Source organism: Humulus lupulus, chromosome 7 (genome assembly GCF_963169125.1).
Source record: "Humulus lupulus chromosome 7, drHumLupu1.1, whole genome shotgun sequence".
In the NCBI taxonomy this organism is placed as follows: domain Eukaryota; kingdom Viridiplantae; phylum Streptophyta; class Magnoliopsida; order Rosales; family Cannabaceae; genus Humulus; species Humulus lupulus.
The window spans coordinates 11,143,944-11,216,032 of NC_084799.1; the positions used below are offsets into that span (position 1 = coordinate 11,143,944).

The 72,089-nt window shown below is 40.1% G+C and overlaps 3 protein-coding genes across 3 annotated transcripts; 2 read left to right on the plus strand and 1 right to left on the minus strand.

The window, feature by feature from the left end:
• The first annotated feature begins 24,699 nt into the window (after nt 1-24,699).
• Nucleotides 24,700-26,124, plus strand: LOC133791365 (uncharacterized). Its single transcript, XM_062229294.1, has 3 exons — nt 24,700-24,978; nt 25,253-25,525; nt 25,597-26,124. The coding sequence occupies exons 1-3, from the start codon at nt 24,700-24,702 to the stop codon at nt 26,122-26,124; spliced, it is 1,080 nt and encodes a 359-aa protein (XP_062085278.1).
• A 24,982-nt stretch (nt 26,125-51,106) lies between these two features.
• LOC133790657 (leucine-rich repeat receptor-like protein kinase PXL1) lies at nt 51,107-54,895 on the plus strand. Its single transcript, XM_062228362.1, has 2 exons — nt 51,107-53,756; nt 54,214-54,895. Exons 1-2 carry the CDS (start codon nt 51,107-51,109, stop codon nt 54,678-54,680), a joined length of 3,117 nt encoding a protein of 1,038 aa, XP_062084346.1. The 3' UTR covers nt 54,681-54,895.
• On the minus strand, nt 54,896-64,061 carry LOC133790656 (probable inactive ATP-dependent zinc metalloprotease FTSHI 5, chloroplastic). Its single transcript, XM_062228360.1, has 19 exons — nt 62,930-64,061; nt 61,691-62,159; nt 61,394-61,594; nt 61,017-61,310; nt 60,654-60,923; nt 60,178-60,267; nt 59,955-60,086; nt 59,559-59,732; nt 58,584-58,705; nt 58,184-58,385; nt 57,825-57,953; nt 57,430-57,612; nt 57,214-57,333; nt 56,501-56,686; nt 56,313-56,387; nt 55,802-55,861; nt 55,518-55,625; nt 55,266-55,346; nt 54,896-55,183 (listed from the first exon to the last, which is right to left on the minus strand). The coding sequence occupies exons 1-19, from the start codon at nt 63,907-63,909 to the stop codon at nt 55,115-55,117; spliced, it is 3,945 nt and encodes a 1,314-aa protein (XP_062084344.1). The 5' UTR covers nt 63,910-64,061; the 3' UTR covers nt 54,896-55,114.
• Nucleotides 64,062-72,089: the final 8,028 nt, after the last annotated feature.

The window sequence follows — 72,089 nt, forward strand, 5'->3', positions numbered from 1 at the left end:
TAACCTTGATCACAAATTTGACTTATGCTTAGAAGATTAGCTTTAAGGCCTTCCACAAGTAACACTCTTTTGATTCTAGGCAACCCTTCAAAGTTAAGAGTACCCATACCAAGAACATTACCTTCAATTCCATTGCCAAAAGTAACAGACCCACAATGCATAGGTTTTATGTCTGTAAGAATAGACTTGTCACCTGTCATATGTCTTGAACAACCACTGTCAAAATACCAAAAATATGAAGAAGCAGATCTATTATATTCACTAGTAAAACCAGCAAAACAGTTATTCTTTTTGATCCATATTTTCTTTGATTGGACATTTTCCTTTTTTACTCTTTTGAAATCATCAAAATAATTGAATTTTTCAAAATATTCATTTTTAGCAAAATTCATAAGAGTAAAACATTTAGGACGAATATGACCCTTCCTACCACAAAAATGGCAGATTGGAATGAATTTTTCGAATTTACCATTGGATTTACCTGCTGACTGTGTCCTTTCTGTTGGAACAAACCGAGTACCGGATACAACAGATTTCACTGAGGATGCAACAGGAACATCAGACGATAACATCCCAGCCGAGATAAAGACAGTTTTCTTTGATTTTTGAGAACTTGAAGCACCCAGTCCCACATGACTTCTTTGACCTGAATTCTGTATATTCTCAAAAATAGTAGAACCGGGGTTAAGCATTCTAACATTTTTCTCAAGAGTATCCAAATCTTTAGACAACTTATTAATTTCAACATTTTTTGAAATTATTTCTTTTTCCAAATTTTCATTCAAATCAGTAAGTTGTTTAATTTCAAGGGATAAATCTTTATTTTTTCTTACCAATGACCGATTTTCAGAACACACTTTCACCCATGAACCATACATTTTTTTGTAAGATTCACTCAAAGACTCATCATTCAATTCAGATTCATCACTATCAGAATTTTCTTCATCTTTTGAAACATTATTCAAGCAAACAATTTTTTCATTTACAGATTTAGAACCAGGTAGAATAGAAGTGAGAGCGACATTACCTTCCTCATCTTCACTACTTTCAGAGTCATTATCACTCCAAGTAGCAATCATACCTTTTTTGTTCTTTTTCAAAGTATTTGCACATTCAGACTGGATGTGACCAAATCCCTCACATTCCCTGCACTGAGTACCCTTTTTATTAGTTTGAAAAGGTTTAAGAGAAGAAGGGTTACCTTTTGACATCTTGCCATTGAATTTTTTGTTTCCTATTTTATTCATATATTTTCGAAAATTCTTTGCAAGCATTGCCATTTCATTATCACCATCTTCATCATCTGAGACTTCATTTTCAGTGCTCTTGAAAGCTATGGTTTTCTCCTTTTCTTTGGAAGAGCTTGGCTTGTCTTTTTGACGAATCTTTTGATTTAACTCAAAGGTACGAAGTGACCCCATCAGTTCTTCTACCTTCATAGTACTGAAATTTTTTGCCTCTTCCATAGCAGTGAGCTTAACATTGAACCTGTCAGGAAGAACTCGAACGATTTTTCTAACAAGAACAGAATCATCAAGTTTTTCACCAAGTGCAAAATACTCATTAGAAATATCAGATAATCTCTCATAAAATTCAGATAGTGTTTCAGAATCAGACATTCTAAGGTCATCAAACCTGGTTTGTAACATGATAAATCTAGACCTTTTAACATCTACAGTTCCTTCAAACTGAGTTTGAAGAATTGTCCAAGCATCTTTAGCCGAGACACATGTGGAAACAAGTTTTATAAAACTTTCTCCAACACCATTAAATATGGCGTGAAGAGCTTTATTATTATAGCTGGATAATTTTTCTTCTTCTGTGTCCCAAACAAGTTCAGATTTTACAATTGTGCTTCCATCTTCACCTTTTTCAGTAGGAGGTGACCATCCAGACAAAATTGCTCTCCATGCTTTCTCATCTTGAGCTTTTATGAAAGCTCTCATCCTAACTTTCCAGTATGGATAGTTTGAGTCATTTAGCAATGGAGGTCGAGACACCGAACTACCTTCTGCAAAGAAAGACATTTCACACAAAACAAATCAAACGGAAAATAACCACAAGATCTCACTAAGAGTTTAGTGAACTGCTCTGATACCAATTGAAATTCCGTATTTTAAGATTACCAACTTAATTATTTAAATTAAATAATTAATTGTTAAACTGTTACAGAAATGTTTGAACAGACACCAGATATGTTTAAACAGTTTGTGACCAGAAGATAAAAACGAACATAAAGTAAAGAACACACGAATTTTTACGTTGTATCAGCAATCTTTGCAGATTGCTACTAGTCCACGAGGCCACGCCCAGAGAATGAAATTTATTAGAAGAATATCTAAATGATTACAAAACCAAATTGACTTATACAAATAAAGACTCCCTCTTGAATTTGTCGCAACTGTTGTAATCTAAACTTCTAATCAAATTTCTGAAGTGCTAAGATCTTGAACTCCCTTCAAATCATAACACTTGCACTTTTCCTCCCGAAAAGTGACTCACGAACAAGACTTCTCCCGAAGCTTGATGACCAATGTCCAAGTGTGTTCAACCTGCACAATTAACACAAAGAAAACAATACAGAAGTACACTGTAATAAACCACTAAGAACTTGCTGGACTCAAGTTCTTCACATAATAAAAAGTCTCTCTAAAACTTGAAAAATATTTGGAAAATAATACACCAAGAGAGATAATCAAAAACCAACGACTTAAGGATGATTATATACTGTTTAGAATCCCTTTAGGTCATGGAAAACAAATCAGAAATCAAACAGCCCATAAAAGGAAAATCTTCCAAAACAGGAAAGTCAGAATCTGTTCAAACAGACTGGCAATCCGTTCAAACAGATTCATTGAACCTGGACAGTTTTTCAACCCAGTTTCCTTAAATAAATAAGGAAACAATATATCCTTTATAATTGCAAGATGTACACGATTTCTGGGCAACCAAAACAGATAACAAAATAAATACTAATAATTTCCATTTCAAAAAAGATATTCTTTTATAGGAAAATATATATTTATTTTATTAACACATAAATAAAAATCTGAATATAGAAAGACATATTTCACCAAAACAAGAAACTACCCATTTTCGAAATTCACCACAGAATATTACAAAAAAGGAAACTATTAACTTCGAAAATTCCTTTTTAATTAATTTTGTCTTTATTATCAAAAATGCCAATAAAGGATTTTACAATTTGTATTTTCAATTATAGAGTTGTAACCATATTTAATCAATCTATATTTACTTGTAATATTATTGCATAGAGTTGTAATATTATAATCATTTCCATTGAGGCAAAACAATATTTTCCTAACAGGCACCAATCAAAATTCAGATCATTATCTAGGGATATCAAAGAGACTCATTCTCAAATTATGTGTCTGCAAAACTCGCAAGAGCAACTTAACGACCCACTGAAACTACGACATTTAGAATGAAAACTAGATGATTTTTTGCACAAAGAGGAAGTTTTCTGGCAACAACACTCCAGAGTTAAATGGCTACAAACGCGAGACCAAAATGCAAAATTCTTTCATCGAAAGGATAAAGAGCTAGAGACATGAATAATTATATCAAATGTGTTGTATTCTGTCTCTTCTAAATATATTGATATATATACATATTTTTAATGTATTTATTTATATATATTTTATATAGAGAATTATGTTGATAAAAAAGTAGACAAGTAAGGGTATAGTAAAATTTAAGGAATAGGAAGTGCTTACTGTATAATTAGAGAGGAATTAAAATGGTGTTGGAAGGGTAGCAAACATTAAGATATTTTACAAATAGTAGTAATGAAGATTAATTTCATCAATTTCGCTGTTATATGTATTACAGACTCTAATACAAAAAGCCTTTGATATCAAGTAATCATTTTACGTCATATATACAAGAGTCAGGTTATGAAGAATTGATACTCAAGTTTTAATAATTATAGGCCATTCAAATTGGGTTATGTGATGGTTTTTTTGTAAAATTATGGATTGGGTGTGGCATGAATCAGGAGAGAAATTTGTGACAAATACAATTTATTAAAATAGTAAACGGTAGATCTTTCTATGGTATGATTTATAAGATTATTGAAAGGAGAAGAGGGTAGTAGTTAGGATTTGAAAGAGGTAATTCTAGTGCTGATGTTTTTTGTTCAGTAGCTCCAAAATCATATACTTAGTGACAGCTTAATTAAACATTTGGTATGTATTTCTTTGATATGGTATGTCTTAATTAAGTAAGGAATTTTTTGATCTTCTTATTACTTAGTTTAAACAACCTTTCATATTGTTACATATCACGTTGATTCAAAGGGAATTTTTTGTGGGGATTCTTATATTATAATCTTTAACACCATTATTGCTAATATCTAGGAGCGTTTGTCTTTCAGTAATGTAAAACAATAATAGAAATAAAAGCATTTTGACTTTAAACTTTTTAACATTAGACTAATTAATTTAAATCTTATGGCTAATCTTTATCATGTGGGGACATTTTCAAATTTAACTTATTGCTTAGATGTAGAAATCCAATTACATTATTTATACTCTAAATTAGTGGTTATAAGATGTAGTGGCTGAGTAATGTTCTTAGCAACCATTTGTTCATTCACAAATTACTATGTGTCTCAATTTTTTAATAATTCAAGGTTCCCTACATGTTAATATATAAATAATTCCCATATTTTGTTATAATATAGGTTTTTTCAATAATGATACAAATGGTGCACTAGCAACAACGATATTAGTGAGATTACAAAAAAGTTTTACAGTTCTCTTTTTATATCCTTTGCTCCTCGACAAGAGCAAATGGAGGAATTACTATAGGAGATTGAAATGTTGGTAAGTGAAGATATGAACAAGGCTTTAGATTCCCCTTTTTCTTTAGAGGAAATTAAGGATGGAGCTTTATCTATGCCTATAGATAATAGTCCAGGTCCTGATGGTATGAGTGCCCGGTTTTATCAGAAATACTGGAATATTGTAGGACCATTAGTATCAAAAACTATTTTGGACTGTTTGAATGAATTAGTGGACTTTTCTACCATTAACTCCACTATAGTCACCCTGATTCCAAAAGTGAAAAACCTTGTTGCTATCAGTGAATTTCGACCAATCAGCCTTTGTAATGTTCCATAAATTTATCTCTAAGATTTTAATCAACAAATCAAAACTCTTTCTTTCATCTATCATCAATATTTCTCAAAGTGCTTTTGTTCCAGGAAGACTCATTACAGACAATGCATTAAAAGCATATGAATGTCTACATAGTTTAAAATTAAACTTAAAAAGACAGGGAGTAACTGATTTGCAACAATGAAGTTAGATATGAGTAAGGCATATGTAACGTCCTAAAATCCTAACTCTGATACCTCATTAGGGTACTAGTCATTTCAAATCATTTTAAAGCTTGAAAACCAAATGATAGACTAAATAGTGCATAAAAATTCGTTAAAAATAGTCTTATTAAAAACATGCAGCATTCGGATATATGTAATTTAAAATAAAACATTTATTTTAAATGCAAGTAATCAAACAAAACTATTTTCGGTGTCCATTCATTATAAAACACCTTTAAAACCACATTAATAAAAATGTTAAATAAAATTTTGGCATTTACACCCATTTGATCGTAACAAGGTTGAGCGACTCCCATGATATACATTTCCTTTCTGGATTAGACTTCACCCGTCGTCATGAAACAAAACTAACTTGTGGCACCTACAACATAGAGTATCTGTGAGCTAACGCCTAGCAAAAAAAGCTATGTAGGTCACAACCCCAAAGCTTAATCATAAATATACACTAGCTCAACTATCACATCTTAAGTCACAACATATCATAACAGAGTCATAGAATAGTATAGCATATCATAGCGTAACATAATAAAATCATAGTGCGTGTTACCAGCGTCATTCTGACAATTTATCAATATCATTATGGTCATTATATCCACAAACATACCGCCCTTGTAACGGCCCATTGCCCTTGTGACAACCCACTACCCTTGCAACAATCACTTGGTTCTTACCACATACCAAGCTAAAAGAATATGTATTCCCTTTCTATTTCCACATGTGTTATATTATTCATCATAACATACTCAAAGCATGATATAACCAAATCTTTTAAAGCCAACGTTACACAAAAGCATGCAATAATCGCAACTCTCATAACATATATGACAAAGCATAGTTGTAACGCTCTACTTCCTTAGAGTCATTATTAAGTGAGTTTAAAACATGCCATTAGCTCGCTAATCGAGGTTTTAGGTCAAAAGTGTGACTAAACTGAGATAAAATCCGTTTAAAGACGCTGAGTATAAAATATTTGGTTATTTATTAAAAAAATAAAGAGTTATACATTTGGGGTCTCAAAATACTGTTTAGAAAATGCTTTACATCTCTAAATACATTTAAGGTCGACTTAGGCGAAAAAACAACTATTACAATACATTTTCCCAAGCTAACCCTGGCTGTGGCACCCAGGTAGGCCGAACATGTACCCATCACTCCACGCTCTCCATACTCATGGTTGGTCGACCTTTCCTTTGTCCTTACCTGCACCATAGAACACCTGTGAGCCAAAGCCCAGCAAGAAATCTCAACACAAAACAATTAACATATGCATATCTATCAGCAGCATATAACAAAGCAGCCAACAGGCTAAACACATAGCGGCCATGCCGTCCCAATCGCTTTACTAGGCCCTAGGTTTGTGGTCTTCACCGAGAGGATGACTCTAGCATCCTAGGAGGGTCTTTCCCTAACGACTTGCACTCTGCTTGCTCAACGTTGTTCCCGGCCCCCTGTCGTACTCGACTTTGCACTCCGCATGCTCAACTTTGTTCCCAGCCCCTTGCCGCACTCAGCTTCCTGTTGTTCTCGGCCTTCGCCATTCACTCACAAATATGCATCACATAGTATAATATCAATAGATATCTAAACATAAACTAAACTTAAACATTAGGGCTACACCCTGCAATTCAATCAATAGGGCCACGCCACGCAATACAAATAATAGGGCCACGCCCTCCTCTACGGGTACAACAGTTTTCTAACCTGTGTCCCAAGCTATCTGAGCACCGCAATCCCGAGCACAGTCCTTTAACGCGAGCCTCGTTGAAAACCTAGTCACAACATATCTATAATCCATTCATCAAATTCTAATCCAATAAATAGCCCCAAGACATAAATCTAGCCTCCGGGACCTTGGATTCTACCAAACAGGGTAGTGAAAACCTTCCCGAGCTTTAACATTTGAGTTCCCGAGCTAAAAACCTTCAAACAGCCAAAATTCTGCATTTGGGCCGCGGCCCAGCCCCCCTTAAGGGTTGCTGCACGCCCCAAGTCAGAGGCAAAATGCCTCTCTGCTGAGAGACACGGGCCGTGACACCCAAACCTTGCGCTGCGGCGCCTGGGAAACTTTCCGAAGTCCCCTGGCCTATAAACTCAAGCAGGCCACAGCACCTGATGAACAGGGTCGCGACTCGAGCCCGAAACCCATAAATTCCCCTGCGTTTTCTCAAGCCAATTCCTCTAAAATCAACCCAACCCAGAATTAGCCCTAGATTTCTTATCCTTATAGCTCAAGTAGTCTAACCATCCTATAAACAATCTCATGATTTCTCCAAATAACCAAAACCAAATCACAACTCAGCTCATATACCACTTCCAATTTCCAGCGAAATTCATAGAGAATTCAATATGAAATCTTACCTCTGTTACAGATTCGGCCTAAGCAATTCCTATACACTTCAAGCCCTCAATCCTTCAATCCCTTAGCCTAAAATCCACAAGACTTCCTCCAAAATCCTCAAACACCATGAGAGACAAAGAAAGAATCAGTGGAGAGAGAGAAAACCAAAACTGAGTATTCTTTCTGTTTGCTTTTCCCTTCTAACCCCTTCTAGTGCCTTAGCAGTCAAAGAAATCTAAGCATATCCCTTGCCAAAAGTCTAAAATACCCCTTAAGCTTATCCTAAATCCTTAAGTGACCCAAAGGCAATTTCGCCATTTGCCTTATCCCGCTAATTCCTCGAGTATTCCCATAAATCCTTATTTAATCCCGACATGTCCAAATCATTAGCAAACTAATACCGTTACTCAATAATTCCCGAACACATATAACATACCCAAAATACCCCTAGGCTCCTCCCGAGTCGGGTATTTGACCCTGTTGTGACTTTCTAGCTAAACTGCTCCCTAGGACCGTCTCGGATCGTACATCACAAATATATTACCACTCACACATGGTATCAATCACAATATACACAAATACTGCATTTATGCCCTCAACGGGCTAAAATTACAAATATGCCCCTAATAACCAAATGGGGCCACATGCATATTTAATTCACCTAAACATGCATTTCTAATCACATAGCCATCAAATTCACATATTAACATATTTAATTCAATTAATGCCCTCCTGGCACGCTAATCAAGGCCCTAAGCCTTATTAGCAAATTTGGGACACTACAATAGTCATAAACATAACATGAACACTCATAACCATTAGATCACACATACATAATATTTGTGCACTCAAATGCACACAATGTGTTACAATAACCACTCTTCTTACCTCAGGTCCAGCAGTGACGCATTCACCTCCCTTCAAGTGCCTTGCCGAATCCTAAATCCAAAACATACAACATATATCATTTAGAGACTCATAACTTAACCAAAGGTCATGAACCAATTCTTACACTTTCTAAGACTCAATCAACCTTAAATTTTCTTTAGGAAAGTCCTAAAAGTCCTAAAAATGTCCCTAAGAAGTTAGGGGGAAGTCTAAAACGAACCCCACTTGAAACAGCCTTAAAAACCCAAAAAAATATGTCCTTGACGTTGTCAAGTGATGCAGCGCTAATATTCTGGCATTGGGGTGCTAATTAAACCTAGAATTCTGCAGCATCGAGTGCAGCAATGCTCCTAAATGGCGTTGGGGCGCTAATTCAAAACCTGCTCGCTGACTCAACTTCAAACAATCATAACTATCTTAATTTAAATTTGTTTTGGACGATTCTTTTTGGATTTTTCTCTTCTTGAATCCCTCTATACCATCATACAATTCTTAGAGAACAATAAAATATAAAAAATACATGAGAAGCCTCTAATTCCAATCCCTAACAAATCTCATGCAGTAAAACTTCTTCTTCCCCAAGCTATATTTCCAATCTTCAAAACCAGCAATCATAACTTAATAAATTCAACCCTAGCATGTTTCTAATTGTTTACCCAAAAATGGCTTCTGATGACGTGGCAAGAATTTCTCACACATGGTTGGCACGTGGCAGCGTCAAAGTGAAGAGGTGTTGTTTGACTATCGACCAGCTCCTTGTTGCTTCATCAGATCTCGTGATTAGATGCGACCAGCCTGGTCGCATGTTTCGGTTTACTTCCTTTAAAGATATGTAATCTTGTGATAACTACATTTATTGTTTCCTCTTTATTGCCTTGATACGCTGATATTAAGAATAATTAAGGCTCATTGGCCCATGTAACCCCCCTTGAGTCTATAAATATGCATGAGAAGGCTCAAGGAGGGGACTTTTGAACCTTTTTCCTGAATACTCATAGAAAGAGCATATAGTGTGATTATCCATCAAAACGTTGCAATTCTCCTAAGGCTTGTGAAACTCAAGAACTCTAGTTCTTTGATCACGACATTGGAATTCAACACCAATGATGAACCCAAAACGGGTATGTTTTAAATATTTATACTCGCAAGCGCACGAATCGTATTTATAGAATAGTGTTCGTGTAAGCACGAGATCGAACCCGAAGGAGTTGTCTAAAATCGAAAAGAGAAACTATTTTAAACTAAAATTAATAAATTCTAACCTAGTTCCAAAGATTGATGAGAATTTGTAACAATAAAAATAAAATAAAATATAATAATAAAGAAATTAAAGACAATATATATAACATAAATTAATAATAGAAATGAAGATGGTAAAAGAAAGATTATTAAGATAATAGAATCCACAAAATATAAGTTCAATAATATTTATAAGTACATTGATTCCCAAGTTTTAGTGATAGTTAAAATAAATTAAACTATCATTTTCCAAATAGATTTATAATTTTAAGCACAAATTACTTCTAAAAAGATAAGATTTTTCTTCACTTTTCAAAATTATAATTTCAAAGCATTTAGTGTAAATCAATCTAATGAAATAACAAATAAATCAATGAACATTATTTATAAGGCAAAACATAATATTTTTGTTCTAAGCATGGATGTGTACAATTTAATGACACATCTTACACAAAGAATATTATGTATTTGCACTAATGAAGAACAAAGTTTAAATATGTGCTAACAATCCAAAATACATGATATTTAAGATGAAAGAAAATATTTAAAGAAGAAAATTCCATAAACTTTGTTGCACAAAATGGGAAATCAACATACAAAATAAATACTATCTAGTTACATATTATTTCATCATCACCTTAATAATCTTAAAAAGATTAGAAACACATAACTAGAATAACAAATACAAACTAAGAATTACAAACATAAATAAGAAAATTTGGAGGAGAAACCCCCAAATTTTTCCTCTAAAAATACATAGAAAAAAATAAAAAGAAGAAGAAGATGAAGAGAATAGAGAGGTTTTGAAATGTGTAGAGTTTTTGGTATAGTAACCTCCTCCCAAATATAACACCAAACTCCCTTATTTATAGCCAAAATGAGGTATTAAAATAATCAATTTAAATTAATTTAATTAATTATAATATGGTAAATAGGGGTAAATTATAGGGTGTAATAATTATGTTTTGGGGTAAAAAGTGTAGAAAGTGAGGTAAAAATATGGTATTTTTGTCATAGGAGACAAATGGTACAAAAGCATTTTTGTGGGCTCAAAATGTTGGTGGCATGCATGGTTGACTTCGGCTGGCAGATGATGCTGGGCGTGTAGGGTGAAGGCAGCCCATGGTTTGGGCTGGGAAATGGGCAAGTTGATAAAGGATGGTGATGCTGAAGTGCTTGGACAGGTGGCGCGACCCCAGGTGGTTGGAGGAGATTGATGCTTCGGCTGGTGTGGGCAGGCAAGGCTGAAGGAAATGCTTCAGGAGGCATCATGAACGTGAGGTTACTTGCTGGGAAGGAGAATTGGGCTTGGGCCCATGGCTTGATCATGGCATTTTTTAAAAATGCCATTTTCCTTCTTTCTTTTCCTTAAAAATGTCAATCTTCCTTTATTTTTCTTGCTTTTCAAGAGCATAAATTCCCTACAAAATAAATATAAAATAAATCATAATACAATATTTTCAATTATAAAATAAATCAATTTAATTCTTTGAAAATATTAATTATAACTTAATTATATTTTACATTTAAGTTCAATAATACAACATTTTTTTACCACTAACTTAACAATAACAATTCAAATAATTAACTACAATATTTTACAACAAAATACTATAAAAACACACAAAAGTATATAAAATCATGATAAGACTAATAAATTCAAAATTACTTAAAAACTTAATAAATTACTTAAAAACTCAAGAATTAAGCAACAATTAGCAGATAAAAAGTGGTAAAATAACTCTATTTTGTAGAGTTATCAACCAACTGGTTGCACTCATTGGTGTCGTGTCCGTAGTCGTTGTGAAAATGACCTGCACCTATAAGGAAGGATATCTCCAAAAGAGACACAACAAAATTCTGTCGTTTTCACAACGACTACGGACACGACACCAATGAGTGCAACCAGTTGAAGGATGAAATTGAGTTCTTGATCAGCCAGGGACATCTAATGAGATATGTGTGAGCCACAAGAGGGTCTCAGCGAAAGGCTCAAGGTGGCAACAAGCAGGCGCCTGCACGCCAACGCTCGCCACCTTTACGGCCAGCTATTCGTGGCAAGCACATTACTCGCCATCTGTGGTGGCCTACACCTTGCAGAGGACAGTGGAAAGGCAAGGGAACGATACGCTCGAACCCTACGCCACGACCAGGACATCGAGATGATGAGTGTGGAGGATCGAGCACCAGAGAAGGCTCGAACAGAGGAGGAATTGATAACCTTCTCTGAAGACGATGCCCAGCACGTACGATTCCCATACTCCGATCCGCTGGTCGTTGACGTTCAAATCGCCAACGTGATGGTTAAGAGGGTGTTGGTTGGCATAGGATGCTCAGTCAAAATCTTATACAAGTCTTCATTGGAAAGAATGAAATTGTCCGTCAAGGACCTGGAGCCATGTAACCAAACCATTTATGGTTTTTCTGGCGAAGGGCCCGCCCCAACTGGGTCGATTAGGCTCCCAGTTACAGCAGGAACTGCACCTGCAAACAGGACATTACTCAATACTTTCATAGTAGTTGATTGTCCTTTAGCATATAATCTTGTAATTGTGAGGCCAATTCTGGTTGACCTTCGAGCCGTTACCTCGATATGGCACCTTTCCATGAAATTCCCAACCAACGCAGGGATAGGGTGCGTGTTGGAAAATCAGCAAGAATCAAGGGAGTGCTACAACGCCTCGATATCTAAGGCGAAGAAAGGTGTATCGAGGGAAGTTACCGGAAAAGAGTTGCAAATGGAAATTGATGTATAAGCTCAATTAGGTGATGATGTCACCAAATAGGGCATTGCCCAAAGTGAGGACAGAGATTTAGATCCTCGCTTTGGGAATTTTGATGAAGAGATAGGACCCATCGAGGATCTTGAGGAGGTCCAACTCGATGAAGAAAATCTGACCAGGGTTGTGAAAGTCGGTAAAAACTTAGAGACAACAACAAAGCAAACACTGGTGGAATTTTTGAGGAAAAACCAGGAAGTCTTTGCCCGTTCGCACAAAGACATGGTTGGAATAGACCCTGCAGTCATTAGCCATGTCCTAAACATAAACAAGAGTTTTCAACCAGTACAGCAGAAAAGGAGGCTGCTCGACAAAGATAGATCAAAGACTCTAAAGGAAGAAGTCGAGAAGCTGAAGGAGAATGGATTCATCAGGATAGCGTTTTATCCATCATGGCTCTCTAATCCCGTGTTTGTTCCCAAGTCGAATGGCAAGTGGCGAACATGCGTGGATTTCACAAACCTTAATAAAGCTTGCCCTAAAGATTATTTCCCACTCCCTAGAATCGACCAACTGGTCAATGCCACTCTGGATATAATCAAATCAGTATGCATCCTCCTGATGAGGATCGCACTAGCTTCCGGACTGACACAGGGCTAAACTGTTACAAAGTGATGCTCTTCGGTTTGAAAAACGATGGTGCGACTTACCAGCGATTGGTCAACCACATGTTTAAGGAGTTGATCGGCACAAACATGGAAGTATATGTCGATGACATGCTGGTTAAGTCGAAGAAGGCAAAAGGGCATATAGAGAACTTGCAAGAATGCGTCAACGTCTTGAACAAGTATCAGATGAAGTTGAATCCCCTCAAGTGCTCCTTTGGAGTAGGATCAGGGAAGTTCTCGGGATTTATTGTAAACTCGCGAGGAATTGAGGCTAATCCTGAGAAGATCAAAGCCTTAGTCGATATGAAATTGCCAGCAAGGATCAAGAATGTTCAAAGCTTGACCGGAAGAATTGCTGCTCTCAGTAGATTTATTTCCAAGTCGACGGACAAATGCATCCCATTTTTTAATCTACTCAGAGGCAACAAGAAATTTGAATGGACGGAGGAGTGCAAACAAGCTTTTCAAGCCTTAAAGACTCACATGTCGCAACCTCTAATTCCATCAAAGTCAGTTGATAAAGAAACTTTGTTCATCTACTTGGTGATCACAGAATATGCTGCTAGTGTTGTCGTAGTAAGAGAAGAAGAAGACGTGCAGAAGGTTGTTTATTATGTAAGTAAGAGGCTAATTGGAGTGGAGTTGCGGTATCCACCTATTGAAAAATTAGCCTATTGCTTAATCTTAGCCTCCAGGAAGCTGCGGCCCTACTTCCAAGCTGACCTAATCACAGTTTTGACCGACCAACCTCTACGGCAAGTTCTACAGAAGCCAGAAGCCGCAGGCAGATTATTGAAATGGGCAGTCGAACTTGGGTAGTTTGATATCTCTTACTTGCCATGAGCGGCGATAAAAGGGCAAGCCCTGGCAGACTTCGTCGCAGAACTCACTGGGCTTCCAGGTAGCGAGCAGCCAGAAGCGCCTGAAGAGCCTGAGCCTCAAAACCAAACTCCCTCATAGAATTTGTACACGGACAGCTCTTCTAATGAACATCACGCAGGATTAGGAGTGATTTTGATAACGCATGAGAGGCATCGATTTCACTGCGCAATTAGGTTTGACTTCACTGCTTCTAACAACGAAGCCGAGTATGAAGCACTACTCGCTGGACTACGGATAGCCAGGAGCATGCATATAAAGTCACTTGACATCTACAGTGACTCTCAGTTAGTAGTCAATCAGATCATGGGAGGATACCAGGCCCGAGGCTTAAAAATGGTTACTTAGTTAAATAAAGCAAAGGATCTATTGGCGCAGTTTGATAAGTACACCCTCCAGCAAGTACCTCGCGACCAAAATTCAAATGCTGATGCTTTGGCCAAACTGGAAAGCACCAAGAATGCTGACACTCTTGAATATAGTGTCAGTTGAATGACTATCTGCACCAAGCATCCGAGCAGCAGAGACCTCTTTGGTGATTCAGGCGGCGAATACATGGATGGCACCGTACATAGAGTATCTGACGCAAGGCGTGTTACCGATGGACAGAAATGAAGCTACGACCCTTTAGCGATAAGCTATTAGGTATATCTTGGTCGATGGAATCTTGTACCGAAGGGGATACTCAATGCCACTCCTCAGATGTATTTTGAAAGAGAAGGCCAAAGAATTAATGAAAGAGGTCCACGGAGACTTTTGTGGGGACCATGCTGGTGGGCAGAGCTTATCAAAAAAGATCCTAAGGCAAGGATACTTCTGGCCATCAATGAATGAAGCCTCGATGGAATTCGTGCAGAGGTGTGACAAATGCCAAAGGTTCTCAAAAATTCCACGAGCGGCCCAAAGTCCATGGCCATTCGCAGTCTTGGGTATAGATTTAATCAGATCTCTGCCCACAGGAAAGGCAGCGTCAAGTACGTCGTAGTGGTCATCAATTACTTCACTAAATGGGTCGAAGCTGAGCCACTCGCAACCATAACGACCAAGAAAGTGCTGGATTTCGTGGTCAAAAACATCGTGTGTCGCTATGGATTGCCAAGAAAGATTGTCTCAGACAACGGCACCCAATTTGATAGTGATATATTCACAGATTTTTTGTGAGTGGCATGGAATTATCAAGGGCTTTTCTTCAGTTTCTCATCCTCAAGCAAACAGACAAGTCGAAGTGATAACTCTACAAAATAGAGTTATTTTACCACTTTTTATGTGCTAATTGTTGCTTAATTCTTGAGTTTTTAAGTAATTTATTAAGTTTTTAAGTAATTTTGAATTTATTAGTCTTATTTTGATTTTATAGATTTTTGTGTGTTTTTATAGTTATTTTGTTTTAAAATATTGTAGTTAATTATTTGAATTATTGTGGTTTAGTTTGAGGTAAAAATGTTGTATTATTGAAATTAAATGTTAAAAATAAATTAAGTTATAATTAATATTTTCAAAGAATTAAATTGATTTATTTTATAGTTGAAAATATTGTATTATGATTTATTTTATATATATTTTGTAGGAAATTTATGTTCTTAAAAAGCAAGGAAATCAAAGGAAAGATGATAGTTTTATGAAAAAAAAGCAAATAAACTTTGGCATTTTTGAAAGCATCTCTTAAAAAGCCAACAGGCCCATCAATGGCCCAAGCCCAAGCCCACCAACAACATCAACCATTGCTTGAGCATGACCACACGTTCAGCACTCCATCTCCACGCATGGCACCCCACGGTTTCCTTCAGCATCTCAATTTGGGCCAGCTCAATGCCCCAAGGCCCAAACCATCATGCCAAGCACCAAATTCAGCATAGCCCAAACGTGGGCCTTCCTCCTCCATGCCTTCACACCTGATGCCACCAAGTCCCAAAGCATCTCCTCATATGCACTAATGCCTCCAAACCGCACGGCCCAAAGTCCCCAGCTCTTGCTCTTCTCACCATGGGCCTCCTGCCCAGCCCAAGAAGCCCACGCATGCAAGCTGCAGCAGCCTAATGCTGTATTTTGTCATTTTTTAGCCTAAAAATGCCTAAGTGTACCAATTGTCCCCTAGGCTCAAAATGCCACTTTTTACCCATTTTCTATACACTTTTTACCCCAAAATCATCATCACTCCTACAATTTACCCCTATTTACCACATTATTATTAATTTAATCAATTTACTTAATTTAAATTGATTATTTTAATAATCTCATTTTGGCTATAAATAAGGGTTTTGAAGACCATTTTGGGGTGCTTAATGTTTTGGTTATGTAATGACCCATTACTCTAGACTTTTTGGACCATTAACGAAACTATACATAAAACTTACATTTTTTTTTGCGAAAATACCATAATTTATCAGAAACTTGTAGAAACAAAGTTTACTTTCATAAAATAAGTAGGATATGGGTACCCATTGTCTTTAAAACAAAAAAAATATCTTAAAGTAAAAAGAGTTACATAGAAAATGCGGAAAATACATTTAAAACCATAAAAACATAAACAAGACTACATCCTCGAATCGAATAACGCTCGGCCCCTTGACTCCATTCACCATCGATACACATCCTCTAAGCGTCACGAATCTTTCCACCTCTAAAGCTTATTTCCTGCACATAAACAGAAAGGAATGAGCCTAATGCCCAGCAAGGAAAAATCTAACACATAGTCATAAACATAAACATAATTTCATAATAACGTAAAGACATATCATAACACATAATTCACTTATTATAATGGCCATTATTACTTGGGGTCCCATAGACTAAACAAGCTTATGCCCATGAGATTAGTGGGGTCCTACCATCTAAATAGGCATATGCCCACAATCTTTTTGGGGTCTTGTTAGTCAAATAGGGCATAAGCCCAAGCCTACAACAAACACATGCATAACAAATTCATAACACATTCATAACATATCATAACATAACACATATGATAACATAAACATAAACATATAGATTCTAGCCTATTTTCCTTACCAAAGTTACCGGGATAAAATGGACTGAGTTGGGACTTTTTGGAACACTCCTAAAACCATAATGAACAAGAGTGAGTCTAAAGAAAGGAGATGAAATGAAAGAGGATAGGAAGACTAAACCATTAAAAGAAAATATGCTTACCACAACTTAAGTGCTTAAGAACTTGGATTCCCTAACCAAAATAAGAATGAGGTTAGGAAATTGAGTAGAAGACTAAGAGAAAGGAAACATAATACAGAAAGGAACTAGAGTTTTGGTTACCTCAAAGATTTGCAAGATCAATCTAACCTCCACCGAAATACTATAGAACTCACTTCCCAAAGTGTTTGATAAGCTTATGATATTTAAGCTTATAGTTTTTCCCCAAACCAGGTGTTTACACTCTCACACTCACTTAACACTAGCAGCTTCTGAACTTAGAGCAAATGGTGAATAATGGCTGGGTACTAGGTCCTATTTATAGAGTTTGGAAATGAAAAGATCTTGATTTTACTTGAATAAAAATAATGGCTTTTTAGGTGAAAATCATTTGAATAATCGTTCAGCAGAGGCTGAAGACTCGTTCAGAAGATGCTGGACTGTTGAAGGAGTTTGAATGGCTGAAAGGAAAAGAATTCAAAAGTGTTTGAAAACATGCTGGTGGAGGCGATATATCGCCCCCTATAGGCGATATATCGCCTGGACCACTGTTCCCGAGGCGACCGTGCATCGATTCGTGTTTTCCGTATCTACGTGCTGCGATATATTGCCCCCTATAGCTGCGATATATCGGCATACGCTGAATATTTAAACACGAAATTACACAATTTTAGCTAAGTTTGAATGGAGTAAACAGCCTTGACTAAGCCCTCAACGTACTCAAAGCTGCTGACTGACCCTATAACATTCAAACTTTACTCCTTATTAAATTTAATCCTAAAAAATACTTAATCCTTAATCACCATTCATAACATGTGCTTAAAATCCTATTGGTTGATGTCTAAACCTTATAATATAATAAATATGATCCTTAATATCAGTCACATAATCAAACCTTAGGTTATACTTAATATTCTTAAACTATAGATTAAACTTAGAAAATCTATAAGTACTACTATGAGTGTCCAAATAATTCCCGGTCTGAACCAAAAATCCACAGTAACAATGATAATACTATAAATACTATCATACTATTATCTATCTTAGCTAAGTAAAGTTCTTGGACTCTACAGGTTACCATCTTTTTCTCTCATTTTCTCTCTACCATTCTCTCTTCCATTTGGGTTTTTCAAGAGCATTTTGCAAGTATGTATGTCTTTTATTTTGTAATTTCTACTCTAGTTATGTACTTCTAATCTTTTTCATAAGATTATTAAGATCATGATGAAGCAACTTGTAACTAGGTAATATTTATGTTGTATGTTGATTTCCCTTGTAATGCAACAAGTTTATGGATTTTTCTTCTTCATATATTTCTTTCATCTTAAATATCTTGTATTTTAGATTGTTAGAACATATTTACACTTTATTCTTCATTAGTGCATAAACATAATATTCTTTGTGTAAGATGTGTCATTAAATTGTACACATCCATGCTTAGAACAAAAATATTATGTTTTGCCTCATAAATAATGTTCATTGATTTATTTGTTATTTCATTAGATTGATTTACACTAAATGCTTTGAAATTATAATTTTGAAAAGTGAAGAAAAATCCTATCTTTTTATAAGAAATTTGTGCTTAAAATTATAAATATTTTTGGAAAATGATAGTTTGAATTATTTTAACTATCACTAAAACTTGGGAATCAATATACTAATAAATATTATTAAACTTACATTTTGTGGATTCTAGTATCTTAATAATCTTTTCTTTTAACACTTATTGTCAAATCATTATTGGTTTATTTTCATTATCTTAAATAGCTATATTTTTCAATCTTTCATTTTATGTTCATAATATTAAAACTCATCAATCTTTGGAACTAGGTTAGAATTTATTACTTTTGATTTAAAATAGTTTCATTTTCGATTTTAGACAACTCCTTTGGGTTCGACATCCTTGCTTACACGATCACTATTCTATATGGACGATTCGTGCGCTTGCGATATATAAATTTTTAAACATACCCGTTTTGGGTCCATCACGAAGCAATCAATAAAACGCTAAAGGATACTCTAAAGAAAAGACTTGAGGAAGCGAAGGGGGCATGGCCGGAGCAATTTCCTAAAGTCCTTTGGTCGTACAGAACTTCCCATTGACCAGCAACAGGCCATACTCCATTTTCCTTAGCTTATGGATATGAGGCTATGTTGCCTGTTGAGTTAGACCCGCCATCGCATCGAAGAATAACGTACGATCAAGGCTCTAATAGCCAGCTATTGATGGAATCTCTTGATTTGGTCAATGAAAAGTGAGAACAAGCCCAACTCCGAGTAGTTGCTTACCAGCAAAAGGTTGCCCGGCATTTTAATACTAAAGTACGCGAGAGGAAGTTCAATGTTGGAGACCTAGTACTTAGAAGGGTTTTTCTCAGCACCCGCGATCCGGCCGCTGGAGTACTCGGACCTAATTGGGAAGGACCATACCAAATTGAGAAAGTCCTTCAACCAGGAACCTATAAACTTGCTCACTTAAAAGGAGATCTCATTCCTCGCTATTGGAATGGAAAACACCTGCGCAAGTACTATCAATAAACAATTCTTCCTAAAGAATTTGCTTGTATTAATTTTACTTTTTACAAGTTATGAAAAAGGGTTGGTCATTTTACGTGACTGATCACTTATAAGTGTAAGATCTTGTTGATCCTTCATATAGACATGTTTTGTCCATTTATTACAAGAAATAAAAGGGACTGTGCGCAGCCAGTCATTCTTACCAACTATTGTATTTATTACAAGTATTTGATCATTACGTGTGTTATTTTGCTATATTTTTAGTTTAAATTCTTTGCTACGAACAGTAATGTTCGAACAGGTCCTAGTCAAGGCAAATGACCGAGGACCTAAAGCTCCTCAATCACTTGGGGGGCAAATAAGGTATCTAGTAAAGCAAAGCATATCGAAAGGTATGTGTTGACTGTGAATTTAGCCAACGACGTGAGAACGTCAACTACGACAACCTTCAAGAGAATTATAAACGACAACAGACAGTTTTTTATGAACGGAAGTAAATAACACAAGGTTTTTATAGTGGTTCAGCCCCGATGATCGGTAATAGCCTACTCCACTTAGAGATTTTATTACTATATTCACACTCAAGATCAGATGAACCTTGTCAACTGAGTTTCTTCAGTGTGAGATACTCTAGAATACAAAAATGGGTTTTTCTCAAGAACAACACACTTTCTCTCTCTAGAATACAGATTCACTCTCAATTTTTTGCCAAAAAGTCCTTTTACGATCCTCCCAAGTCCCTATTTATAGACCTGGGTTCTCAACTGATATCCCCTTTTGATAGGGATATTCCATTATTTACCTAATATTTATATTACAAAATAAACATTCAAAATATAACTGATCCCTAATTTCGAGTGAGGATTGAGTGATTCCCGGATGCTTGGACCAATTCTCACTGAAGTAGTTTCGGGCAGTTTGACGTAGCTTCTCATGCATGTTGACTATTCTTCAAGCTTTCAAGCTTTACGTAGGTCAAAGGTGGCATACGCATGGCTATCCTTGGACCAAAGGCCAACTACACTCGAGGTATACTTCTCCATTGTGTCCGATCGGACACAATGGTTGTCTTCTTTGGCTTAAGGTGGTTCAAACCATCTTATTTGACTCCTTCAATCAAGGTCCAATATGACCTTACACTTTGCACCTCGGACCAAGATGGTCCGAGCCATCTTCTTCCTAGCTTATCCTCGGACCAACATGGTCCAAGCGCTCCTGCAGGCGTCTTGCGCGATCGGGGGAGGTCATGTGCGATCGGGGGAGGCCTTGTGCGATCGGGGGAGGCCTTGTGCGATCGGGCATAATGCCCCTTGGACCTAAATGGTCCAAGCTTCCTTTGTTTAACCAAGGTGCGATCGGGGGAGGCCTTGTGCGATCGGGGGGAGGCCTTGTGCGATCGGGCATAATGCCCCTTGGACCTAAATGGTCCAAGCTTCCTTTGTTTAACCAAGGTGCGATCGGGGGAGGCCTTGTGCGATCGGGGGGAGGCCTTGTGCGATCGGGCATAATGCCCCTTGGACCTAAATGGTCCAAGCTTCCTTTGTTTAACCAAGGTCCGATCGGATCTTGGTCCTCTCTCTTCGGACCTAGGTGGTCTGAGCCACCACCTCTCCTTGGATCAAAATGGTCCAAGGTACTCATAAGTACCACGTCCGATCGGGCACACATCCTTCTCCTTGGGCCAACTAGGTTTGAACCCCTTCGCTCAACCAAATGCTCGATCGGGCATTAGGCTTCTCTCCTCGGACCAAGGTGGTCCGAGCCACCATCTATTCCTCCTTGGACCTGAATGGTCGAAGGTACCTCCTATGTGTATGCTCGATCGGCCACTATGTGGCTTTCCCCTTTTGAGTAAAACTTGAGCCTTATTCTTTTTGAACTTATTCGAGCCAAGCTTAACAAGAGGTCCCCTAAGCTTAGGTCTGATCGGACCTACTGTTTTTATATCTTGAACCAAAATTCATACCTCCCTTTCACTTTCTTGGTCTTGGCACCAATTTAATTATAGGGGTCTTTAAACTGAGGTCTGAGCCAAGCAAACTCAAAGTTCTCCAACCCTGGGGTAAGCCTCCTTTCTCCAAGCGACCCCCAGTCTAAATACTCTCTTCGATTGGGCGTATTTGGCTTGACTCTCTGTCCCATTCCTTAACTAATGTATTAGGCCATTACCAAGCCAGATCACCTTACTAACTTATGCCACGTGTCCATTTCACCGCCACGTCATTCTTTTCAAATTTTTGGGACAACATTTGCCCCCCAAGTTTATTATATGATTTATTCACGTAATAAACTTTTTCTTCGGCTGACGTCATTATAAAAAATAATAACTGTTCATCTTCATGCAGCAGACCCACGATGACTGCAAAAATCCACCCATGATCGTGGAGGAAAGATAATCCCAGAATACCAGAGGTTCAAAAGTAAATGAAAAACCCACTTTTTTCCCTTCAAATATCCCCACTTTACATTCTCTTCTTCACACATAGAAAAAAAAAAAAAATATATTCTAAAAACCCTTCATCTTCTCCCTTGGCCGAAACCCTCTCAAGGACTCCCTCCTCTTGCCGACTTTACAATCTTCAAGGGGAGCTCCTCATCTTCAAGCATCCTCCAAGCAAAATCAAAGCTCTCCAACCTTGGGTAAGTCTTCTTCTCCATGCCTCTTAGATTGCTACATTTTCTTTTCTAAAAAAAAATGTCATGGCCGAATATGCTTGTCCCTTGGATGTTCTTGAAGTTCTTGAATATGTCTTGTTCAATGTGTTTGCTTGTGGTCTTGATAAGGTTTGTGGCATGGGTAACCCGAATTTTCCCTTAAGCTTTTAGGAATTTCAAGACATTTTTGGTATTTTGACATAAACATGAATATGGGTTTTGAGGGTTTTGATAGTGTAATGTAATGGGTTTTTAAGAACATGAAGAAAACCTTTCACTTATATGTTTTGATCTTGTTTTTTGTTTATGTAAATGATGGAATGTGTTTGAGACTAGGGATTTTTAGGGCTTTGTTTATTTGGTTCGGATTCAAGGTAGGCAAAGTATGCCATTAGGGGTCATTTTTTACATAGTTTTTTGCCCAGAAATTCTGGGCATAAGCGAGTGGTCCGATCGGACCACACTTTGTCCTCATGGTGAACTCATGTTCGATCGGGGATGATGAACCATGGTTCAAGCTTGAGGCGTGTATCTCTTCTGAACGAGGTGAGACAACCACTTCCGATCGGGCCTTGAAAAATTTCAGATAAGTGTGTGGTCCGATCGGACCACACGCTCCTTCCTTTGCTTTTAAGTGCCCAGATTTTTACTAGTTAAATCCGAACTTCCCTAGACACCAATGCCCAGTCGAACCTAACTTGTTGCTGCTGGCTAGAAGCTTTGGAGGCACGAGGCACACCAGGCGAACTCTCGGGACCAGGGTGCACACCTCTCCTCGGGCACGCTACGCCCGATCGGGCGTTCTGGAGGCTTGCGCGAGGCTCGTGAGGTGGCGAGGCAGGACGTCTCCTGGCTGGAATGTGTCCGATCGGACGTGTCACAGGCGCTTTGGGGTTAGGCTCGCATGGAGGTAAGGTCGAATGCCCTCCCAGCCAAGCTATGTACGATCGAATGCATAGAACCTCCCTCCTGAGCTCAAAATGTGGTCCGATCGGACCATACATACTTTTCTTAGGCTTTGGCCTTTTTTCCTTCCAAACATGCAACCAACCTCTGTATGTTAACTGTGTACATAAGGAACCTAGCCTTATAGGAAAATCCCAAAAATGCCTCCTTCTACAAAGTTTAATAAGTTCAATACTTTAAGTGCCTTTTAGGCACTTTTGGGCATTAAAATTATTTTTTCCACATGCGCTATATTTTTATAACTTGGACAAAATTTTCCAAGTATATAAATAATTCTTATTTTCGATGAATTTTTTCTGTATGGTTACTCACCTCCCCATTTTTTATTCATTTTTGCAGATGAATCGCTCTGACTATAGGGGAGGTGACAATCATACGGACTCCGAATCATCCGCCCCGCAAACAATCGAGACTCCCTTGAATAGCGATTCCTCACCAGGCTCGTCTATTGGTTACACTCCAGAGGATCGTCTTTGCCGCTTCAAGCAGATCCTCCCTCGCTCAGCCTTATATCTTCTTCACGAGGAACAATTTCTTCGACAGGCTTCTCAGTCGACGATGAGGGTGAAGCAATCTAACAGGCTCCCTCAGGAACACGATCCGCAGGTTGCCCGCAGAGCAGTACAGAAGGTGGTAAAGCGCAATCAAACCTGCACTACCACAGCTTCAAGAAAGCCTTTTCTGAAATTTGCTACTGCGATCCTGGATTTGGCTGTTCAGAAGCCACGTGATGAGGGAGAAGAAGAACCCTCCTGGTTCGTTGCCGAAGCCTCAAAACTTAATCCCGCTCTATTCCAGAAACACATTGAAGCTTTAGGCTTGAGTGGGGCAAACATGACGTGTCCGGGCTCGCATCAAAGAGCCAATAGGCCCGGTGGAAGGTACTGTGCCTGGTCCAGGTACCATGTACAAGCTGGAGCAACACTCCCGCTGCACATCTATTTCCGGTCCGTAGCAGACTACTTCAACATCTCCCCATTTCAGATCACGCCGAATGGGATACAGGCACTCTCTGCGCTGTATATTCTTTATTTTCTGAATGGTTGGGACGAGCCCACCCCTCATGAGGTGCATTACCTGTTTGATCTTCGGACCAACCCTTCTCATAACAACTCAGGTTTCTTCCATTTCTATCACAGGCATAGGGGGGTTACATATCTCAATGGCATCTCCCATAAGTCAAACGCCGGGAAATATCATAAGGAATACTTCCTCACATTGGATATTGAGGCCAACAACTTGGCTTTTACGCGCTCGGGTCCGTTCGAGCGACCATTGCCCACTGAAGGGATGTTTAGGCGGGCCAAGAAATTGGCTAACATGAGTCTTAAAGAGAAGGATGTAAAAAAGTTGGTCACGTTGGACCTTCTCCAGATGGTGAGTCTGGTGCCATGTGAGCAGGATCTGGTGGTGGAAAGTACCACCGGGGAGAACGACACGCCTGGTCAGTCTACCGAGGGCACAGAGCAAATGACTGATCGGCATTCTCCTGGGCCTTCTCCGCTTTCCCGTAGACCTGGCGACTTAGTCATTAGAGAGCCTGATCCTCAGCGTAGATCTACTATTCCCGCTCAACCTGGGAAAGGAAAAGCTATCCAGGTTGAAGGGGAACTTAGCTCATCCTTGGACGACGAGGATGAGTTCCTTGATCAGATCTTCAACGCAGGTAACACATGCTTAGTGAAAATAGGCATATTTTTTATAATTGGTAATTAGAGAGCATCACAATTGTAGTATACACTTGCATATGTTTCATTATGTTTATTTCTCTAACAATCTTGTTTTTTCATCCTTGGCAGATTCAGACATGTTCAGAGATTGCGTTGCTTCAAAGAGGAAAACTGGTGATGGAAGTGGCTCTACGCCTCCACAGAAGATTCAGAAGGTAGTACCGCCAAGTCAAGGGAGGCAACCTGGGGGACCAACTACACTTCCGCCATTGACCCCCTCTTCCCTTCCTCCTTCTGCGAGCCTAACTCCTACTCACCAGGGTAGTTCGAGTGAGCTTTTTCGTGCTGTTAGCGACCTGGGCAAGGGGCTTCTTGAGGATATTGGCCGTGATGCATCGACGCTTCAAAGCCTAGACTCCTACCCTCGACTTAGTGTCGAAGTTGTCTTGAAGAGAGGACTCGCTCAATTGATGAAGGTAAGCATTTTTCCTCGAGATACTTTGTTATTAGTATTTTTACTTGTATTAACTTTTTGTCTTTCATGCAGTCACTTGTCACCATTGGTCATGCTCAGCTTCGAGCCGTAGATTACAAGGAGCTGATCAAGGTGCAGGACGATCAACTGGTGGAGGCCAGGTCCAAGCTGGAGCAAGCAGAGAGAACTATAGCTGAACGGGACGAGTCTCTCAAAAAGCAGGCTCAAAACAATGCTTCCTTGACAACTCAATTGGAGAAGCAATCCCTTGATATTAAAGAGTTAGTTCGAGACAATGAGAGGTTGATTAGCGAGAACGAAGAGCTGAAGCAAGAAAAAGAGCTTGACTTGATTCGCTTTGAGGATGCCAGTTTTGACTGCTTCTATAAGGTCTGGAAGCTGAACAAGCCTCTTAATCTTGATTGTTTCCCCAAGGAGGCCCAAGCAGAGGATCTTGCCAGATGTGAAGCAAGAGCCGCTGAAGAAGCCGCTAACCCTCCTGCACTCGCCCCAACGTGCTCTGCTATATCATTTCGAGCGAGAGGAGCATCTGATGCAGAGGAGGGAGTCGATCAACCCTCTAGAGGGGCTCGCCTGTGACTCCCTCTCGTAGTTCATCACAGTCTACTTTACTTTGTATTTTGTTGCTCGAACTAGTGAGCTATTTTGACATTTAGCACTTTACTCTTTCCTTGTTGACAATCTCAAACTTCTAAGTTTTTATTGTGCATAGCAAAGTTTTTGGATGCCTTTAATTTCACATGAGAATTTAGTTTTTTAACTTAGAAATTTTTACCATTCCATAAGTTCACACCAAATATACTTCCTCATGCTCTTATTGCTCTAACTTTTTATGAGCGTAAATGTCTTATTACACGAATATCAGTTTTTAACTTAGAATTTGAAAAATTCTAAGTTACTTAAGCTTTGTAAAACAAGTTAGCTTAAGTCAGCCCAAAAACAAACATATTTAGCGTAAATGTCTTGTTACACGAATATCAGTTTTTAACTTAGAATTTGAAAAATTCTAAGTTACTTAAGCTTTGTAAAACAAGTTAGCTTAAGTCAGCCCAAAAACAAACATATTTGCTCGTGCTCTTATTGCCTGTGTTGAAATACATACCAGTATACCCTATGTGCCCCCCAAGTGATTGAGGGTGGATAAATCCTTGATCACTTACTACTTGATCGGATTTGTTCGAGTAGTTACTACTCGTGAAACACATGAAATACACGAAAATATATCAGTAGTTGACCACTACATAAATATTATCTAAACGTTGGTCCTCCATATTATGATACCGACCAGTTGAACACTGTCCAGTACATTAGTTTTTAAAAGACCTGTTTTGTTTAAATTATTATGACAGTTGAACACTGCCCAACAAAAATAATCAACACATATGCAAAGTTTGTAGCAAGGTACGACCACAATGCGTGTGGTCTCTTTTATTACTCGTAATAATAAATGACAAAACGTGTCTAACAACGAGTTCCAAACAAAATAACATTGTTCAAAATAATGTGACTGGGTAGCAAATAACCAGTTCACAAACAAAAAACTTAAATAACAAGTTAAGCACTTGATACAAAGCTACTACTCTGCAAGTAGTATTTATTGATAATATTTTCTCAAGTGCTCGCCATTCCAGTAGTTTCTGATTAGCTCCCCATTCAATCGAGCAAGCTTGTAAGTGCCGGGCGGTAAGACCTGTTCAATTTGATATGGTCCTTCCCAGTTCGGTCCTAGCACACCGGCTGCTGGGTCTCTAACAAACACCTTCCTTAGGACTAAATCTCCAACCTGGAACTTTCGATCTCGCACTCTGGAATTGAAGTAGCGTGCCACTTTTTGTTGATGAGCTGCTACTCTGAGGCTTGCCTCCTCTCTTCTCTCTTCGAGGAAGTCCAATGATTCTGTCAACAACTGATGGTTCTCCTCTTGGTTGTAGACGGTCCTTCTATGAGAGGGTGGATCTATCTCCACAGGTAACATGGCTTCATACCCATATGCTAAAGAGAATGGGGTATGGCCAGTTGCCGTCCGAGCGGTAGTCCTATACGACCAAAGGACTTCTGGTAACTCATCTGCCCAAGCACCCTTAGCTTGTTCCAGGCGCTTCTTCAAAGTGTCCTTCAATGTTTTGTTCACTGCTTCAACCTGCCCATTGGCCTGAGGATGGGCCACCGAGGAGAAACTTTTGGTGATGCCATGCCGAGTGCAAAAATCGGTAAATATGTCGCTGTCAAACTGGGTGCCATTGTCAGACACTATCTTTTTAGGTAGACCATAGCGACATATTATATTTTTAACAACAAAGTCCAACACTTTCTTCGATGTAATCGTGGCTAATGGTTCGGCCTCAGTCCATTTAGTAAAATAATCTACTGCAACCACAGCGAATTGCACTCCTCCCTTTCCTTTGGGTAACTTCCCGATCAAATCAATGCCCCATACTGCAAAAGGCCACGGACTTTGCATTTGCTTCAAAAGATTTGGTGGTGCTCTGGGTACCTTAGAAAATCTTTGGCACTTGTCACACCTTTTCACATATTCCATAGAGTCTTCGTTCATAGTAGGCCAGAAAAATCCTTGCCTCAAGATCTTTTTAGATAGACTCTGCCCCCCAGCATGATCTCCACAAAACCCCTCATGCACTTCAGCTAATAAGCTCTTTGACTGGTCGGGGGTTATGCATCTGAGGAGAGGTAAGGAGTATCCTCTCCTATATAACACTCCACCCACCATGGTGTACCTAGCAGCTTGCCTCATAACTTTTCTTGCTTCATTACGACCATCTGGGAGCGTCCCATGTTCAAGGTAAGCAATGATGGGAGTCATCCAGGTGTCGACTATCGTAATCGGCATGGCCTCTTTTCTATCAATACTTGGCTCTGCCAAGTACTCTACTGGAACTATATTCAGTGTTTCGGCATCTTTCGCACTTGCAAGCTTTGCCAGAGCATCAGCATTGGAATTCTGCTCCCTTGGTACTAGCTTAATGGTATACTCCTCGAACTGGGCTAGTAAATCTTTAGTTTTGTTTAAGTATGCCACCATGCGTAGGCCCCTCGCCTGGTATTCCCCTAATACTTGATAAACCACCAATTGGGAATCACTGTTTATCTCCACCGACCGGGCACGTACATCTCTAGCCAGTCGCAAGCCTGCTAAGAGGGCCTCATACTCTGCTTCGTTATTAGAAGCATTGAATCCGAACCTCAGTGCACAATGAATTCGGTGCTTCTCTGGTGTGACTAGTATAATCCCAGCTCCTGAATGGTGCTCGTTCGACGATCCATCAACGAAAAGTTGCCAAGCAGGAACTTCTTCTTTTAACCCAGTAACACTCTCCTGTTGGTTAGGGACCTCAACGATTCCGGTACACTCAGCGATGAAATCCGCCAAGGCTTGACCCTTAATAGCAGTCCTTGGTTGGTACTTGATTTCAAACTGGCCTAGCTCGACCGCCCATTTAAGTAGCCGACCAGACGACTCTGGTTTTTGCAAAACTTGGCGAAGAGGCTGGTCAGTGAGGACCTTGATGGGGTGTGCTTGGAAATACGGCCTCAACTTTCGTGATGCAAGTACCAAGCAGTAAGCCAACTTCTCAATCATGGGGTATCGGGACTCTGCTCCTATCAAACGCTTGCTAACGTAATACACTGGGTGCTGCACTTTATCCTCCTCACGTACTAAAGCAGCGCTAACAGCGTGTTCCGTGACTGCTAGATATACAAGTAGGTCCTCTCCATCAACTGGTTTAGAAAGAACAGGAGGTTGAGCCAAATGTTCCTTTATCGCCTGGAAAGCTTGTTCACACTCTGCGGTCCACTCGAACTTCTTGCCTCCTTTAAGCAGGTTAAAAAACGGGACGCACTTGTCCGTTGATTTTGAGACGAACCTGCTTAGAGCCGCAATCCGCCCAGTCAAGCTTTGCACCTCCTTTATTCTTGTGGGAGACTTCATCTCTATGAGAGCCTTGATCTTTTCAGGGTTTGCCTCTATTCCTCGGGAGTTGACAATAAACCCAAGGAATTTCCCAGAACCCACTCCAAACGAACATTTGAGGGGGTTTAATTTCATGTTATACTTCCTCAAGATTGCAAAGCAATCCTCTAAGTCTCCCACGTGCCCCCCAGCTTCTTTCGACTTCACCAGCATATCATCTACGTATACCTCCATGCTTTTGCCGATTAAGTCACGAAACATGCCATTCACCAGGCGCTGGTAGGTAGCTCCTGCATTCTTTAACCCGAAGGGCATCACTCTATAGCAATAGAGCCCTATATCCGTTCGGAAGCTGGTATGTTCTTCATCAGGAGGATGCATGCTGATTTGGTTGTATCCCGAATATGCGTCCATGAAGGACAAGGTCTCGTGACCAGAGGTTGCATCCACCAACTGGTCTATTCTCGGTAAAGGGAAACAATCCTTCGGGCATGCTTTGTTTAGATCAGTAAAATCTACACAAGTCCTCCATTTTCCATTGGGTTTAGGCACCAAGACTGGGTTTGAAACCCAAGCTGGGTAGTATGCCTCTCTAATAAACCCGTTCTCCTTCAACCGCTCTACTTCCTCCTTAAGAGCCTTTGCTCGATCCTTGTCAAGTAACCTCCTCTTCTGCTGTACCGCTGGATACCTTTCATCTACGTTGAGCACATGGCTGATCACAGTTGGTGAGATACCCACCATATCCTTGTGAGACCAGGCGAAGACATCCCGATTCCTTCGCAAGAACTCTATCAGTTGTGCTCTCACCTCAGCTTTCAATTTCTTCCCAATCTTGACCCCTCTTGTCGGGTCATTCTCATCTATAGGGACCTCCTCTAATTCCTCGGACGGTCCCACATCACTCTCATAATCCCCAAAGCGAGGATCAATATCTCTTTCCTCGCTTTGGGCAACGCCCTATTTGGTGACTTCATCACCTGATGGGGTCTTCTGCTTTTTCGAACTGGGAGTGCTCTCCTGGTCACACCCCTTCAACACCTCTTCATCGTTTACTACAACAAGACTCTGGTCTACGTCCATCTCATCCACTTCCCCTCCTTCAACACACACAATCATGTTGTTTTCCTTGGCACCTTTCTTTGCCTTAGCTATGGAGGCATTATAACACTCTCTAGCTTCCCTTTGGTCTCCTTGGACGTAGCCTACGCCAACGCTGGTCGGGAACTTCATAGAGAGGTGCCAAATTGAAACTACCGCATGCAAGTTGGTGAGTAGTGGTCGACCAATAACCACATTGTAGGCAGACGGGCAGTCAACAATCAAAAATTCAGTCATCACGGTTTCATGCTTGGGAGCTTCCCCTGTGGTGACTGGCAACTTTATTGTTCCAGCTGGTGATAGTCCCTCTCCAGTAAACCCGTAAATGACGTGAGAGCATGGTTTCAAGTCATTGATGGATAGCTTCATTTTTTCAAAAGAGGACTTATAAATAATGTTTACGGAACTTCCCGTATCAACCAGACATCTTTTCACCTTCATGTTAGCTATTTGAACTGTCACTACGAGAGGGTCATTGTGAGGATACCTCACGTGTTTGGCATCCTCCTCAGTGAAGGTGAGGGACTCACTTTCATACCTTGGGTTCTTTGATGGTCTCTCCTCCATCGTCATAACCTCGGATGTGGACGCTGCCTCCAACTCATGACGAAGGGTGCGAGCATATCTTTCCCTCGCCTTGCTGCTATCACCCGCAAGATGTGGTCCTCCACATATTGTATCTAGTGTGAAGTCCACAGGTTCAGGTTGCAAAGGTGGGGACCGTTGTCGCTTGAACCCAGGATTATTGTTGCTTCCCTCTCCTTGGGCTTTCTCTGCCTTATATTTTTTTAGTTTCCCCGAACGGAGGAGAAACTCTATCTCATCCTTAAGGTGGTTACACTCGTTCGTGTCATGACCATAGTCTCCATGGAAACGACAGAACTTGTTCTTATCCCTCTTACTCATTTCCTTCTTGATCGGAGGGGGCCTTCGGTAAGGGACCTCCTGATGGCTGGCTAGATAGATCTCTGCTCGGGTTGCCGAAAGAGTAGTGTAGTTGGTGAATCGAGGTTCATACTTCGTAGGTTTGTCATTCGACCCAGACTTAGCTTTCTTCTCACTGCGGTGGTCAGACCCGTTATTCCCACGTTTCTTACTACCGCCTTGATCATTTCCGCTATCCTTTGGAGTATCCCCCGATCCACTTGGGTTGTTCAACCCGTTCTCTCCCTTCTCAATGGCATCGTCCAACTTCATGTACTTATCTGCACGGTCCAAGAACTGTTGTAAAGTTGAAATTGGATGGCGGTGAATGCTGTCCCACAAAGGACTTCGATAAATAATACCCGAGGAGATCGCAACCATCTTCCCTTCATCTCCAACAGCGGTAGCCCGATTGGCTTCTCTCATAAACCTCTGTATGTAGTTCTTGAGAGATTCATCTTTGCCTTGCCTAATATCCACCAAGTGGTTGGCATAAACTGGAGGGGTTCGGGCAGTGCTAAACTGCCTGCAGAACTCCTTCCTAAAGCTCTCCCAAGAGGTGATGGAGTCGGGTTTGAACTTCCAGTACCACTCTTGGGCAGTGTCTGACAAGGTGGTGGGGAAGACTCTACAGCGGTAATCGTCACTCACCCCAAGCAGCTCCATCTGATCTTCGAACTTCCCAACGTGTCTCACCGGGTCTGCCTTTTCTGTATAAACTGGCAATATCGGCGCCTTGTATTTCCTTGGTGGTTGGGCTGCTCTTATTCTAGCACAAAAAGGGCTACCATTTCTGTGGTCTACTGGATCAATAACTGGTTGTTTGGATAAACCTTGTACTGCCGCCGTCAAAGCATCAAGCTGGGCTTGGATGGCTGGGGCCACTGCTGGGGACGCACTTTCGGGACCGCTAAGTCGGGCACTCCTATCCAGCGCATCCACGTCAAGTATTTCTACTCGACTAGTAGGACGGATCGGTTCCTGTCCTTCGAACGGAGCGGTCCTCCTTCTGTCATCAATGATGTCCCTTAGGTCCTTCTGAGCAGTGTTTTTTCCCAACCGGTCGAACACCGTACTCCGAGTCTTTTCGGAGGGTCTATTAGGTGGAGCGTGCTCTTTGCCATTACGCTGGTTGGGATGTCGTGGTGGCTTCCCCGTTTGAGCTGGTTGATTATCTCCCTCTCGTCGGTTATTATTCTTCTCTTTCGACTGGTTGGTGTGGTAACTGTCACCTTCATCACGCCCATGTCCATCTTTGAAGTGTGAAGTTTCCTTGCCACGAGGGGCTTTGTTATGCCCCTGCTCAGAAGGTGTTTTCTTACTGCCAGACTTATGACTTCCTGACCTGGAAGTCTCTGATCTATGGCTCCTTGAGGGGGTCTTAGAATTCCCCCTTTGGGTAGAGGCAGTGCGTGATCGTACTCCCTCCTCCTCATGACCAGGTGGGTTACCACCACCTCTTGCTGGTCTATCAGCTTTCTTTTGATCAGCCTCTATGGTCCTTGCTTTTTGAGTGGGTATCACCCCAGGCATAGCTTGAGCATTGGCTCGGGTCAACTGCGCAGCTACCTCCAGAGCAAGTGCAGCTTCGCGGTGTCGCCTGTCGGCCTCCTCTTGCTGTCGACGGATCTCCTCGCTCCTAGCGTCCATCTCTTGTCTCTGCTTGGCCATTTCCTCAGCAAAGGCCTCCTGCCTAGCATTGAACTGGGCCAACTCATCCTGGAACGCGCTCATGGTCTCCTGGAGCTCCTCAACTTCAGGAGCTACATCCTCAAGCACGACCCTAGGCTCATTCTCACGATCTTGAACGTTAGGATTTTCCGATCTAGCATGCTCCCTGGAGGTGCTTGCCCTCTTGGAGGCCGCAGTGGTGTTCTTAGGCGCCATATCGCTTTAGGGACTGTCTGTTTTCTCTTCAGGCTCTCAATGAAAGCACCAAAATGTTGACTGTGAATTTAGCCAACGACGTGAGAACGTCAACTACGACAACCTTCAAGAGAATTATAAACGACAACAGACAGTTTTTTATGAACGGAAGTAAATAACACAAGGTTTTTATAGTGGTTCAGCCCCGATGATCGGTAATAGCCTACTCCACTTAGAGATTTTATTACTATATTCACACTCAAGATCAGATGAACCTTGTCAACTGAGTTTCTTCAGTGTGAGATACTCTAGAATACAAAAATGGGTTTTTCTCAAGAACAACACACTTTCTCTCTCTAGAATACAGATTCACTCTCAATTTTTTGCCAAAAAGTCCTTTTACGATCCTCCCAAGTCCCTATTTATAGACCTGGGTTCTCAACTGATATCCCCTTTTGATAGGGATATTCCATTATTTACCTAATATTTATATTACAAAATAAACATTCAAAATATAACTGATCCCTAATTTCGAGTGAGGATTGAGTGATTCCCGGATGCTTGGACCAATTCTCACTGAAGTAGTTTCGGGCAGTTTGACGTAGCTTCTCATGCATGTTGACTATTCTTCAAGCTTTCAAGCTTTACGTAGGTCAAAGGTGGCATACGCATGGCTATCCTTGGACCAAAGGCCAACTACACTCGAGGTATACTTCTCCATTGTGTCCGATCGGACACAATGGTTGTCTTCTTTGGCTTAAGGTGGTTCAAACCATCTTATTTGACTCCTTCAATCAAGGTCCAATATGACCTTACACTTTGCACCTCGGACCAAGATGGTCCGAGCCATCTTCTTCCTAGCTTATCCTCGGACCAACATGGTCCAAGCGCTCCTGCAGGCGTCTTGCGCGATCGGGGGAGGTCATGTGCGATCGGGGGAGGCCTTGTGCGATCGGGGGAGGCCTTGTGCGATCGGGCATAATGCCCCTTGGACCTAAATGGTCCAAGCTTCCTTTGTTTAACCAAGGTGCGATCGGGGGAGGCCTTGTGCGATCGGGGGGAGGCCTTGTGCGATCGGGCATAATGCCCCTTGGACCTAAATGGTCCAAGCTTCCTTTGTTTAACCAAGGTGCGATCGGGGGAGGCCTTGTGCGATCGGGGGGAGGCCTTGTGCGATCGGGCATAATGCCCCTTGGACCTAAATGGTCCAAGCTTCCTTTGTTTAACCAAGGTCCGATCGGATCTTGGTCCTCTCTCTTCGGACCTAGGTGGTCTGAGCCACCACCTCTCCTTGGATCAAAATGGTCCAAGGTACTCATAAGTACCACGTCCGATCGGGCACACATCCTTCTCCTTGGGCCAACTAGGTTTGAACCCCTTCGCTCAACCAAATGCTCGATCGGGCATTAGGCTTCTCTCCTCGGACCAAGGTGGTCCGAGCCACCATCTATTCCTCCTTGGACCTGAATGGTCGAAGGTACCTCCTATGTGTATGCTCGATCGGCCACTATGTGGCTTTCCCCTTTTGAGTAAAACTTGAGCCTTATTCTTTTTGAACTTATTCGAGCCAAGCTTAACAAGAGGTCCCCTAAGCTTAGGTCTGATCGGACCTACTGTTTTTATATCTTGAACCAAAATTCATACCTCCCTTTCACTTTCTTGGTCTTGGCACCAATTTAATTATAGGGGTCTTTAAACTGAGGTCTGAGCCAAGCAAACTCAAAGTTCTCCAACCCTGGGGTAAGCCTCCTTTCTCCAAGCGACCCCCAGTCTAAATACTCTCTTCGATTGGGCGTATTTGGCTTGACTCTCTGTCCCATTCCTTAACTAATGTATTAGGCCATTACCAAGCCAGATCACCTTACTAACTTATGCCACGTGTCCATTTCACCGCCACGTCATTCTTTTCAAATTTTTGGGACAACAGTATGTAAACACATAAGCAAAATAAGTGAAAGCATGCTAGAGTACTTAGAGTATTTTTCAAAATTTTGTTATTTTGTTAAATCAAGCCAAAGTACTATGCTAAGCTCGGTCATGCAAACAGATGTTATAATAAAATGCAAATATTATAATATCAAAAGTGAATCCCTTTACACCGCGAGCAGTCACTGCTCGGATGTAATTTTCTGTTAAAAGGAAAAAAGATGCCCATGCAGCAATAAAAGTTAAACATTGTCTTTACATCACGACCTGCATGTCGTGTATTTAAAAGATAAAGAAAGAAAAATAAAAATTCTACAAGGCTAGAGGATCCTGAGGAGTGTTCTGGTCGACAGTAGTGCCAGCTTCATTGTCTGCGCCATCAATCCCCGTTGCTAAGGAAATTTCTGGGGAAGCAGGAATTATGGCTCTTTCTTCTTCCTCCAAGCGAATGGTGCATCGGGTTATTTGAGATCATCTCAAGCACTCAGATAGATAGCTGAAGTCGGCCTTTTGATTGTGCTTTCAAAAATCGTAGAAGCAAAGGTGGGTGACTTCCCTATACTTCACCAAGATTTTGGCATTAGCCTCTTCGAGCTCCTTAACGCGCCCCTCCAGCTCCTCCGTCTCCTTTCTGCTCGCAATCAGATCGAGCTCAAGCTATTTGGCTTCTTGGAAGTTGAGTTTGGCACTCTCCCTGAATCTTTCTTTGTCTTCATTAGATTTGTTCAGGGCAGCCCGGCACTCCAATAGCTCTTCGGTCAGCTGGGCTTTCTGCTCGCGCAGTTCATCGTTCTGGTTGGTCAGTTCTGCATTTTTCTCAAGCGGGTCAGCATTCTTCCCCTCGAGCACCTTCACTGCCTCAGTATGCCTGATGTCAAAGTCTTTGGTCTGGGTGACCAAAGTACCCGTGCGGCGCCAACCAGCAGTGATAGTTAGCAATCCCTGCGATCAGATAAAAGAAATAAGATGATGGTAGAAATTAACAAAGAAAAATGACTCAACAACTATTAACAACTTACATTGGCTATCTCGTTCAGCCCTCGGTTTATTATTTGGTCAGCCTCCATGGAGCTGGTGCCGACGATGGCGTCTTGACTGGGTTTATGCTTGGAGAGTTTGTATATTCTCTCTCCGGCTGAACTGACCACGGTGCTGGCCAGAGTGTTTTCGGGTTGAGTGTGGTGTGGCTAGTCGGTAGGCACTGGAGGAGTAGGGTGCTGGTCGACCGGTGCAGTTAAAGACGACTGGTCGAGGGGAGGTGGCGTGGTTTCCTTCGAAGGAGCAGCTGCTGAAGGACCCTCAGTCCGGGCCTTCTTTGAAGCAGTTTTGCTGCTTTCTCCGCGAACCCTCTTACTATCTTTCTTCCTGCTCGAGGGAGTAGCAACATCGGTGTAGTGATCGAACACGTCTTCAGACGACATATTTGCATGTAAGGGAACATTGCGAGCGGTGAGACAATATGTATAGATGGAGGTAAAAAGGAAAGCAAGGAAATTATAAGTAAAGTACCCGTGCTATAACTACTGGTCGCTACATTACTTACTGAACTACTGCTACCCTCACTTACTGCCTGGAAGAAATTTGAACCTAAGTTTAGAGTATACTTAAAGTTGTCGTCCCCGTCAAATAAGTGACAGGGAATTGGCAAACTATCTAAGAATGAGAAGACAATACCGTTCTCATATGAAGACTCGTCGATGGGTGCAGGGGATTCGGAAGCTTTCTTTTTTCCCTTTCCCGTAGGGGCAGGGGGAGCAGCTGCTCACGGGGTGTTGGAGGGTTCCCTGATTGTCACTCTAGTTGTCCTCCTCCTCTGAGGTTGCGACACATTTGTGTGCTGCTCGGGAATCTCCTCTCCGGTGGCACTCCTTGCCGTTGACTCCATCACATCCTGGTGAGGTGCCAGAAGCCCGACCAGTCTCAGGTTAGCTTTAGTGACCAGCTGTTTGACGCTCTTCTCTATGCCAGTCATGTTGGCCAAGAGTATTGCTCGGACTTCCATTTCTGGAGTAGGAGCCGGTCGCAGCCATGGACCTGAAATATGCTAAATCTCTAAGGGGAATGCGGATAAAATACAAGGAAAATAAATGACAAAGAGAGCAAAGATATTACCTCCTTGAGTAAAGGCCAGGTTGTTGGCGACCATGTCGGTAGTTAAAAAGTACTCTAGATGGTACTCCCCCACATTGGATTTGAAGGTGGTATCACTCAAGAAAGTGCGGGTCGTTTCCTGGTGGAAAAGATGAAAAAACCCCGTATTTTCTTGGTTGGGGTTGGATTTGAGGTCGAACAGATAGTTGACCTCGTGTAGCGTAGGAACAGGCCACTTCTTATGAGTGTAACGGATATAGAGTGCGGAGAGCATTCTATACCCATTTGGGGTTATTTGGAAAGGAGCGACCCCAAAATAGTTGGCCACTCCTTGGAAGAAAGGATGGAGAGGCAGGATCGCTCCTGCCTCAATATGATACCTCGACCAGGCGCTGAAGGCGCCTCCAGGCAGGTTCGCCCGTTAGTCTTTGGTCGGTCAAACTAAGGTTACCCCACGAAGTCCATACTTCCTAAGATAGTTGGCTATCATCCTAACCGAGATTTGGCTAGGAGGAGCGACGTACCATTCGACATTTGGTCGAATGACGTTTCGAAGTTGGGCTTGATTTTGGATTTCTGGATTGGGGGTATTTTCTTCTCGACCACTAGTCGAAGGAGTTTCAGCCCGAGGAGCAGGCTGATTTGAAGGAGGATTGGATGATTTCTTTTTCTGGGCTTTAGACTTTACTCGACCCATGTTTTGAGGAGGGGTCAGGGGATTGTTTGGGGTGATACGAGAGAAAGGGATCTCCAGAATTAGCTGTGACAGTTGTTCCTTGTCCTCGAGCAGTTGGGCCAGCAAATCGTCATCGATTGGCCTCTCATCTCCCCACGGATCTTGCATGAAATTCTGCAAACAGAAAAGGGGGAGATGAGAATCTAATGACCAAAAGCATCAAGATGTTTAAAAGTTGGAATAACGCTGCTCGTGTATAAAAGTTAAGCTTTTATACGACCAGCAGCATTCTAACAAAAAAACACTTCATTTCAAGCGAACAGTTTGGAAAATGGATTAAAAAGCAGAAGTGAAAAGTTTTTCAGGAAAAACTTTTCGACTCTGAAAGGGCGAGAAAAACCCAGTTTTTTCTACAAGCTCAGAAATCGAATTTTTACTTCGATTTCACGCCCTTAAGTCATAATCTCAACTACCAAACTGATTCTTAACCCCTATAAAGCATTATTTTAATGCCCTATCAAACACAGATCAGTGTAATCGTCTACCCCAAAGTAATTTTTCAAGAATAGTCGAGAATGCTCAAAAACTTAGAATACAAAACGAAGATGAAATAGGTGTTGCATGGCATCTCAAATAACTGAAAGGTTCAGAAAACTTACTTGAATAAAAATGGGGGTACGAACATGTGCGTCTCGAACGACTGAGCAGAAGTACCTTGGATCAGCGATGAAAGTTTTGGGTTTGTTTGGCTCTGTTCTCCAGTGTTCTTGAGGAGAAAGTAAAAAGTAAAAGGTAAAAAATGATCTTGGGGGATTATTTATATTGATCGTGGCACTGAAAAAGAGGTAATCATGAAATTACTTTTTTCAAAGCATGGGGAAATGCAATATCCGTCAGACAATTTTTTGGGAAACCAAAAAGACCTGATTGGACATGAATGGTTACTTTTTTCGAAAAGGCATGGGCGACTCTGACAGATTTGGTGGGGTACGTGAAGGGTCAGTTTCCTAAGTTTACTTTATGCTGGTCGCAGTAAAATAAACTTGGGGGGCAAATGTTTACCCAAAAATGGCTTCAGATGACGTGGCAAGAATTTCTCACACGTGGCAGCGTCAAAGTGAAGAAGTGTTGTTTGACTATCGACCAGCTCCTTGTTGCCTAATCAAATCTCGTGATTAGATGCAACTAGCCTGGTCATATGTTTCGGTTTACTTCCTTTAAATATATGTAATCTTGTAATAACTACATTTATTATTTCCTCTATATTGCCTTGATACGCTGATATTAAGGATAATTAAGGCTCATTGGCCCATGTAACCCCCCTTGAGCCTATAAATATGCATGAGAGGGCTCAAGGAGGGGACTTTTGAACATTTTTCCTGAATACTCGTAGAAAAAGCGTATAGTGTGATTATCCACCAAAAAGTTGTAATTCTCCTTAGGCTTGTGAAACTCAAGAACTCTAGTTCTTTGATCACGGCATTGGGATTCAACACCAATAATAACATTAAGTGGGCGTAGGTTGTTACCACATTGTTGGGGTCGAACCACTATAAATCATCTGTGTCATTTCTTTACCATTTGATTCCATTCTTGACTATCATCTCATTTCTTGTCGTAATTCTGACTCCGTGTCGTTTGCCAAATCGAGGGTCAACACTAATTATTATAGATTGGTACCTTAGTCTCTAACATGCATATAAACCAATCACCCCATCATATCACGCTTTCTAATCAAAACCACCATTAACATAACCCAAACCTTCAAGAACAATCAAAGAAACTTAAAAAGTGTGAAAAGCTCTTACCAATATCATGTGGAGCAACCTAAGCCACAAAAATCTCTTCCCAAAGCCTCCTAATTAAGCCCCCACATGAGTGCCTAGTGATCCATACGTACATGAAGAGATCTTCTTTTTTTTTCTTCCTTAGATCTTGAACCCTAGTCTAGAGAGAATGTGTGAGAGAGAGTTGCCTTCTTTGATCATGTGTAGAGCAGCCACTGTAATGCCCTGGTTACTCCTAGAACGTTACTGTGAATTTTAAATTGTGCTTAACTCGCTAAACGAGTCATTTGGTTATAAACGTGAAACTAGGTGTCATTAATAGGCTAAGGTGAAAAATATCGATCAAAAGGAAAGGATATATTTTATTTAAAACATAAAATTGTACATGGGCCCATAAAATCGTTTACAAGTTATTTACAATCCAAAATGGTCATTATAGTGTAAAAATTACAACTCACCGACCTAAGCGGCAAAAATAGGGTTAACCCCTAGTTCCTCTGAGAAACACATTGGTCGTGGTGGTCAAGCGGCCGCATATGTACACATCGCCACCTAAGCTCTCCACTCAAGGCTGGGTGAGCTTTTCTTTCTCTTTACCTACACCACATAGCACCCATGAGCCAAGGCTCAGCAAGAAAACTTATTGTTGCATGTATACAATATCAAATGATGATTATGACAATCATACTGGCCTTGTAGCCCAAATCAGATAATATCAAGATTCTAGTAATCATGCTGGGGCGTGTAGCCCTAATCAGATGGTATCGAGATTCTAATAATCATGATGGGGCGTGTAGCCCTAATCAGATAAGTGACTGATGAGTAAGTCACGAACTTAAACCAGATAAGTGACTATGGAGTCACGAACTTGAATCAGATAAGTGACTAATGAGTGAGTCACAAACTTGGTCTCCACACCCTTAGCCATGTGACGATGCAATCACCTAGGCCTTCTTGCTCTGGCTCTAAGTAACTAGCCTTTAGACTAGACAAGCGCTTTTGTTTTCATCGAACTTAAGGTCGGTCAAGCATTTCATGCTTATGACAATAATGCTTATGTCGATTAGATCTAATCTTTTCGGCTTGCGTTAAACACGCTAATATTGTTCTTAACTCATAGCTCAATACCATACGACCAGTGCTCATTACTACTGTCAAACTTAATGATTAGAGGTGAAAAGTGCACCTTTATTGATTTTAAATGCCAAAATAAATTAAGTTTTGATTATTATTTTCATTTAATTAATATGATATATTTTATGGATGAAAATATTTGATCATGATTTAATTTAGTGTTATTTTGTAGGAATTAATTGGTATTTTGGCACAAGCAAAAAGAGAAGAGAAAGAAGGAGTTAAAATTGAAAAAAGAAAGGAAGAAAATGATATTTTGTTGAAGAAATCAGGCCCATTCGGCCCAAGACTCCAGCCCAACGCCTTCTTCAGCTTCATCCTGCACCCAATGTGATCATCCTTCCTTGCGCCACCTGTCTCCACCTGCATTGACCATATGCACATATATGCATATTTCCTTCAACGTGAATGTGACTTCAGCAATTTGCCTCACCAATTAACAGACCCCAACATATATCTTAAGCACTCCAGGCCCAACCTTCACTCCAACATCAACGGCCCAACTCCCTTCAGCCTCCAACACATCAAACATTGAGCATCTAGCTCCCAACGTGACCCAAAGGCCCAGCAAGCCCAATCCGACATCTTCCAACAGCTGCCTACGTGGCAGCCCCTCATTGGATGAAAGTGGGTCAAAACCCTCTTGTGTCACCAGCCATATTTTGTGGGTATTGGGTTTGTAAAATTGTCATTTTGAGCTTTAAAGCTCATGTTTTTGTGGTATTTTAGAAAATGAGCATTTTGACTATACACAAAAATAGCTAGGGTAATATTAATAATAAGATTTGATTTTTCAAAATCATATCTTATTATTAATATTTCAGATTTATTTTGTAAACCACATTTTGTTGTTTAATTTCTTTTTAGTCATTTTCTCCATCTATAAATAGGGACACTCTCTTCACATTATGTATGTAATTTTTAGAGTAGAGAAACTATAGCAAAATTTCCACTCACTTTCTTCTCATATTTTCTTTTTAGAATTTTGTGAGAATCATGAGCATAATGGCCTAATCTTCTTAGGAAGGTTAGGGATGATTCCATATGCAAGTGATGTTATTTTGCTACTTTGATTTACTATGTTCTTAATGTAATATATTTGAGTTATTTATGTTCTTTCATCTCTATCTTTATTTTGTTATCTTTATTTACTTATGCTAATAGTATATAGGATTAGTCATGCTCTTTCTATGTGCTTCTAATTAGTAAAAGTAATATTGATACATAATTGTATGTCTAATCTTCTATTGCATTATTGCCCTTGGGTATTTTGTCATTTTTAGATTTTTCAAAAGATTAACATTGTGTTTTTAAAGTAAAGAACTTTATAACTCAAATGAACTTTTGTTAGAAAAACTATGGACTTTAATGTTAGATTTTCCAAGTAAATGTTGGGATGTGAACTATTTACTTGTGTATTTTTGTAAATCAAGTAACCAAGTAACTAAACAAGCATATGGATGATTCTTGAAACCTTTCATTTTCTCAAACTCTTGATTACATCTTACCTTTATTTCACTTATCTCATTTCATCATTTTATCAAAAATACAATACCAAAATCTCAAACATCTTTCCATTTACAATTTTATTTACTTCTTGTTACTAACTTTTTGTGTTATTTCCTACTAACCTTTTGATTTTAGGGTACCTCCTTGTGGATCGACCGCCCGATTATACTACAACCACCGCTTAGTGGTTGTCACATTTTGGGCGTTAAACACTTAACTAATAAGTCACAGCTTCACAGTCAATACTGGCACCATTGCCGATTCTAACTAATAAGTCAGTACCACTCACAAGTAAGCAAGATTGATAAGCATTTAATATACAATCAATGTCCACATATAGAGCACTCAGCATGCCTCATTAATAACCATGCATGTCACATACTGGGTGCAGTTTTCTTACCTCTGGTTCGAGCGTGGAATAATAAAAGAACAACCCTTGAGAAAAATCGGTCCTTAAGTTCCTTAGCAGTTACCTAATCATAACCAAATATGGAATTCCATCTATAAAATCAATAATAAAAGGTTCATGATCTATAACCTCGCTCTCGGGACCTCGAATCATACTCAAACAGTTAGTAGATTTGATCCTGAGCCTTAGGAATTGAAACCTCGAGCCAAAAACCCTCAAAAGTACCCAAAATAGTACCCTAGAAAAATAGGGTAGTGCTACAGCGCTGCCCCCTAGGTGCATAGCGCTACAAGCAGGGCTGACATGCCCTGGACAGGGTTGTAGCGCCCATCCTTGGGCGCTGTAGCGCTAGAACCAGGGTGATTCAGCCCTAGTTTTTTCCCTTCGATTTCTCCAATTTTCAAACTTCAAGAACTGGTTCCAAACCTCAACCAAACTCACAAATGAACCCAAAAACCCATTCTACAAGTCCTAGGCACCAAAACCCAATCAAACTTTGCCAAAAACTTCATTGAATTCTCAACTATCCAATCCAAAATTCCAGCTGAAAATCAATTGAAAAAACAGAGTATAAACTAGAGTTTCCATGGCTAAAATTTTACCTCAAGCTCAAGATTAAACCCTCTTCAATGGTAGAACACAATCCTAGACCCTCAAGGCTTGATTCCCTAGCTTGAATCCTCAATTGGAGCTTCAAAATTCCAAAGGAAAAAGAAGAAAAAGATGATCGGGAGAAGAAGGAAGATACGTGCTCTATTTTTGCTTCAGCTTATGTCCTTCTGCAGCTTTCTATTTTAAGTATAACCCATGGTCAAAAGACCAAAATGCCCCTAGGTCATATTTATTTCCTTAACAGCCCCCAAGGGCAAAATCTTCCTTTCCCATCTACCTCGTTAATTATAATTAACGTCCTCCAATTCCCGTTGTTCCCAATATTCTCAAATGCTAATAAATCATATCTCATTACCCTTTAATTCCCAGTAATGTACTAATCATCAAATTACCCCGAGACTCACCCTGAGTCCCGAAATTAACCCCGTTATGACCGAACCGCTAATTTGCATTCAAAGATCGTTTCATGTTGAATAGCTCGAACAAATCCACATTATAATGTGGCCTCATCAATATTCACCAACATGCATGAAAATATACAAATATGCCATCAACGGGCCAAATTACCAAAATACACTTATAATGAAAAATGGACCCACATGCATGCATTTATCATCATATAATAATATAATTCACATAATCATGCATATAATCATTTAATGGCATAATAAATCAATTATGGCCCTCCCAACCTCCTAATCCTCGCATTAAACCTCATTAGGGATTTTGGGGCATTACAGCCACCAAATTCAAATTTTGAGTCTAACCCTAACCCTAACCCTAATCTCTCACTTTCTATTTATAATGACTCATTATCACCAAATTATCATCCTACCCTTGATCTAAGCCATTTTAACAATTTCATTCAACCCTTTTTAGTAATTCCCCACTAAACTATTAGTTTCCGTAATCCATAATTAACTTATTCCCCATAAGTTCTCTTTATTCCATTATGACCCATCTTTCAACATTTCTTGACAATAAAGCCCCTAACACTTGAAGGAAACCGTGATTCGTCACTTTTACTCATAACCCGAGCACCCTCGGTATTTTTCAACATAAAATATCTTTCACGGGTATTAATATCACATAAACATATTCATATAATCACATAACACGTCATTTCACAAAATTACAAAAATACCCCTCAAGAGTATTAAATTACCAAATTTCCCTCACATGCCAAAATTATCAAAATACCAATGAAATGAAAAGGCGGATATTACAGCACATGATCGGGTTGAATGGATTTTTTTGGAGAAAATGTTATTAAGAATAGGGGTTCAGACCAGCTTCTTCGGTTCGATACTCTTTTCAAATTAACGGCTAGTATATGGAGAAGTGATCCCATCAAGAGGTTTAAGACAAGGTGATCCTCTATCACCGTATCTTTTTATGATTTGTGCTAAAGGTTTTTCAGTTTTACTTTGACAAGCAGAAAGTATAAGAGATATTATGGGAATAAGAATTGTTACCAACGTTCCTGCCAATACTTATCTTTTTTTTGCAGATGACAGCCTCATCATCTCTCAGGCAATAAGAAAATCTCTACATGTTATACAGCATATATTCTTTCTATACTCAACATGTACAAGATAGGTAAAGTCACATCTCACAATTGAATTTGATTTCAAAAGCTAATATTATTATTATTTGAGATAACTATAGGTGTTTTTTTTTCTGACTAGATGATCAACTTCAAGAAGTCTATATTATACTTCTCTCCAAATACCCCAGAAGATATTACTTCTCTTTATACATCCTCTCTAAAAATGCAAATGACAGATGAAATAGAAACATATTTGGGGTTACCTATGTTGGGAGGTAGAAATAAAAGAGATCTAGTTCACTCAATAAAGGATAAAGTCTGGATGAGGTTACATTCGTGGCAATCAAAAAAAAATTCTCAAGCTGGTAAAGAAGTCCCCCTTAAAGTTGTTATTCAAGCTACCCCTACATACATGATGTTGTGTTTCCGTATCCCGAAGGGCTATGTCGTGAAATTGAAAAATTACAAGCACGATATTGGTGGGGGTCTATAAGTGCCAATAAGAAAATTCATTGGCGGGCATGGCGTAAGATTTGTAGACCAAAGGAAGAATGAGGATTAGGATTCAAGGGTTTTATTCAGTTTAATCAGGCATTATTGGTGAAACAAGCTTGGAGGTTACTAATAAATCATTCATCTCTCATTGTACAAGTACTTAAAGCAAGGTACTGTGAACATACGTATTATGGAAGCTAGATAAGGTCGTTATCCTTCTTTAACTTGGCAAAGCATCATCTGGGGAAGGGACCTTTTAAGAAAAGAACTAAGAAGATGCATATGTAATGGAAATGATACAATGGCATTTAGTGATTCATGGATACCAAGACCTCCCTCTTTCCTCCCTAGTATATGTGACATACCTGATCCTTCAAAAGTCTCTAATCTCATAGAAGTACCTAGTTCGTGGAACAAGACATTGGTGAAACTATTGTTCAATTCCCCAGATGCCCAACACATATTAACCATACCATTGACCTTTTTTGATCATCCAGACTCTTGGCTTTGGCATTTTACAAACAATGGGAACTATTTAGTCAGAAGTGGATATAAGGTTGCTATGTCTATTGATGTTTCAATACTCTCTTCATCTAGCGCAGTTTTATCAATATGGTGGAAGTCCTTTTGGGGAATCAAAATACCCCGTAAGATTCTACACTTTGCAAGGAGAGGATTCCACGAAATATTGCCTACCTACAAAGGGTTAAACCATCATAATATTACCTCAAATAATATTTGTCCTTTATGTGGGTTTGGAGAGGATTCCAACACACATGCGGTTTTCTGGTGTCCATTTTCCAAGGAAATATGGGATTATTGGGACTTTCCCTTCATGTCACTCAGAGAAAAAGAAATTTCTTTCAAAAACACTATACTTCATGCTTCTGAAATATTAGAAAATGAATATTTTCAAAACATGTTAATTGTAGCATGGATCATATGGTTTGAGATGAATAAGAAAACTCATAGACAACCAGCAAGACATGCCTACCAAGTGTTTTCAATGGGTTACACACTACTAAGGATGCACATTTTGGGGCGGGGAATCCCCATCTAAATGGCGAATGGGGCGGGGACAAGGATAACTTTCAATCCCCGAATGTTAAATGAGGCGGGGACGGGGATAGCACTCCCCGCCTCGACGGGGCCCCGTTTAATTTTTTATATATTTTTGTAATAATTTATATGTATTTTATATTTTTCTTTATGTGTTTTTGTAGTATAGTAGTAAATTTTTTAATATTTTAAATTTTATTTAGGATAGTGTTTAATATTTTAAATAATAAATATTGTACAATATTTTTATTTACATATAATTTACGATTTTTATTTTAAAATTTTAATTTAAAATTTATTTTTTAAATAAATGGGTTCCCCGTGGGGATTCCCCACCCCATCCACAACGGGGAATAAGCGGGGATGGGGCGGGGACGAGGATTAGAAATATAAATGGGGACGGGGACGGGGGGAGCACTCCCCGCCAATTCCCCGCCTCGTGTGCATCACTACACACTACTGTGAATCAATAAAAAGTACACTAACAAAGACTGGGCAAACTTTACCAATTGTTCAAGCTCAGTATCAACAAAGAGAAGAACTAGGGAACCCTCCCATTACTTTAGTGTTGGACGCTGCAATATCTACCCAGACAAAAACGATAGGATTTGGAGAAATTATTTTTTCCTCTGAAAAACAAGTATTGGCGGCTTTATCAAAGCCTCTAAAAGGTAAAGTGGAGTCCGATTATTTTTGTTCTAAACTAGTACTCAGCTATTATAAAATTTCTATATATCTTTTTATGGGTACCTAGGAACCCTAACCAAGGGAATTCCCTTGTGTTAGGGTTGTTGTGTTTGAAGGGTGGCCTTACTTAAATTATTTCTATTTTCCTAAAAAAAATTTCCTTTTAGATTTTATATCTTAAACTTTTTGGTTTGTCATGCAGGGGTCTTATCAACTTTTCAACCAGAAATTCTGGCGCTACGAGTGGCACTTGTCTGGGCTCAAAGATTAGGACTTCATTTTGATGTAGTTTCTTCTGACTCTTTATTTCTTGTATTGGCACTAAACAATAATTCAGCTTACCAAAATGAACTTGGAATAATTTGCTCCGACATAAAAATTATATTATCTAATTCTCTGAGAGCAACTCTATCCTATGTGGGTTGCAAATTTAATATGGTGGCTCATAGATTAACTAAGCATGGACTTTGGCTAGACAATGAGTTTGTTTATTGGAGGAAATCCCTCATTTAATTTGTACTCTATTTCCTTTGCAATTTGAATAGAAATAAAATATATTCCCGACAAAAATAATGTGTATGAGCAAGGTGGAAAAAGGTTTTTGGTGTAGTATCAATTATTGTCATTTATATATAGGTTATTTTGTTTGGTGACTGACTTTCACTTTAGTGTTGTCCCTGCTTTCTAGCCAAGTTGTCATTCGTGTTCCTGTTTTTCTATGTCATCAGTCATTTTTCCAATTTACTGAAGTATTTCAGTGGTTAATTCAGATTATTACAATGTCGGCCATTTTCTTTTTATTTTGTTGTTGTTTTTCATATTTAATGTTGTTTTCTATCGTTTTCCAAGTTTGCTGTCGTTTTTATTATTTGTTTATGTTTTCTGTCGTTTTAAATATTTGTTATCGTTGTCGTATTCCCTGTCATTTTTAATTTTTTATCGCTTTTCATATTTTCTATTGTTTTTTATATTTGATGTCGTTTTCATTTTTTTGCCGTTTTTTAGTATTTGTGGTCGCTTTATCACATTTTCAGCATTTATTGTCGTTTTTCATACGTATTGTCGTTTTTTGTATTTCCTGTCATTTAATTTTTATTTTTATTTTTGTCATTTTTCAGATATCCTGTTTTTTTAATATTTGTTGTCGTTTTATGGACTATTGTTTTTAACATCTTTATGCCATTTAATTTCGCTATTGTTTTCCAAGTTATTCTCATTTATAGACTTCAATACACTACACCAAAATATTGATTTTGTGACATTTTAATTTGTGACATTTGTCACAAAAGCTATAAATGTTACTAAAAACATACAATAGTCACATTTTTAAATGTCACAAAATCAATATTTTGGTGTAGTGATAGCTCAACTAGGTGATTTCAAAAAAAACAACAGTTGACATGGTTATTTTTGTTGTCATTTTATTGATTGTTTTGTTCAAGCCACCTTGTGTTCCTAGACGATGTCGTTTCCATTGATATTAAAATTTGTTGGATTGTTGTCGTTATTTATAACTGTTGTGATTTTTAAGTCGTTTTAAATTGGTAGTGTTGATAGTTTCTTTTTATTATTATTATTATCCAGGAAGAGTCGAAGAATTGGAACGTTATTAATAATTGAATATAAATTATAGTAATTGTACTACATTTATTAAATTAAATATATAGAAGCATGGATCTGAGACGTTCATTCGACTATTTTGTCTTTTATAAAAGTATAACAAGCTAGGTTGAGAGTGTATATTAATACACACAATCAAATCCACAATGAATTTAACAATGTAAAGTCAATTTTTGTTAGTGTATAATTTCACTATCATTTTATTGTTTTTTTTATACCACTTTTCCAATTACAACAATGCCTTACACTATTTTGTAGATTGAACCTTTAGTTCTTGTTCATCCAAAAATTGGAATTCTTAAGTCATCAAAGGTACAAAAGGGGTCATTTATCTTGTAAAGCTAAAAGAAAATGAAACCCAACATGAAAGAAACGAAAAGTGTTTTCTGGGATTGGTTCTGACAAAAATATTATCATTATTAATAGGTCAAGCCATATCTCATAAGGTGTTTTACATCCATAAGGAAACTTTATCTTCAAGTATGAAGAAAAATAACACTGCCCCACCCAAAGTACTAGGCATTGATGATCTTGTGCAAATTTTCATACAAAAGAAAGTTAAGTAAAGAGACATCAGTTAATACTCACAATTTTTTTTAAATAAGAGATATCCCAAACATGTGTGTATGGCTTTAATGTTTATCCACAAAATCTTCTCTTAAAAAAAAATATAATATGTTTATATCTTGATAAAATTGGAGAATAGAATGTTAATATGTATACATGTACCTAGATTTTGTAAGCAGTTGTTGCTAATTAATTTACTTAGTTGTCATTAAAATTTTCATTTGGTAAATTAAACTAATGTGAACCTTACTATCTTCTTCATCACTAAAATAATGAATAAATAATGAACTTCATTCATATGCTGCCCACAATTTGATTCCTCCATCAATCTCAAATGATGACCAAAATGATGAAGAGTGGAGGTGGCTTTAGCATAAAGCCATGTGGGGGCACCTAATCTTATTTCTAACATCTTAATGGATTCTCTCAAAATTGCACAAAAGTATGGGAAAGATACATATGTATAGTAAGGACCATCCAAAACAATCCAATGGAAACTCTTTTTTTAAGTCAGATCTTTCCTATGCCAATATGATAGTGTACTTAACAATAATGGGAAATTTTGAGTCATTTCACATGGCCTCCAGCCCTTTTCTTCCTCTTTTATTGCTTTGAATTATTATCTTTTGATAGGGTATCTAATATAATATATCTATATTAAATAATTTTTAATTTTTATTAATTATTGCATAAAGACAGGTGTGTGCATGTGAAAATGGAAGCTTAGAAATGGAGTGCAATTGTTTTTTTAGGGGAGAAGGAATGGAGTTCTTTTGGCCAAGACAATGATTGTTTCATTACATATATTTCTCCTCTCTTGTGAAAGTTCCAAGTTGTCTCTCTTCCAACATGGAGAGATTCTTGTTTTCCTATTTAATTATTCAGATCAGTACAAATTAACCCAATAAACAACTTTACCCAAAAGGAATGTATTGATGGTTGTTTCACTGCCGGTTTATGCACTACAGCCTTCATTGAGTTTCTATTTTCTTGAAATGAACTCTAATTAATCAAACCCAAATATGAAGTCTCAATGAGAGTTTGATTCCTTTCCATACTCTCTTTTTCAGTGTAATCAATATATGTGTAATAAAAATATGAACTTTGATCTGTGACTATATCTATTTAAAAGGGAAATATTTTATCTCCTTTCACCCCTGTTTTTAAAAAAAAAGATGCACAGTACAAATACCCTTTTCCCTTTCCCATAGTTATCTTAAAGCATGAATTATAATCCATTTGGTTAATAATCATTTGGGTTGACTATTGATCAAATATAAGTAAAACAAAAGAAATAATAAATCAGTCACTGAAAACACATTCTCTCCATGTTTTGCTGTCTAGGAGATTTCCAATAAGTCCAAAGCTTTACAGTCATTAAGTGCAGATAATTAGCTGGTTCAGATCCCAAGACCACACGTATCAACAAAAGTACAATAAGTTTATCCCCATTTATTATAATTATTCCCCAAGCCAATACACATAAACAATTCTCTCACTTTCTCTCTCTATTTCTATCGTCATCTTCATACAAAGGCACTCTCTTGCTGCTACTACCACAAAAGATAGCACAGAAATGCTACTACACATCTGAAAGGAACAGAGCCAGAACAACACAATGCCAAAATCCCTGTTGTTCTTCTACTGTGCCTTTGGTCTCTCTCTTGTTTTTGTTCTGGAGGCTCAGACTGTACCTAATGAAGAATTGTCAGTCTTGTTGTCCATAAAATCAGTTCTGGTCGATCCGATGAATTGCCTTAAAGACTGGAAGCTGCCACCAAGCAAGACCGTCGAGAATAGTTCGCTTCATTGCAACTGGACTGGCGTTTGGTGCAGCTCCAAAGGCTTTGTGGAAAAGCTTGATCTGTCCAACATGAATCTCAGTGGCCATTTATCAGATCACATTCAAAGCTTGAGCAGCCTATCTTCTCTTAACATTTCCTGTAATGAGTTTGCTTCATCTTTGCCAAAATCTCTGCACAATCTCACCTCATTGAAGACCATTGATGTGAGTCAAAACTCCTTTGTTGGCAAGTTTCCGACAGGTCTTGGAAGGTCTGCTGGATTGACGTATGTTAATGCATCGAGCAATAACTTCTCCGGCTTTCTTCCAGAGGATCTTGGCAATGCAACGTCTCTTGAAAGCCTTGATTTTAGAGGAAGTTTCTTTGAAGGTTCTATTCCAACCTCATACAGGAACCTGCAGAAGTTGAAGTTTCTTGGCCTTTCAGGTAATATTCTCTCTGGAACAATCCCACGAGAGATTGGGGAACTCTCATCTTTAGAGACCATTATTCTGGGATACAATGATTTTCGAGGTGCAATCCCAGCTGAGCTAGGAAACCTTACAAATCTTCAGTATCTTGACTTGGCAGTGGGCAATCTCAGTGGTCAAATACCACCTGAGTTGGGTAGGCTGCAGAAACTTACCACAGTTTTTTTATACAAAAATAAGTTCAAAGGAAGGATTCCACCAGAGATTGGCAACATTGCGTCGCTAGTGTTTTTGGATCTCTCCGATAACCAGATTTCAGGCGAGATACCAGGGGAGCTTTCAGAGTTGAAGAATTTGCGGCTGCTGAACTTGATGTGCAATAATATATCTGGTTTGGTTCCTGACAAGCTTGGGGAGTTAACTAAGTTAGAGGTTCTTGAGCTGTGGAAGAATACTTTGACAGGCCCTTTGCCTATGAACCTTGGAAAGAACTCACCTTTGCAATGGTTAGACGTGTCATCAAATTCATTATCAGGCGAGATTCCACCAGGTTTGTGTGACTCCGGCAATCTCACTAAACTCATCCTCTTCAACAATTCATTTTCAGGTTCAATCCCACTGGGCCTTTCAACTTGTTTGTCCTTGGTTCGAGTTCGGATACAACACAATCTCATTTCTGGGACTATCCCAGTTGGCTTTGGAAGCCTACCAATTCTCCAGCGACTAGAATTGGCCAAAAACAACCTCACTGGCCATATTCCTTCAGATATTGCTATGTCTACATCCCTTTCTTTCATCGATGTCTCTTGGAACCACCTTGTATCATATCTTCCTTCAAGTATTCTCTCCCTCCCAGACCTCCAAACTTTTATGGCCTCCAACAACAATTTGCATGGCAAAATCCCAGACCAGTTTCAAGATTGCCCTTCCCTCTCAGTCCTTGATCTCTCAAACAACCAGTTCTCCGGAAAAATTCCAGAGAGTCTAGCTTCTTGTGAAAAGCTTGTCAATTTGAACCTCCACAACAACTCTTTCACCGGAGAAATCCCGAAACCAATAGCCACAATGCCCACATTAGCCATTCTTGACCTCTCCAACAATTCTCTTTCCGGTCGAATACCAGAGAACTTTGGAAGCTCACCAGCCTTGGAAATGCTCAACTTGTCTTACAACAACCTCGAAGGCTCAGTACCCACCAATGGCATCCTAATGACCATCAACCCCAACGACCTTATAGGCAACCGAGGCCTTTGTGGTGCCATACTTCCACCTTGTACAAGAAGTTCCACAGCAAAAACAGGGCAAGCGAAAACTGTTCACATCAACCACGTCGTTATCGGATTCATCGTTGGAATGTCAGTGATTTGTTCTCTCTTCCTAGCCTTCTTTACAGGGAGATACGTGTACAGAAAATGGTATCTCTACAACAGTTTCTTGGGCGATCTTTTCTACAAGGGAAGCGAAGAATGGCCATGGAGACTCGTAGCTTTCCAAAGAGTGAACTTCACTAGTTGCGACATTTTATCAAGCATAAAGGAGTCAAACGTGATCGGCATGGGAGGTACCGCTGTGGTTTACAAGGCCGAAAGCCACAGACCCAATTCAGCTGTGGCTGTAAAGAAGCTATGGAGGTCGAGTTCGGACATGGAAAGCGGCGATGACCTATTGGGCGAAGTGAATCTTCTGGGCAGGCTTCGACACAGAAACATCGTACGGCTACTGGGTTATCTCCATAATCAGACGGACGTGATGATGATCTACGAGTTCATGCCGAATGGGAACCTTGCGACGGCCCTCCATGGAAACCAAGCTGGAAAATTGTTGGTGGACTGGGTTTCACGCTATAATATAGCCGTTGGGGTGGCCCAAGGCTTGCATTATCTCCACCATGATTGTCACCCTTCGGTGATCCACCGTGATATCAAGTCCAATAATATACTGCTTGATGCGAATTTGGAGGCTCGAGTTGCAGATTTCGGGTTGGCCAGGATGATGACTCATAAGAATGAGACCGTTTCCATGGTTGCTGGTTCTTATGGTTATATTGCTCCAGGTTCGTTATTTTACCGTTATTCCCTTCTAGCCTTTTTTTTTTTTTTAACAAAGCCATTTTTTTAAAGCTTGCAGACTAATGTTAGCACACGTCATTTTTAGTCGTATTGGTAGAAAATTAATTACACTGTTGATATGTATATAATTTAGTTTTAGAAAATACAAAATATGATTAATGTACATACACCAAAAATAATATTTTCTAAATTATATCATTTTTAATCTCATTTATTTGAGAGTGGGATTCACCATTTAAAATGACATGTTTCATAATTCCTTAAAATTATGTAGTAAAAAATGAAGCCAAATGTTCATTAACATTATTCTTTGGAGCTTTGGTTATGTTTTTCAAATGGGAAAGAAAAAAACTTGATAAATGAAGACCCAAAATGGCATTCATATAGTTACTTCAATAAAATCTAATAATTCATTCTTTTCTTTTTCTCTTTTTGTGACAGAATATGGTTACACAATGAAAGTTGATGAGAAGATTGATATATACAGCTACGGAGTAGTTCTATTAGAGCTTCTAAGTGGAAAGACACCACTAGACCCTTCATTTGGGGAGTCAGTGGATATAGTGGAATGGGTTAGGAGTAAGATACGAAACAAGAGAACCATAGAAGACGCTTTGGACCCTTTCATTGCTGGACAATGCAAGCATATCCAAGAAGAGATGCTTCTTGTGCTCAGAATTGCTCTTCTTTGCACAGCAAAACTTCCCAAAGATAGACCATCAATGAGGGACATAATAACCATGCTTGGTGAGGCTAAGCCAAGGAGGAAAAGCATTTGTCTAGATGTGACACCAAAAGATAAACCCATCTTTACTACCTCATCACCAAACAGTAACACTACTAGTAGTAACACTAGTAGCCCTCCTGTGAGGTCATCATTTCTCCCAGCTCCTGCTTTTATTTTTTAGTCTATTATTTCTCTTTTTCTATGTAAATCTTTTACTTTTATAGTTTTTGGTCATAATAAGTCAGTTGTAGATTAAGACCAGACTAGCAAAATATTCTGTATGTGGAACAATGAAAGTGTTAATATATATAATCCAAAATCCTAAGTTTGGTGTTTGCTTTTGCTTATTTCAGATTTTGATGAACTCTGACTGAAGAAGAATATCATAAGCACCTCTTCTACCAATTATTTTTATTTTACTATTAATAATTTTAATTACAAAAATAAAAATTCAAAAAAGACATGGAGGCTCTTACGTAAATGCTGGTTGAGAAGGAAAATTTTTGCCTCTTCTCAACGAAAGCCGATTTACATTGTCTCTTTGACTCTTCGGAGAACACATCTATTTCAATCTAGATGCAGAGATTGTATCAAAGGTTGCACGCTTCTCTAGACTTATGATGCTTCACTTAGAAGCGCCGTTGCCAAAGTAGTTCCTTCGTCAAGAAAGTTGCTAGATGACGGCTGGAAAAAGAAATGGACAAAAGAAGTTATGAATCTTACCATGGAAAGTGTATAAAGTTGAATCAACTCAATTGTAAATTACCTCTACTACTTGAACTTTAGAAAGAAAAAAGGGTTCTTTCTCTCTAATCCCACCATTATCTTCGAGTATTGTTTCCAAATCCTGCCAATGCATAAAATAGTATCTAAACATAAAGGATTTCTCTTTTGGAATTTCCAATGTTTTACAGGTCATTGCTCAGAATGTGATGACGAAGAATTCGAACATATTATTGTTGATAGATGAGGAAAGTTATAATAAATCAAACAGTACTATTAGATGACTCATATGTACCTTTCCAGTCAAGATTTCAAATTCCAGTAACTCTTCAACGATCTTCTCAAGAACCTGACGATTTCTCTGAAGCATTTCTTTTGCCTTGTAATATGCTGAATCGTACATCTGAAAGTATATATTTATATATATAAACAAATCCCCCCATAACAAGAAAGTATTATAATTTAGGACAAAACTTATACCAGTATATATCATGTTTACATAATTTTGCTTGGTCCGTTACATGAACTCTGTCACTGTGGGAAAGAAAAGTAACATGCAAGGTGGCTACAAGTTAATACCTTTTCAATTTTTGTTGCCATCTCGTACTCATGTTTGTTTCCCATACTTAGTGCTGTTTCCTGTGCCAATCACAAGATTACTATCTGTCAATTAAACAGCAAAATCATGAACCACCCTAACCTAATGTTTCAACTTCATGGTTATTGGGGAAAAAAAATTACTGTGCCAGTATCTACTGCCAGATCAATAAACCAGAAAAGATTGGTATTTAAATAAGTGAATCTATTCTTCTTTTGCTGTATAGAAGCTTCCCTAGCTTTCATATGATGGCTTCCTAGCCTTTTTCAACTCCCACAATTACACGCCTTCCTAGCTTGCATATGGAATGTTTTAACCATTCTACAACATAATTTTCAAGCCCAGGAAGGGTGAGAACTTAAAATATAAGTTGATGAATGTAGGACACCACATGTTTCACATTTATTTTATTTTTTTTCATATTTCCTCTCTCTCTACCTATCTTATTCCTAACTGAATGAACTACTCTAGGAGATAAAGAAAGGAGAATACCGCGTTACTGTGATAGTAAATTGCAGGACTATCATCAGGTCCCCATCCATATTGAATAACCATTCTTGTAGCTATCTGTTTCAAATGACCAGAAGGAGTAAGAACTAAAATAAAAACGTAGCATTTATAAGAACCATCCAAGTTTCTTGTGTACAATGAGTTAACATAAAGCATTAGAAGATGTCAACCTCCTGTGCTTGCTGAAGTTCTGAGGAAGACAGAAAATTCTCCTCTCCAAAAGGAAGTAGCATTTGAGATGCAATATGTGACCCAAAACAAAATACAAGCTTCTTTTCAAGGTACGATCTTGACTCAGAATTCCCATTGGTGGAGCCTTTATTTCTTGCTTTGGTGATCTTTGTACACCCAATTCCCTGTAGATAAGAGTTTATTAGCGTTCCTCTAGATGTTATTGACATGTTAGTCCACCTTCACACTTTTTCTAAGTATAGATAAAGTCAGTTATTGAGAATAATTTTGAATCAGATAACCAGGTGATAAACAACAAACTAAAGGCATGCAGAGGCACTACACCCTAGCAACAGAAAGCTCAGTGACAGTTTTGGACTCCAAAACCACAAGAAAGCAAATGCACGACTTTGGATCCACTAATGATCTTAAAGAAACTACTTAAATGATTAATCGTGTCAAAGAAGTATGGAAACGCACTACAATCATATATACTTTAATTTAAACAAATTAAGTTTGTCTTCACACAGCTTGTATATTTCAATGTCATTGATGCATCGTTTTTCCAGGAAATCACAGTATCACCAATAGCAAAACAAAATCTTTTGGAATAGAGAAAAAGTTTTCGATATAAAATTTAAATTTCTAATAGCACACACATGCAAAACATACTTAAATGATTTAATCCTGTGAAGTTGCAAAAATGACAAACCTCCCAAGACAATGGTTCCAGCCATAGATTATCTACAACATCAAAGTTCGGAAGTAGAATAGTAATCAGGCTGCGCCCGGCAGCCCAAACAGCATGTGGAAACTTAGCTTCCCTCGTCCACTGTCATTATTAAACCATAATAATTCAAAAAAAAAAAAAAAAAAACTTGAACAAGGAGCATACACGATGATCCTGAAGAAAACAATAGTATCTTACATCAATTGGGGGGCTGAGAAATTCTATTCCATTGCTTATCTGACCATATGGTTCCATTAGTTCAACCACATTTTGCAGATCTTCTTTAGTCAATGTAAGCCCAAGATGATTCACCAGCATTTTGCTTAGCTTCTTCGAAACTTTGGTTCTTCGCACCCAATTAGGTATAAATCCACTGAAAGTCTGCAAACATATTAATTTTATTCAACAGATCTAACCCTCTAAAAAATCTTCTTCAGATGACATATAATAAAAATAAAATGAATAATAAATTAAAACAAAACAATAAGAAAAAGAGGAAAAATTAAGAAGAGAGAGCTGCATAATGCAAATATATTTAGAAGGCATCACATTCCAACTCTCAAGGAACAATGAGACTACAGTTTTGTTCTTACCGCAAACCAACCACAGTAGCTCATAAGTTCATCTGTGTCAAGAAATTTGCTCCGGAAAGCACTTCCTTCCAAAGCCACTGGGACAAGTTTTAACTCTATAGGTCGTAAAAGAGATGTTTTCTCAGCAACCTGAAGGTAGAAAATGTTCAGGTACCAAGGGAAAATTACTACCTCATTCTACAGAAATATTAAGTAATCAACCATGGTATAAATAAGATATGGAAAACTGAGCAGCCCTCCGTATATCAATTAACAATATGCCATAACTACTATATGATAGTCCATAGAAGCCATGGGATTAAGAATTCACTGAAAGTCTTATGGCAAACAAAAGTCATTTAATCTACTATTGAAATTACCTTTTTCCAGTCTACAAAGTCAATCAGCTCAGTGTCCATACTCTCTTTTGCAGCAATCTGTAATATTCTCTCTCTTTCTGCTTGGGTTGGTCTTTGAAGATGAAATATTCTATCCATCCGACCAGGCCGCTGCAAGGCCTCGTCAACTTGTTGGAGATTTCTAGTAGTAGCCATCAAAACAACCCCATCTTGTTTTTCAAACCTGCAAAAAAAAAATTAAAAATAAGGAGACCGCATAGGGAGAGCAAATTATAGAGAGGTTGCTTCATTACTATTTAATAATAAATAAGCAAGCACAGACTCAGACTGAAAGAGGTGTGGAAAAATTAAAGTAAGGATGTGACTAAATGGCAAGACTTGTCAGACACCACAGATTGAATTACGGTTAACAAGAAGTTACCCATCAAGCTCCACAAGAAGTTGATTAATGAAAGCCTCGTGATCCTGATTTTTAGTGTGAATATATGTGCCGCGAACACCAGCAAAAAGGTCAAAATCCTCCACAAATATGATTACAGGTGCCTGGAAATTAAATCATATTACTAAGAAAAAGATTGAGTACACAACAACCTGTCATAAAATTTAGAAATAAGAGACTTTATTTTTGGAACAAAAAAGAGCAGTCCCATAATAGCTGGCAAAACTCAGTTCCACATATATTCCACATCATCATTTAAACTCAGTTTCAGTCTGTTTCCATCGATCATACTAACATTGATGCTCAACTTGTAAAATAAGCTCAAAGAGAGAAAAACCACGAGCACAATAATTGAAAGCTTTCCCTCTCTATTTGGAACTCAAACTTTAGGAAGGATTATTTTCTTTTGTTTGGATTCAAACAAAAAATTAGAGAAAACTAGAGTTAAATTTAATGTAATTTTGTAAAATCTTTTCCTCCCTCTTTTCTCTATTGTTTTCTCTCACAAAAACTTTCCTCGGTAAAACCAGATATCCAAACAGAGCCTTCAGATATTTTTCATACGAAGGTTTCTCAGCCATAGCATCTAAAAATTGGTACTAGTCTCTTTCTTATCAGAGCTAAAAATGTCATTAGATGGTAAGCTAATATAAAGTTAAAACTCAAAAAACACGATTATTCTAATCTGTTAATTAAACCTTTAATATAACAAATAATCTTTCTAAAAGATATGACAAAAGTCTATAAAATTATAGAGTAAGAAAAAATGTCTTCTTTTTCATTTTTCTTCTTCCTAAAGTCTTTCTCTCTATACAACTAAATTCTCCTTTCTTTCTTTTTTCCTTCTTTTTTACTTGTTAATATTGTATCCTCACATACATTTTCATGAATTTTTAAAAAAATAATATATTGTAAGATGATAAATGTTGAACTAATAAGAAGAATTTAGATGAGAACCAGATCCCTTGCGGTTTGAAATAGCTCCCTAACATTTGATGCACTTTGCCCAACCCATAATCCTGCTTCCAACTCTTGAGCTTTAACTTCAACAACAGGAACCTTAGCTTCTGCTGCTATAGCCAATGCTAGAGATGTCTTTCCTGTGCCTCTCTCACCAACGATAAGAACTCCCTGCAATATAAGCAACAACTATATTAGATGCTCACCAACCTACTTAAAAATTTGCACACAGATAGAGAGGGCATAATATAAACAAGAATCTTACCAAAAAAAACTCCTATCTTCACTCACGATAGGTGACAAAAAAGAGATAGAGATGTTTTATCATGATGCATGCTATATGGGGGCAATAATATAATGTATACATTCGCAAATATCTTAAGAATAACATACCCGAGGTGCACGAGCACCCATCTCCTGAAATGCACGAGGATTCTGAAGAAATTTCACAACTTCATTCATTTCCTCTCTCATAGACTCAACACTGGCAAAGTCCTTCAAAGGTATTGGTGGATTCTTCACTCTCTGCAAAACAAAAACAGATCTTCTTTAAGACCATAAAATAAAACAATATCAACACCATAATCAAAAGAACCTTGATGTGGCAGGAATATACCTTCATTTGATCAAAAGCTCGAGTTATAGGATCAAACCCAGCCTGCTTTCTCTGTTTAATTCTCCTCTTTCTATATTTGAGATAATATTTCTGCATAATAGCAGATAAACAGTAGGGTACTAGGATCAGTCTAAAGATGCTCAAGCACTTGATCAAGCAAAGTAGCAAATAACAATCTTCAGATCTACTAATGTTTCCGTTGTTTCACAGTGGAAAAAAAAAAAGCCAGCATGGTAAGGGTAGTAAAAAGATCACTAATTTGAACTTACTTAAGTTAGTGTTTAATTATGATGGGTTAAATGTAAGAACCTTACTGCAACCTGAACTTAAGTACAATGTTGTGTAAGCAAAAACTAATAGCCATGCAGGAACTTACAATCAAATCATAAGGAATGACGGGGAATAGGTCATACCCAATAATGTGAATTTCTAACATAAATAAACAATATAAAGTAGGGTAAGGAATGCAGCAGTACCATTCTCCCTAACTTCCGCAAGTTTGGATCTTTTCTATATGGCCCAAAACCAAGAACTACCGGAATTCTTCTTTTCAGAAATAGAAGGACATGATACAAGATATATCCATATATAACAGTTCTTATAGCAAACATAAAAAACCATTGGAAATCATCTCTCTTTCTCGATTTGTAACTCTTTTCTGCCTCAGATTGCCATTTCAAGTACCATGTTGAATCAACAGCTTGATCTATTTCCTCAGGCCATGCCATTCCCAGCTTTATTCTTACCTGGAATGAACCAACAATTTCAGAACTTTAAAATAAACATAGATTAGTTTAACAGAAAAACTAATGTGCAAAGAGGAGATCCAGGAATCCTACAGGGTAAGGGATCACAAAATCCAATACAGGGAACACAATTGCCATCATTATGTCATCATTTGCTTCTGTAAAGTTCGTAACAACCCAACTTCTTGCATATGAAACTATCTCTGTCTTCCATAAAGCCTTGAAGCATTGTTGAGACAGCCTTAGTGTCAAGAGAAACTGTTGTTGAAAATTCAACTCTGAGAAAGGGATCCACATCAGGTGAACAGTAGTTGGAATACCATTGGCGAGCATTTTCATATACAGCCCATCGAACCCTCCAAAATCTTCATATAGCATATCAAATTCCTGGAATAGGAATGTAGGTTTATGAGCAAATAAGTATGGAAAATAACTTGTAGGGGAAAAAAATGAATGATGGAATTTAGTACCTTAATGTCAACAAAATAATCTTTGTCATCCCCCTTTATCGCAACATACATAACAGCCCAATCATGCCTAATCCGAGCATGCTCTACAAGTTTCTTTGTCACAGCAAAAGGAACAGCAATTGGATCCATCTCCCACCTCTTTTTCTCCTCATTGTACCAAGTCTTCGACATTACTCTATCTCGATCCAGAAGAATATGTTCCTGTCATTAAAATATAGTGAAAAAAACTTTTGTAAATAAACACATCATTTTGGTTAAATTTATCTAAAGGTAAGCATTGTTAAAGGAAAATTCCACCTGTTTTTCGGCTACATACTCTTTACCAAACTCAACATTTTCTAACAACTTTTTTTTAAGTTCTGCCTTGGCTTCTTCACGCCATTTCTTCCACCCATGATACAAATGAAGGCTAATAGCTTTAGGAACCATTACTTCTTTGTCTCCAAACATCCACTTCATCTCAATTTCAGGAAAACCCTTCACCACCTCATCTTCTGGTGTAAGCACAACAAAACGCTTTTCATCACCAAATTTCTTCATATCTTTTCTAATACGAGCCTCTATATACTTCTGCATCTCCCTTGACTCTCTAAGTCCTTGTTTTATACGTTGAGCAAAATCACTAGAATCGTTGTCGAAATATGATCCAAGATCAACTTCCAAGACACTTGGCAAAATAATTTGTTCCAAATGTTTTCTTTGCACGCTTTCTAAATCTTTCTGAATATCAGATTTAGAAAGTTTGGTGACTGGGCGTTTTGGCACACTGCAACCAAATAACAATAGATACTGAGAAGAAGACCAATAAAACTTCATCAACCTCTTTTGGAAATGATATTGCAAGGTAACACATATCATGCAGTATTCAAAATAAATATTGAACCAACAAGACACATCATCCATGGTTGTTCAAAGTATTCTTCTCATGAGTCATGAATCTGGAAAGCTTGATGTAGTTTTAAGTTTTTTTTTGTTATGTAATTTTGGTTTTATGCGCTTCAGTTTCTGATCATGAGTCAGTTTGTAATTGTAAGCTGTGGCTTTGTGAGAGTCTGGCTTTCAGCATATTGCTTTAGCTGTTTTCCTTCAATTGTAAGAATTATTCATAAAATAGTTCTCGTTTCTTATACTAAAAATAAAGGATTTACTCGCAGCCAATATAACTTTAAAACCAGCAATTGTGCGACAAAGTGTCATCAAAATTCCCACTCTGTCAGAGCTAGCCAACTTCAAATCCAATGAAAGAGAATAACAGATACAATATGAGATGAATATGAACAGAAGCAGTATAATGCAAGATTTAACAAAGTAGACAGTACGCTAGCAAAAGAACAGTGAGCCACCAGAGTCTTACTTAGCAAACAAATTAGAATATCAAAGCAAACCATATTCCTCGGCCAGGCAGAACAAAAATGCATTCTTTTCATAAAAAACTGAACTTGGAAAATGCATTCTTCGTTTTAAATTTAGACTCCTGAATATATAAGAAAACCAAAAATGCTTTCTTTACATAATACAAAATACAATCTCTCGTACCTGTCCATACCCTTTCGTCTCATTTCCCGAGCAAAGCCTTGAACCAATTGCTCACACTCCCTCTCAATGAAACAAAGCTCCCTCACCCCAAAACTCATTGCCACGGTCTCTTTCCTCAATATCATATCCTCAATCTCCCCAACTCTTTCCCATATAGAATTATACTCTTGCTCCAGCCGTTTTAAGCTCCCCTCCAACCTCCCACTCATATCCCCCAATTCTTTACCCACATTCCCCACCGTCTTGTCGTATTCTTTCCTCGTTTTCGCCACAGCATCCACAATATCCTCCGACCGCTTCTCCAACTTCTCCTTTTCTCTCTTCAATTCCATCACCTCCGCATGAAGCCCATTCATGATTCCATCCTGCAACTCCTCCTTCTTCGCCTTCACCACCTTCCACGCCGCCTCGACTTGCTTCAAATCCCCATTTCCTTTCCTCGCCTCTTCTATACTTCTCAACAGAAACGACACCGTTTCTAGTAATCTCCGCGTACAATCTGCATACTCATGACTCCTCGAACTCGCCTCATTCCCTTTCTCTTTCTCTTTTTCATTCATCTTCACCCTCTTATCCAAAACCTCCGCAACCGGAGCTGCAATGGCAGACACGCGAATCCCCCGAATTGGAGCGAAACCGATTGCGAAACAAAACAAAGCCAAAACTATTTGCTTTGCGACACATTTAAGCAGTCTTCCATCTGGCTCCGGAGAATGCAGGATAGAAGAAGCAACACGTTCCTCGTTCACTACCGGTTCGGAGCACGGTGAGCTACAGCAAGCCTCTATGGAGCTAAATGCAGCAAATTTATACACATTTGGAAAGAAAATTAGTTGAGGCTTCGGTAATTTGGAAGCGAAACTCTGAATTCTAATACGGCGGGTTCTTGAAAATGGCGGGAGTGATGAATTTAGATGCGGAGATGAGAAGAGAGGAGGAAAGTGAGTGGGGAGAAGACGAGAGGCGAGAATGGCGTCCATGGGATTAAGAGATAGAAGGGACTAACCATCGGCCATTTCTAGGTTTTGGAGGTAAATTTCATCTTGATTCGAATGGTATATTAGTCTCTAAGCTTGGAAGATAAAGAGTGAGAGAGAGCAGAGGTTTAAGAGTTTTTTGACGACGACGGAGACTGGGAGTGGTTTTCTTCAACGGATAGATCAATATATAGTGATCGTTGTCTTGATCGTTCGTTTGTTGGGCTTGGCTGTGTTAATGGGCTGGGCTCTGTCTCCATTGGACCTGCTATGTCGCCCACTTAGTCAGAATTCTTTAGAAAATACCTCACTTTAATTTTTTATTACAATTTTACTACCTAGAAATTGTTTTCAGTAATATGTGTACCAAAATATAAAAATAAATTATTTACCAAAGTACAGAGTTGATACCACATATATTTTATAATACTAGATGCAAGCAACGTACAATTGCATGTTAGCTTAGTTTTATTTATAAAATTTATTAATTATTTTTATTATCTTTTTATGATTGTCATTATGGTGTTCATCTGTTGGTTTAGTCGTGTTATAACATATTTTAATCAACTTAATATAAAAATCAGGTTGCAAAAATCTAATTCTAACCCATCAAATATTTAGGCGGTTTGGTCGGGCTAACCCGCCCAAAACAATCTTAAGTTTTTTTTAAATGTTCAAATAATTAGATTCAACAAACTAACAATATAGTATACATCTTCCAAACATAAACATAATATTCTAAATTGAAACTATAAAACATTATTCTAAATTCATTGTTAAATAATATTTAATATTACATATAATATATGTAATATATGTATGTATAAATGAAGAAGAAGAAAAAAACTTGTAGAGGTTGATTCCTACAATTGATGAAACGGGCATCAGCAACCTATCAAGAACAAAGAAGGAGGTGGTAGTTCAACTGGGAGCACCGGTAAGGTGTCAACCAAAGGGAATTTGACGCTCAAGTTAGTCAAGTTGTCGTGAAATATAATCGAAAAAGTAAAAGAATAACGAAAGTAACATCGAGTAGGTGAATAGAATGATGAGCGGGTGACGACGAAGCTTGATAGTCCGATCAAGTCAGTCTGAATGGTTCGTGGTCAGGCTACGACGGAGCTCATCAGTCTGGTCAGGTCAGTCTGGCTGATTCGTCTTGCTTGACAGAATTAGCTTAAAGAAAGTATTCTTAGTCCAAGAGAGTATTTAGAGTGATGGTTATCTGATGGTCTTTCCTTCGCCCCCTAAGGTCTTCCTTATAGTCATTTTCTTTTCCATTGCTCCTCCGCAAGTTCGGCAATATGTCCGAAAGGCCTGGTGTTCGACTGTTTGAAAGGCTTTGTCGTTCAAGTGGTCGATGGCGTGTGGGGTGACTGTCTGGTCCGACTATTTAGCATGCACGGGGGCCTGGTGGCTGTAGGGCCATGTGTGTGCAAGAGTCGGTTGTCTAACTATTTTACGAGCGCACAGGGCCTGGTGGTCACATGGTCATGCGTGCTAAGGAGGCGAATGTCCGACTGTTAGCGCGCGCGGGCCTGGTGGTCACACAGTCATACGTGTTAAGAAGGCGAATGTAATGCCCTGGATAACCAAGACCATTACACTATGTATTTTAAATAGTGTTGGACTTGCCAATCAAGTCATTTGGATATAAACGTGTAACCAAGGGTAACTGACGGATTAGGGTTTAGAAATTTTGATCATAGGAATAGTGATTTTCATTTAAAATTTGATTATTTACATGGGATCCCAAAATAAGTGTTTACAAGGCATTTACAACTCCAAAAGCAATTACAATATAAGTCGGCCTAAGCGGCAAAATCAAAGTTTGGCTTTAGTCCTTGATGAATCCTCGACCGTGGCGGTCAAGCAGCTGCAAATGTACACGCCACCTCTAAAGCTCTCAAACTCATGGCTGGTCCAGCTTTCCCTTTCCCTTACCTGCACCACATAGCGCCTGTGAGCCAAGGCTCAGCAAGAAAACTTAAATCAACAAATTCAAATAAGCAATAGAGTATAAACAATAATCTTAGCAGTAACAACCCTCCTCAAACAAACACATAGCTCAATCTTAAATAATCAACGAGTTAGACAAGTGCAGACAACACTTCTAATTATTTAGGTGGCGTTCGGGCTAGCCAAGTGCGTATCACACTCCCAGGCTGCCTTAGCCAAGTGGCCTGTGTTTTGCACACTTATTGTAGTCCCTGGTGCCCTTAGGTCAAGCTTTTAGATTAGATATAATCAAACATATAGATTGCATAACACACAATCAGATGCAGCATATACGAGCATGTCTAACTAGATTATCACAAGTACAGTCATAGTCATATTCATTAATAGGGGTCAAGCCCCAATTACAACCAGGGTGTAGTTTTCTTACCTCGAGTCCCGAGCAGATGGTGTATGGCGATCCCGAGCACGATCCCTACTCCTAAGCCCTAGCGGTATCACCAAGTCACAACGCAATAACGGTAATCATCAAGTTCTAAACTAATTAAAAGCTTCAAAATTACTTACTAGCCTTTAGGACTTCGAATTCTACTAAAACGAGTAGTAGAATCATTCTTGAGCTTTTAGGTTTGAGTTCTTGAGCTTAAAAACCCTAATTGGCCAAAAAAACTCATTTGAGCCGCAGTGCCTCTCAAAAGCGCCATGACCCTCCACAAGTCAGAGAGGAGTGAGGAAGAAGATGTTAATTTTATGGTTTTTGTTTTATTTTAGTATTATTTTATCTTAATGGTAAACTAGGTAATAACAAAGTTTCATTAATAAAATAGGTTATTTACCTAAAAACTACTCTTTAAAATATATATATATATAAATAGATAGTTTTTTCCCATAATTTAATAAAATTTTAGGCATGATTTACCTTAAGTCATAATATTAAATCAATTATTTTTCTCATGTTTTTTATACAACATGTTAACCGAGATTTTCGGCAACTATCTTAAAGAAGGATATTGACTGATAATAATAATGAGAATGGAAGATCGACACAAGATTTTTACGTGGCTGGGGCGTTAACTAGCCTTAGTCCACGAGTCTGTATATAAGTCTGTATTAGAGCTAGGATAAGCTTTTACAATGGAGTTGTTTAACTGTCTTTGAGCAGAGTTTCTGCCTTCTCTCCCCTCTTTCTACGTTGCATTACAACTTACATTTATAGGACGAGGGGGACCTCAGGTTTGGGCCGGGCCTGACCCGGACCCATTTGGGAAATGTGCACAAGGGGCCTTCCTAGTGGAGGCCCGAGCTAAAAAGATATACAGAACACCAAACCCGAACCAGCTCAGGCCCAATTAGTTGCCCTGAGACGCAAGCATTCCCCCGACAAAACGGCACTTTGGCTCTGACCACTTCGAATCACGAGGCCGATTCAGGGGACAAGACCGGTCAGAGTACTTGGCTGCGCAGTCCTGACACGCCAGCAGATAATCCCAAGGAGACCCTTTCTGCAGGTGAAAAGTGGGGGGACAAGACCCACGCGAAATGAGGCGGCTTCAGTGTCCTGGACGCCTGACCCATAGCCTGGGGATGAAGCGGTCCAGGTTCGTTTACCTTTGGCCCGCTGCGTTTACTTCGGGCCCGGACCATTCTGGGCCCGGGACCGGGACGCGATGGTCCGGGGCACTCCGGATAGTGCCGGGACCGTTCAAGCTGAACATGAACCCGGAGGGACGTCCCGGACCCTTCTACACAGGCCCAGTCCGTAGCCCGCGGACTAGGCCCAAATACCGAACCGGTCCCTCTGACCGTGGGCCGGGGCGAGGGCCCAAAACCCCGACAGGAAATGGGGATAACATTTACCCCCCAAGCCTTCACCCCGGTTAGCCGGGGGGAGGGTTGCACCACCCCCGCGGTTCTTGCCAAGTTGCCTCCCCAATTCCTGCCAGGGCCAGGAGGCTCGCGGGAAGGCAGTGGCTGGGGCAGGTTACCCAGCCCGGACCATTTGATGTACCCCGGGGACGTTTACCCTTGGCCTGCTTCAAAAATAGCGACACGTGTCGCCATGTGACTGTTGCAAGGGCCTCGAAGAGTCGCCTAGGCCTCCCAAAGTCTGCTAGGCCTGGGCTAGGGTGTCAGCGCACGTCACGAGGCGTCCCATCCGCACGGGGAGAGTCATCATTGATTTCCTTGGAAAGGGGCGGACCGTAGGATGGGGCGTCCTTTGACATCCACCACTCCTGGACCGTCGGATTGGAGGTGCTGAGGATCCAGACCAAAAAAAAGAGCTCATCAATGTCCTCTGCGCGATCCTCGGCCGTCAGATGAAGAGGCATCTGACCGTTGGATCGGGGGCCAGTATTTGGGGGCTGATATAAAGACTCAGACTACAGACATTCGGCATTTTTCCACTTCCGACCCAGCTTAAGAAAAAGAAAAACCAGAACGCTCGCCAGAGCTTTGCATGTCCAACCTCGCCGACGAAATACTTCGCCGTTTACTAGTTCTGCGCCACCACCTGTTTCCCAGGGCCTCAACTTTCATTCCGCAACCTGACGATGCTTCTCGGACTTGCCCCACCGACGAACTGCTGCACCGGCTGTGCCACTTCAAGAACAAGGTCCTGCCGTCCTTACGATCGGACAACCGCCAGCTTCAGCCGTCGACACCACACAGTAAGTATCTTCTGATTCTATTGTCAACTTTGTGAACCTAGGCTTTCTAGACGCATGCACCTAGGCTCCGTGCTTTAGAATTTGCTAGGAAGGCTGCCCGGTTTGGGTGGCACCGTTTCGGATGATCCCTGGACAAGGGATGGACCGTAGTAGCCTTTCCTCCCGATCAGGGTCCCGGGGCTTTTCGGGGTCCCGGGCCTGATCTGTCGGGACTCCGAGCAGTCCTTAGGAGACTCCCTGTACCTCGACCGACTCTATTGGGTTCAGGTACTGACTGCTTGGCCTTTCTTTCTTTGTTCCCAGATCGTCAATCATGGCCACGGGCATCACACTTCACTCCGAAGAGGAGGTTAATAGGGCCCCTGTAGTCACTCCCGGCTCCAAGGTGCCCAAAGGCAACAGGTGGGAGATGGACGTAACGCCCAACCTGTTCCGGAACTACCAAATGATGCAGCTCCTGGAGACGGGGCTGGGCATCGAATCGTCTCTGGGCCTATTTCACAATCGTATGGCCAAGTTAGAGGAGCGGGCGCATACGTCCGTGGATGGATTCGGGGCCTGGAGTGCCAGCCACATCAGCGCGGGAGCTACGCTCCCGCTTCATGACTACTTCGTGCGGTTCCTGACGTATGTGGGGATCGCACCATTCCAACTGCTGCCACAAGCATACCGCCTGCTTGCTGGGTGGAAGGTGTTCTGTGTCGCGAAAGAGATCGTGGATCCTACCCCGGCGGAAGTCCTGTACTTCTACAAGCTGGTGCCGCAGGTCAGCGCCAAAGACAAGAGCCTGGACGGCTTTTACAGGCTGCAGCCGCGGAGTGGCTATCCGGCTCCTACCAGCACCTAGAAGCACCCCCCGGATGTCAGGCACTACTGGTTTATGACATCCGGGTTCCTGATTGGCAAGAATCCCACGCTGCTGCTAGACTTCCAGCGAGTGGGTAAGTATTTCCCCGGACCCTCTATTTCACTCCTCTTTTGCTTTCCATCTCTCATCGTATCTTCCTGGTCGCAGGTCCCTTCATACAAACCCCCCTCACCGCCTTTCTCCTGGAAAGGAGGAGGTTCTACGCCAAGATGACCGCGGAGGAGCTGGACGTAGGGGGCTATGTCAACGACAAAAACCTCCGGCTAGTAGGGTTACTCGCGGCCACCCAGACCATTGTTGCCCCTAGCCTCCGGGGCATCCCGTTTGAGAAGAACGTCGAGGCCCGGGAGCAGCTAGCCCTTGACCACATCGCCGAAGTGGTGAGAGCGGCGTGGGCCACCGCAGCCCAGCGTAAGAAGAATCAGCTCCCGGTGGAAGAGGCCACCTCGGAAGAGCTGGAAGAGCTTTTCGAAGATGCCCTACCAAACGTTGGGACTCCCGGGGCTAGCGTATCGGGGCGAGGTAGCTCCCCTTTAGTCTTAATTTATGCCCCTCAAGTTGGGGGCTTAGCTAGGGATAGGCTAGAGCCGCCGGGCCCCGCGTTTGGGGCTGATGGGGAGATGAGGCCTTCATCTCCCATCCCTGTAGGATCAGAAACCTTAATGTTCCTGTCCGGGTTCCTCCAGTATAGGGGATTTCTAATCCCAGACGACGTAGGAGACCGGATACACTCATTTGCTTTAAGGGAATTGAGTCTCGCCCGGGGCCTAGACGAGGGTTTGTCCCGGGCTATACTTTCTTCTTACTGTTGTGCTTTCTCGTTCGGCTTATCATACTAACTTCGTTTTCCCGTATTTTTGCAGAGGATTCCAACATGTCTGACCCGGCCAGCGAGATGAGGAGGCTCATCAAGGAAAGATCAGCCTTGAAGGCGGCCAGGAGGTCAAATGTCGTGGCCGGCGCGGAGCTCCCCCCAACCAGTGAAAGATCCGGAACAACGCCCGGCCCAGGTGAGGCATTGGTCGTGGTACCATTCCGGGCCGTGGAGCCGGCCGCAGACGGCGTCCCGGACCAGCCCCCGGTAATTGATTTGGAAACGGGCGAAGCCGCAAGCCGGAGCCCTGGGAAGAGAGGCCCCGGAGATGATGCCCAGGTGGGCAAACTCGGGAAGAGGCCTCGGACGATGTTGTCAGAGACAGCCGAGGAGTCACACGGGGAGAGTAGGCTAACTGCGAAGGAGATCCCTGCTCCGCCTGTCCTTCCTCTCCGCCCAACCCTTCTTGAGGAGGGGGAGTCCGCTCTGCGGGACAAGCAGTTCCGGCTGGTCAACCAGACCTGGGAGAGCGGCCGATGCTGGAGAGACGACGCTTACAAGGCCCTGATGATCCGTCGCCAGGTCGAGTTTTCGGATCGTCCCGCCGAGTTCAGCGCTCCTCAGCCGATCGTGGATCGGCTAGCTGCTGAGATGGGCTTCCGCCCCAAGCTGGGCCAGGACATTGCCCCCATGGCCGCTGATCTGCTCGATCAGGTCGGGAGTACTATGTCTAACCTCCAGCTGAAGAGGTACGCCACGATAGCCAATCCGGACGGGCTGTTCATCTCTCAGGCTCTCCGCCACCAGGCTACCGCGGTAATTTTCATCTCATGTCCTTTAGTCATTCGTTGGTGGTGACTTCTTTTTCTAACTTTCGTTTGCTCCAGGTTGCCTTGTTATCTCAAAGGAGTGCCGATTTGATGGCCGAGCTTGCCCTCAAGATGGAGACGGCCAAGCTGGAAATAGAGGCGGCCGTGAACCAGAGGGAGACCGTCAAGGAAAATCTCAGCAAGGAGACAGCCCGCCTCCAAGAAGAGTTGGCCCGCGCAAAGGCGGAGCGCGAGGAAATTAGCCGTGCCAAGACCGGGGTGGAAGAGGAGTTGTCCCGGACGACGAAGGTTGCTGTCGAAAGGGCGACTCTCTTGGAGACGGCTGCGGCACAGTCCGTCCTGGACAAGGAGGAGATCCGGAGCCTGAAAGCCCGTGTTCTTGAGCTGGGTGACTCCCTTCTTCAGGAGAAGGCGGCACACGACACCACCCGTCGGGCGAAGGAGGAGGCCGACAACTTAGTTGATGTCACCTTTAACGAGGCCATTTATATGGCCTGGTGCAAGGACAAGAACATGAACCTCCTTATCTTCCCCGATCCCGACTCGAAGCGTGCCGAGTACGAGGCCAAGGAGAGGGAGGATGCGGACCTCCGGGCGGACGCGCTGTAGGCCCTTGTCTCGGCCTCGTTCTTTTTGTTAATTAGTTTAGCTTGTAATTTAATTTCAAACACTGCTTCTTCCTTTGGTTTTTAAAAGATTTCTCCTTTCACTATTCAGTAAGAAGTTGATGTCGCGACTAACTGATTGCAGGGGGTTTTGTCCCGGTTCCAACGGCCGGGACTGGACCCAACGACTAGTCTTTGCTCTGTTCGGGGCCCTTGGGACTTTGTTTAACCCGGAGTGTGCTTTCCCTGGAATTTTAGGTCCTGGGTTTGTTCCGGGGCTGACCTGATGCTTCTGTGCTCCGAGGATCAGCACGTCTGGGTCGGACAGACTTTATACTCCCGGACATCGTTCGTCCGGGGTGGGACCGGCCTTGGGCTCGGTTCCCTTTTATTTATACCCCCGGACGTCGTTCGTCTGGGGTGGGACCGGCCTTGGGCTCG

Coding starts and splice junctions, on each gene's coding strand:
- LOC133791365 (XM_062229294.1), top strand. CDS start 24,700: ATGAGTCTTAAAGAGAAGGATGTAAAAAAGTTGGTCACGTTGGACCTT. Junction 24,979..25,252: donor GGAAAGGAAAAGCTATCCAG/GTTGAAGGGGAA, acceptor ACGCCTCCACAG/AAGATTCAGAAGGTAGTACC. Junction 25,526..25,596: donor GACTCGCTCAATTGATGAAG/GTAAGCATTTTT, acceptor TCTTTCATGCAG/TCACTTGTCACCATTGGTCA.
- LOC133790657 (XM_062228362.1), top strand. CDS start 51,107: ATGCCAAAATCCCTGTTGTTCTTCTACTGTGCCTTTGGTCTCTCTCTT. Junction 53,757..54,213: donor TTATGGTTATATTGCTCCAG/GTTCGTTATTTT, acceptor TTTTTGTGACAG/AATATGGTTACACAATGAAA.
- LOC133790656 (XM_062228360.1), bottom strand. CDS start 63,909: ATGGACGCCATTCTCGCCTCTCGTCTTCTCCCCACTCACTTTCCTCCT. Junction 57,334..57,429: donor TTCTCAGCCCCCCAATTGAT/GTAAGATACTAT, acceptor TAATAATGACAG/TGGACGAGGGAAGCTAAGTT. Junction 56,388..56,500: donor AACTTCAGCAAGCACAGGAG/GTTGACATCTTC, acceptor CATTTGAAACAG/ATAGCTACAAGAATGGTTAT.